This window comes from Cyprinus carpio, chromosome B25, assembly GCF_018340385.1.
Source record: "Cyprinus carpio isolate SPL01 chromosome B25, ASM1834038v1, whole genome shotgun sequence".
In the NCBI taxonomy this organism is placed as follows: Eukaryota; Metazoa; Chordata; class Actinopteri; order Cypriniformes; family Cyprinidae; genus Cyprinus; species Cyprinus carpio.
In genome coordinates, this window is record NC_056621.1 from 10,846,453 (window position 1) to 10,918,541 (window position 72,089).

At 37.6% G+C, this 72,089-nt stretch overlaps 1 protein-coding gene and 1 long non-coding RNA gene across 6 annotated transcripts; both read left to right on the top strand.

Annotated features, from left to right (window-relative positions):
• Positions 1-6,809: 6,809 nt before the first annotated feature.
• LOC109051129 (dnaJ homolog subfamily C member 24) lies at positions 6,810-28,049 on the top strand. Of its 4 annotated transcripts, none has more exons than XM_042753107.1 (6): positions 6,819-7,081; positions 18,355-18,461; positions 18,774-18,885; positions 23,795-23,933; positions 27,595-27,663; positions 27,742-28,049. In XM_042753107.1, the coding sequence occupies exons 2-6, from the start codon at positions 18,418-18,420 to the stop codon at positions 27,873-27,875; spliced, it is 498 nt and encodes a 165-aa protein (XP_042609041.1). In that variant the 5' UTR covers positions 6,819-7,081; positions 18,355-18,417; the 3' UTR covers positions 27,876-28,049. The 4 variants fall into 4 exon arrangements, with proteins under 4 accessions (XP_042609040.1, XP_042609041.1, XP_042609042.1 ...); XM_042753108.1 differs by lacking the exon at positions 6,819-7,081 and adding an exon at positions 18,113-18,261; XM_042753109.1 differs by lacking the exon at positions 6,819-7,081 and adding an exon at positions 18,231-18,249.
• Positions 28,050-29,380: 1,331 nt separating this feature from the next.
• LOC109051128 lies at positions 29,381-54,953 on the top strand. Of its 2 annotated transcripts, none has more exons than XR_006158609.1 (4): positions 29,381-34,923; positions 38,655-38,780; positions 40,746-40,814; positions 54,281-54,953. It is a non-coding gene; the product is annotated as an uncharacterized LOC109051128 (long non-coding RNA). The 2 variants fall into 2 exon arrangements; XR_006158610.1 differs by lacking the exon at positions 54,281-54,953 and adding an exon at positions 44,344-44,513.
• The last annotated feature ends 17,136 nt before the right edge of the window (positions 54,954-72,089 follow it).

Sequence of the window (72,089 nt, forward strand, 5' to 3'; positions counted from 1 at the left end):
ACTTCCAAGTGCCAATAAAACTAGAGTCCTTTGACTTGTCTTCTTGGGAACCAAGTATGCCTAGAAAGAAAGTGAAAAAATATTGAATTAGACTTAGGACCAAAGCAGGTGACAGTCAAAGGAGGTTCAGAGGTGCTGAAGTGTATGCTCGCCAGTGTGGGTTTGGTAACCACAATCACACTTGGCTACAGCGTTGTTCTCCACAGTAAAGGTTAGTGACAGACTGGTCCCCAGTGCTCAAAGCAATCACTGCAAAGGTGTCAGAGAGGAGATCTTCTGCATACCACAACTGGGGTCTGCCCTTACCAGGACGACGTGGTGAAATTAGCATTTAACACTGTTTAAAAATGAAACATATGTCTTATTAATTAAGCCTCTCTAAAAAGGGAGAATTTGTTAAAGGGATACTCCACCCCAAAATGAAAACTTGTTATTAATCACTTACCCCAAACCCGTAAAAGCTTCATTCATCTTCGGAACACAATTTAAGATATTTTGGATGAAAACCGGGAGGCTTTTCGCGTACTTTTTGTATGCGAAAAACAAAACAAAAATAAAGACTTTATTAAGCAATTTGTCTTCTCTGTATCTCTCTGTATCACCGTAGCGCAATTTTGCAGAATACTCGTTACTTCATAAAATTCAGATTGAACCACTGATGGCAGATGGACTATTCTGACGATGTCTTTTCATACTTTTCTGGACCTTGACAGTGTAATTTACTTGGTAGTCAATGGGACTGTCAAAAGCCTCACAGTTTTCATCCAAAATATCTTAAATTGTGTTCCGAAGATGAACTAAGCTTTTTATGGGTTTGGAATGACATGGGGGTAAGTGATTAATGACAAAATTTTAATTTTGGGGTGGAGTAACCCTTTAAAAGAATTTTATCGGTTACGGGTCATCTGAGCAAAATGTTTGTTTTCCCAAAGTTTTTTTCCGATTGTAAGTGCATCAATGTAAAAAGATCTTGTTCTTCTGTAGTAATAAGACCCTAATATTTTTAAACCCGAAATATTTATTTAAAGCATTGTTAGAAGCAATCATGTTTATTATCTTACCTCTTACCTAAGTCCAACAATAAAATTGTAAAGATAAACTATCTTTATACTATAAGGTTTAATTCATTGTTCCAATTCATCCAATTCCAATTCAAAATGTACATACACCTTGTATGTACATTTTGTGATACACAACCTCTAGGAAGCTGCACCATGATTCACAGATCTTAGACTAATCTCTGTGTGATTAGACGGACATCTTTGACACAAAGAGGAATGACGGGTTGTCCGTCACTTCATGTTATTACATGCCAAGTCACATTACAGTGGCTCTGCAGACCTGGCACCAGCGGGTGAAGCCCGTCATTCCCTTCAGCGGCATCCACTTACACTCCAGGTGCCAGGACCAAGAGGAAGCAGGCTGCCCACACAGCCTGCCACCCTGCAGGGAAGAAATAGCGAAGAAGGCGAGCATGTTAACATGTGGAAACTGTCTAATCTGTCTTCTCTTATGCATTGACTGTCACTACAGTTCGCCATATCACACAAACATACCTATCAAGACGAGAGCAGATCTGATTAGACCCTGCTGAGATCATCCTGATAGATACAATGTAGATGAAGGCTAACATTGTCATGGTTATTTGAAACTTTCACAACATTTGTGGCGTAGTTGTGCATTGGCATTCCATGCTGTTTGCCAGAAGGTGTCAAACTGAAGCCAGTCATAAGATCATTGAAATAATTCCCTTAGAAGCTCTAATGCTTGTTTTTACAGTGCAGTGCTAAACCAAACTTAAAAAATGTTAAAAGTACACTATAATTTTACCTGATTATAGGGTTGGACAATAATTCAATATCAATATGTATCGCAACATAATTTTTTTTTAAATAACGGTGATATGATTTTTAAACATATTTATGGAATTATAGATATTAAAACTTTTATTTAGCAAGGATGCTTTAAATTGATCAAAAGTGATGATAAAGATATTTATAATGGTACAGAAAATTTATATTTCAGATAAATGCTGTTCTTCTGAACTTTCTATTCAAAGAAACCTGAAAAATATCCTCAGCTGTTTTCAACATAATAATAAATGTTTTTTGAGCAGCAAATCAGAATATTAGAATGATTTCTGAAGGATCGTGTGACTGGAGTAATGATGCTAAACATTCAGCTTTGACATTACAGGAATAAATGACATTTTAAAATAGAAAAAATTAAAAAAAAAAATTGGACCAAATAAATGCAGGCTCAGTGAGCAGAAAAGAATTCTTAAAAAAAAAAAAAACTTACTGTTCAAAAACTTTTGACTGGTAGTGTAAGTGTATGTTAGCCTATAGTTTTAAGGTTAAAGATATTAAAGGGGTCATATGACGTTGCTTAGAACATTATTTTGTGTATTTGATGTAATGCAATTTGTTTATGCATTTTAAGGTTCAAAAAACACATTATTTTCCACATACTTTACATTATTGTTGCTCCTCCTTGCTCCGCCTTTCTGAAACGTGTAAATTTTTACAAAGCTCATCATTCTGAAATGCGAGGTGTGTGCTGATTGGCCAGCTATCCAATGTGTTGTGATTGGCCAAATACCTCAAGCATGTTACGGAAATGTTACACCCCTTACCATACTGTGATGCCATGTGTCCTGGAGCGCCGAGACAAAATCAATAAAAAACTATTACAAACGAGGCATTTGTTGCATCCAATAGGGACATATTTACTTATTATAAGGACTTATACTGTCTTTTTATGCGTTGCGTTGCATGTCACACTGCATAAACATAAAACCATGTCTGCATTTGTGATCGGAGAAACAACAAACAAGAGCTAATCTACACTGCTCTAAACTTGCGTTTGAATCGTCAGTGGCAAATTCATTAAATATGAAAACGTACTTACAAGCTGTGAGTCAGAAGTGCCAGACTGTCCTTGCAAAGTTGGAATTGCCCCACTTTATGGAAACAACTCTCTCGGGTTAAGGAAACAGTCCTCTGTAAAATGTGCAGCAAAAATCTGAATATTTGGGTTGAAATTAACCACTGATTTCTAGTTGTGTCCTCTTTTGAAAGGCCAAACAAAGTAGTTTCGCTTACACAACAAAACACATAGCGTCTCCATGACATGGTGGCGGCAACAATTCTACAGCGAGAATTAAAGTTACGCATTCTTTCTTTGTGTGAACATTTGGGTGGTGTTATGCAAATCTTCCCACACAGTGATGTAGATATGTGGGGGCATGTTTAAATGAAGCATTTTAGGAAGGCATGGACGAGTCTTTACTTTTATAAAAAATATATTTTGGGGTTTGAGACTAAGTCTTTGCAACTTATCTATTCACGAACAGCTTTTAACACTCCAAAGAGAAAAGAAAACTTGAAATTGCATCATATGACCCCTTTAACATTAATAAGGAGAGTCTGAGATGTTTATCTGACAGTGATTTCACATTTCTTGTTTGTATGAAGACTAAATACAAATAAAAGATGAACATGAATTTATTAGTGCCATTTTTTTTTTATATTGTGATATAAATTTTGTCCATATCGTCCAGCCCTACCTGATTATCAACACCCAATTTTGTTTTAAACAGCAGAATCTGCTTCACTTACACAGTGGTGATTGGGAATTAATGTGTAGAAATGAACAAACAGAGAAGGGCTGAAATGTTGAGTCTCTATTGTAATTAAGTAGCAACGGCTCTGCTATGTGTTTCAACTCTCATAGCCCAATGGAGATGCAAGTGACAGGCTATAGCATCAGCTGCTGTATCCCTGTTTGTTTTCTGACAAGCTAGTCACTCCTCGTAACAGCAAATTCTGCCTGTGCATTATAGGAAAACCCTTCAATGATCTTTTGAAATTCATATAAGGTTGGAAGAGGGAATTACATATCACAAGAGCAGCGAAATAGCTAACCATGTGCATCACATTCCATCAAACCATCACGCAAGAATAAAAACAGTCTAGTCTTGCAGAAGGAATGTAGCATGCCACATAGCCGGGTTCAACGAAACAGCGTTGGAGGGGGATTTTCTGCACAATTTTAAAGCATGCTGCTGGGGATTCTTCACAAAAGGTGTTTGGAGAAGCTCTCTGGGGGATTGCGGCAGAAAGGACCTGAAAATTGACTAGCGAATATTGGGAAAATGTGTGAAAATCAAACGCCAAGGCTTGCAAAATGAGCAAAAACCGTTCTGCACATTTTTATTACATCTTCACCAGCAATACAGTAATGAACATATGACAGTACTGAGGATTTCTTTAGGAAAAAAATGCTAGATTTACAGTATTTCCATAAATGAGGTTCAGCTCATAAGCCAATGGGTCATAGTTACATGAACAGTACAGCATATTGCTTTTACAATCAACAGGCAACCTCTCTGCAACACTTATATTTGGGTAATATAAGTAATTCTTAACAGACAAGCCTTAAGGAGATTGGCCCACTGCCTGCACTGAATGGTCATCTCACTCCTAGCATGCATATGTGTATCACAGGCAGTGGGGAGCAGGTTGCTTGGGCTGATAGAAACCATAAATCAGCGCTCCTGAAGGGAACAGATGCTGAGAGCATGTGGGAATAATTTCACAATTTAGCCATAATTAAAATTCACCTTAGCACGGCTCTGCCACTTATCAACTGATTATTTCCTTCTGATTCAATATTGGTCTTCTTACGGGGCTCCTGGCATCTGCCCTACTGACCTTTCCTGTACTAGTTTGTTCAAGACATTTCACATGAACACATCTTACCACCTTTTAACATCACATGAGCAGATGATCAGCAACGCAGTAGGGAGTTAGACTGTGTATGTGTAATGATTCCTGATGCATCTCTCTATGGACTGCCATTTAATAACACATTGTGTTTCCTCTAACCACATCTGAATGACAAGTGTACACATTTTTTAAAATATGTATTCTCTTAAAGGGAAGTTTCTTTTAAAAGTGTCAAGTAAGATGATTCTGAAGCAGCACTGGAGCAACAGTTTTGTTTTTTTGTTTTTTTAAAGCCTTAATGCTTTTCAGAAGTTCTCTTCTAGTGGCACAAAAAAAATGTATTGATATTGATATTGATAATTTGACAATTACTTTCTTTTTATGCCCAAGAACAAAAGTAATCTAAATGCAAAAAAAGAAACAATGAGAATACACAATTAAATATCAAATATTGTTGTAAATCCCTTAATTAAAAAGGATTGTTGTTATTTTTTAAACTTTGTTTTAATCAAATGAATTAGGCTACAGAAAATAGATTAATCAAATTAATCACATACTATACTTTTACAATTGCAAGACTTTACATTATTGTAGCTGTTACATTACAAAATGTGACTTTAGAATTCAGTATTTTGTTTGTTTTACTTATGCGTGTTTGAACATAAGTTTATCAGTGGCCTAAAGTCCAAAGCAAACCATTTTGCAATCAAGTTTATCAAATATGGACACTAGAGTGTTAAAATAGCATTAAACACACCTTGGAAATTAAGAGACAAGCCTCATATTTTTTTTATTTGTCTCCATCTACAGTGCATATGCTTCAACAAGAATTGAAAATGGATTATTTGTTATTGATGGCCTCAAGGCTGTATCTAATGACTTGGCATTGGTGTCATGTGACAGACATTGCCCTCAGACAGGCATTATGATCAGTCCATTAGCTGTGCCAGTCAGCCTGTCAGAGCTCAGAGACAAGGCTCCACTGAGACGAGAAACCCACACAAACACTCCTGCAAATTCCTGAACAGCTTTTGCCCAACCTGTCCCATGCAAACCAGGCCTTATACTCAGATCTTACCACTCATTTACTTACCACTTCTGCATATACACTGAAAAAAAATTATAAGTTGTAAATAAAACAGATTATTGGAGCGTTTTTACAAAAAAAATACTTTTTTAGTTTTTACACTTTAAAATTTCACATTTCATTCCATACTGCTGCTTCATTGTAATTTTTTTGTGAAATTTACTATCAATTTTTGAGTATTGAGTATTCTACACTATGACTTTCAGTGTTATCATAGACAGTGTTTTATGTCAACTACCCTTAATAATTTTCTGTCGATGTTGCAACATAAAGTCAAAAGCTTTCAGGTACTCACCAATGTAGAAATGTGGTAATCGCAATCTGCCATCATCATTAACTTTTTCTGCCAGTTAAATAATCCACTAGAGGTGAGGTGGGGTGGGGAAGATGAGGGGTTACAGAGATAACTTGTAGTATTTAGCTGGTCACGTGATGTCAACATGGCACCCCTCATGAGTGGACCCTTCCAAATATGCTAAGTAGGCTACAAGTAGGTATAAGACCCATTGGTTTACTGGTTCAATGACCTTAGTCACATCTGGATCCAAATTAAATATATGTAATGAGAAACCAAACACTTGGTACACTTTTAATAAAAACAAGAATCGAGGAATTTCCGTTAGGCCTATTTGCCTATTTAAAAATGCTGTGTTCAGTATGTCGCTTTTGTTTTTCTTACATCTTTGTTTAATTACTACTAAAATCGTCTATTTCATCAGCACCTTCTGTTTTTAAGAAAAAAAAAGGTGCGTGGATGTGTGTTTTTAATCACGCCTCACTGGAGAGCTTCGCCCTTCTCTCGCTGAACACGGATGTCGAACTGCGCGGGTGGGAACATTCCCGTTTCCCCGTGCTTCATTTAACAGCAACCCCGACTCGTCCTGAAGTACAGAAAATGACAGCGCAATTACACGCGAGCCCGTGCTTGACACGAGGAGGAGTGTTACCTGTCTCCGCCTCAGTTTCCCGCGCTCCGTCGAGACGAGTCAGCAATTAGACGGATGTAAACCCGTCCTCTTCCGCCCAGCAAACAGACTCGCGCCAGTCACACCTCACTGTGTCAATCACAGCCCGTCACAACACATCAGCTCCGTGAGCAAACAGTGGAAAACGCGGGCTGACAGCTCGGCCTTTTCTCACACCTCGCACCTGTGGCTGGCTCGCGTGCGCTTTCTTTCCACACCTTGATTCCACGGTTCATGAGAAAGTATGGAAGTGTGAGTGCGCTGAACAGAATGCAGGCTAACCAGCAAGAAATCAGGAGGTTTGTTTATTTGTTTGTTTTAACCAAAAATTATGAGGACTGAAGGACAAAGTGTTTTAGAGTAAAATGGCAGAAAAAATAAAATATATCCTTAATAAATGCATATAGTATGGAAAGTAATAAAAAGGCAGGTAAGACTAGTTAGACATGCTGTGAGAAATGTAGATGTTAAATCATTGTGGCATGTTGTGGGGTAGGTTGTCACAGTGGTATTTAAATAAATAATTAGTTAATCTAATAATGAAAATATTAAATGGTACAAGTCACATCACTTGATCCATCACCACTCTGCACTGCATGGGTGCCGTCAGAATGAGAGTCCAAACAGCTGATAAAAACATTACAATAAAGACTGCAGTCCATCAATTAACATTTTGTGAAGTGAAAAGATGCATGTTAATTCATCATTAATGCATTTTAGCTGTCATTACTGGTCATAATACGAGTCAATGATTAATCATAATGCTTCCTTCAGTTCAAAAGTTCCAATACACCAACATATTTGTTTAGAAATGGTTTGGACTGTTTTCGCTTGAAAACAGTGCTTGATCTGTACATATTTCTTTTCTGATTCAGACAAGCACTTCAAAAACAGCAATGTGAGAAAAGTTAAATACAAAAATATAAAATAGTTTTGGCCCAAAAATACTTTGTATATAATGCTATACATTTATAACATTTAAAACTCATTCAAAAACCTGATTAGCTTTTTCCTGATAACACACTTCAAACTTTCAGTCAATATCTATCTTTATTATATAATTGATCCTTTCAGTTTTATTGTGTTCACAGCTGTAATGGTAAGATTATAGTAATGCTAAAAATCTTTGTAACCAACATAATAATTGGACTTTTAACTCAAAACCTTTCTGAGAACAGCCCCATATGACATGTAGCACTGGTCTCCCTACATACAAGTTCTGAAACAACTAAAATCAAGGCCAAAATCTAAACAGATCATTCACACGAGGCCTCTGTTGGTTTTTGTGTTAGTGTAGTTCTAAGCCCTGGTTATCAACACCTACTCGTTCCCAGTTTTCCTCTCTGAACCTCTATGGAGCAGCGAGCTAAATCTGTGCTGTGGGTTCACCTCTCTGCACTGGGCCAGGCCTGGGCTCACCTAGTGTCTCCTCTCTCAGCAGACAGGCCCCATCTGCCACCTGCTCCGCCTCTCTGTCCCAGTGACAACTGTCGAGCAGGCACGCAAGATTGATTATCAGTCAAAGCCCATAGCGCTAGCAGCAGATTTCGCTAGGTAAAGCTTGCTGATCCAGCAAAGAGCCAGAGCGCAAAGTTACGCTGGGCCGTGCCAACCACGCTCTGTGTCGGGGCGCTCAGAGAACAGCCGTGCGTGTCGCCATGAAAGCCAGCCAAGGAAACACAGCTGCAGCACAGAAGTTCCGGCCTGGAAAACTTGGCATCCAGCAAAGGACTCATAAATAAACATGGCTGTAAGATGGCACCATTTTTGGGTGTCTCCTGGGCCAGGATAAATAGCACATGATCTTATGCACAACCCATTTGGAGAGGAACAACTCAATATACATTTACATTTAGTCATTTTACAGACGCCTTTGTCCAAAGTGACTTACAATTGGGGAATACATAAAGTGATTCTTCTTAAAGAGACATACAGACACAGGAAGTGCCCATAATACCAAGTTTCAGGCATTTGTTCAAATAAGTACAAGCTAGAAAGGGAAGGAATAGATAAAGAGAAAGACAAAGTTTTTTTTTTTTTTTTTTTTTTTAGGATGAATATAACATATAACATAATGTAATATAATATAACAGCACTTGCATGGAAGAGAATGTAAAAGAATTCATATATATCTCATAATCCTGACTAATATGTTAAAGCTGGACTCTAATATTTTATTTTATTAATGTATGTGGATGCTATTTTTTATGATCATGTAGACTGAAATGTGTACCAAGTTTATTTTTAAAACCACAGATTCATGTATTTTCTGTTTTTAATGTCTATGGTAATAATGAAAAAGCTCCTCCCAGACATTTAATTTGTTGTATTCTACAAAATATAAAAAAAAATCTACCAAAATTGTGTCCTCTTGAGCGATTCAAACTCAATTAAGTGAAAACGAGATGGAGAGGAAAAGGATTATGTGGTTTCCACTTGCTCTTAATTGAATAGAAAACACCCTTTCTTTGGTAGAGTTTCTAAACAGTACGAACACCCCCAAATGTCTGTACTTTCTAAAGCTCTTTGACTGCGTCCCCCATGTGGTCGGCATTCCCATTGAAAAACAAATACGAGCACTGAGTGCTTCTGGGCTGAGCTTACCTCCTCCAGGAGAGCTCAGAGCATTGGGTCGGTTGGGCGGCCCACTGGTGGGGAATTCACCTCATGGATAATGACGGTTGGCAGGGGTGCTGCCTCGCTTGTGGCTCCCTGCCAAACTACTGTCGGTCAAAGTCCCTTTCACGGGGGAAGCCATTGTGGTAGATTTGCATTAACCGGCGAGGCCTTGTGAGTACAGTGCGTGTCGTGCTGAGATATAACTCTTTAATCCGTCATCATTCACTTGAACTCCTTTCAGCGCTGCGTTCCGCCGCGGTACTTCTGTGTCATCTCAGGTGCGACACGCATCCACAACAACATTCATTATCCAGGACCACTTCCCTCCCTGAAAGTAAACCGTGTTTGATTTAACAGCCAGAATGAACCCAAGGGCCCCCCATGTAGACGGAGACAGCAACCCTAAAGCTTGGCAGCCATTCAAGGCCATGAATTCCTCTCTCCAACCAGGATGTCACGGCCAAGACATAGAGACTGTATTTTCCTTTCTTCTCCTGGATCTTCTTCCTCCTTTTTTCTTTCTCACGTCTGTTTGGTGGGGGCGCTCCGTTTAGACTGATTTAGGGGGCATCCGTGTCGACCGGGAACAATCGGTGAACCGAGGGACAAAGCTACTTGAATTACAAGTGGTTGGTACTCATGGAGAAGAAAGGGTGTTTCAATGCACCCTTCAGGGGGCAGCGTAGAGCCTCACCTATGGAAATGACGAGTACAAGCACACATACACACACAAGGAACTCAAACACTTCCCTCATCGCCACTGGAGTGCTTTGCAAACAAACACGGGGGAAATTTTCATACTAATGGCCAGGCGTGGAACCTCAGTCTTGAACTGCTGATTTGATGTGGTTTGTGTGTCACGGTTGAAGTAAATAAGTGGTTTTATGGCCTGTAAACTGTTTGCAGCAGGAAAATGGTGCCATTATAGAGGTGTTAGTAGATGTATTGTATCAAAGAGATCTGCAAGGAATTTTGAGATGAAGAAACATCCTGAAAACACTTGTTTATTTGTGAACTAACAGTGTCCCATTATATATGCCCATCTGTATACAACCATTATTACACAATAAATATTGAAATGGTTTAGGTATATAACACCCTTTAATTACAGTAGATTATTATAGTTATAAATATAATAAAAATACATCATAAAATATTATAAATATCTTATTTTAAAATTGAGTGGACCTGGTACTAGAGTAAAAATATAAAATGTTTAAATATTAATTTGAAAAAGTCTTTAAAAAGTAACAAAAGCAAATGACATTTTCAAAAGTTTCCATGTTTTAATGTGCCTGTAATATAATACTAAAGAAATATGTTTAATTAAAATCATTAAAAAAAATCCCTGTAGTTTAAAATCTTGTAAAATTGTAAACATACTGCTTGCAGTACAATATGCAACTGAGGATGTAGGCTGTAGGTAAATATGTTATGTAATTATAAATCTATGAAATATTTTATATACCAGCAATTATAAATAAAAATTAAAAATTATTTGAACCAGTGTTGTTTTAGTATCATTGATATGCCATTATGGATTTTTGTAAATAATGTGAAGTATATTTTATTTTTATGTGTTCTGTTTTTATTTTCATTTAGATTAAAGCTTTAATGTGTGTGTGTGTGTGTGTGTGTGTGTGTGTGTGTGTGTGTGTGTGTGTATGCGTGCGTGTGTATGTGTGGTTGTATTTTGTGTAATTTTAAATTAACAGTTATTTTAGTTTTAGTTATTTTAGTACTTCAACTTAAAACGAAAAACCATTAAATTGGCAACTAGCTGAAATAAAATAAGTTATTATATGAAATAATTTTCCTATGTTTTATTTCAGTTAATGTTAAATGTATTTCAAGAAATGAAAATGTGTGTGTGTGTGTGTTTTGGTTTTGGGTTTCATTAAGCCTGGTTTGAACATCAAACTGGTCAACATTTTGATAAAAATGACATTATTGGAGTTATAGAAGCTTCAGTACATTGCATTGTATCCTTACCTTTAATTAAGACTGCTTGACTTCAACAGGATCAATAGTGTTAGCTCCATTTTCAACCTGCAATTACAAACAAAAGATTGGCCTTCATCTCATTTAATTAGGGCCTTGGCATTGCGAGACTCCAGCTACCCACGCACTTTCTTGTGAAGATGGATATGTTTGCGTGTGCAGGGCGGGGGTGAGGGTCACATTGAACCACACCTGATGACTCCGTCCTGTTTAGTTCTGATCATGCATGGACAAAATGGACAGAAGGAATGCAATACAACAAGCAGAGACAAAACCTCATTTCGTCTTGCAACAAATGCAACTTTTTATATTGCACAAAAGGTTATTTATAGTGGAAAAATGTTCTTTAGGTTGTTAAAATGGTCTTTACACTAAAAAAACAATGGTTCTTTTATGAAGGTTCTTTGGGGAACCAGAAATGCTTTGTCACCTTTTCACAATAGCCATAATGTTCTTTATTTTGAACATTTAACAACTTTTTGAGGTAACCTACAGCTTCTTTGGCCCACAGTTTTAAAAATGAATCTCTGGAGTTATGGACACAGCAGGGACAGCCAGTTTCCTACAGCCAAATTTCAGGGTGAAATTCAACTCTGGGTCAATGAACAAACCGATCACTCATAATGATGGCTTCAACATCCGTTATATCAACTGGATAAAATTATTTGTCTTTCATGAAATTTAATTTTTCTTCACAAAATATGAACCATTCACAACTGAGCTTGCACCAACAGTTTCAATATGTTTGCTAGCATACATAGCTCATAGATGGACGCTGCTCTGATTTAGGTCAAAAATGCATAAATAATTCAATACATATCAAACGATCTGTAAGAAGAGACAAAGCAATAGTTACCATGAAATGAGTAAAACAGTTGTGTTGTCATACTTGTGTTATGACATTACTGTCAGATCCAATATAGCCGGCACAGCATCGTCTTTTTAGTTTCAATCTTTCTGAAAATCCTGCATCGAATTGTGCCTTGTATGTAAATGAATCTGCAGTAAAATAAAGTGAACAAAGGACCGAGTTCTTACTGACAGTCTGGATCTTCATTAAAAATAAAGTTCATCCACTCTTTCCTAACTTTGGGATCAGAAGGAAGGCAACACAAACACTGTTTTTCCACAACTTGGCACTGTACAGCGTCTTGTCTTTAGAGTCATCTTAATCGTTTGGTTTCAGCGTAGACCTACGCATTCGTCTCTCTTGTAAACACTATGGGCTCTATTTTAACGTTCTAAGCGCAAGGTCTAAAGCGCAGGCCACAGGTGCATTCAGGGCGTGTCCGAATCCACTTTTGCTAGTTTAACGATGGGCCAGTCTATTTACAGTTCCTTAATATAGCAAAGAGCCAACAATGCGCTTGATCACACCTCTTTTTCAGACCAGCATGCCCACAGGGACAAATTGTCACAAATGCATTTGCTATTTAAACAACGCTGCGCAGGACAGGAAAATGAGATCCGCGTCAGGCTAAAACTAGCAAAAACACTTGCGCCCCGTCTTGCACCGCATTGCGCCGGGTGTATGATAGGGCCCTGAGAATTGTGAGAATTAGTGGGCGGAGCAAAACAGGCAGTGATGTAGAAGCAAGCAGTGATCTTCCGCGGAGCCAGTGCTTAACCACACTATTACATCAAAGAGTAGAACATTCCAAAAGCTGTCATTTTCACAGGCTGCCTTTAATATAAGCAGTTTTTAAAGTAACAACAAAGTTTTGAGTTCTGAAACTTACAGAATGTTAAAATGACCTCTAATATGTAAAAAGATCAAGGAAATTGGCTTCTCAGTTCATGACCCCTTTAACATCCACAGAATCTTTCCATTCCACAAAAGGTTCTTTAGATTATTAAAATGTTCTTAACACTAACAAATAAATGGCTCTTCTAAGAAGGTTCATTGGGGATCGCTGTAAAACACTATATATGGTTACATGAAGAACCTTTAACCTCCACAGAACTTCTTCATTGCACAAAAGGTTCTTTACAATGAACAAAAGTTATTACAGATTATTCAATTGTTCGTCACAATAAGAACAATTATTTTAGGAACTGTTCAATGAAAGGTTCTTTGGTGCACCCAAAATGGTTCTTTCTTTTATATGCCATTGCTAGAAAAGCCCCTTTTGGAACCTTTATTTTTAAGAGTGTATCTGTTAGCATAGTTTTTCTGCAGAGTTCATAATGCACTTCCTTATTAAACCAAAGATTTATGAATGACCTTAAGACCTCAAAGACATGCGTTCGCTCGTTTGATCATTGAGTGCTTCAAGGACGTATGCATCACACACATACACAAGAACAAGGCTCGAACTAATCAGAATGCTATTTGCTAATTACTTTGTTTAATTCCTCCCAACTTTTAAATCAGTAATTAGCACAAATAATTATATGTTAGAAGTGTTGCACAATGTCATGGTAAAGTATGTTCTGTTTGTTTTGTTTACTTTTCAGTTCCAGTAATTAAAGTAATATTTGAGTGCCGTTAGATGTACGCCAGTCGAAAGCTTTTCTTGTTAACACCTACAGAGTCTGTAAATAACAACAGCAGTCAAATAGTATTAAAGACACTACAACAGACAATGGTTGACATATAAAGTGTTTTTATAATTCCATTAAAGTGTTTTCTAAGAGACATGCTGCATATTTTGAATGCTGTATATAAAAGCTGGCTTTATATTTTTAGAAAGGGAATCACATTAGCATAAGTTCATGATAAGTGTTCTGTAAGTAAGCTGTAGTATTCTCTATACAACTTTTCAGATTCTCTAACACCACAACTTTTCCTGTCCTTTTAGACTTGATTTTTTAGAGGCAAAAGTGGAATTACAAAAACGAATTACACGCATTAGTAAAACAAGAAAACAAACAGCTGGTATTGTGCTTTATACATCTGAAATGTCAAACAAAAATAAATCAGTACATTTCATCATGGAGTTATTAATTGCTGCATAATAAACCCAAATTGAGTAAACATGCATCGACAAACAATCTGGTTTGTCTGTTACATGTGGCTTCTATCACAGTGCTCATTAAAGACTTTGTTAATTAGCAGCTGGAGACAGTGGCTGAGGTGTGCACCGTGTGATTTTTCTTCTTTTTTTTTTCTTTTTCTGCCCTCTGTAGACTGTGACACCCAGGATATTTTAGATAATTCCCAGCACAATTAACAAACATCCACCAACTTTTCTCGCAACCCTTGTCACAATCACACATATATATTTGCTGCCAGATGGAAGTGTTTTGACTAATTTTGCCAATGTAAAATCTCACTATTTTGTGGCATACCTTTGTAATATGAGTGTTGCATTTTCTTGTTTTGCTCAGTTCTGTATTTGAACAATATTTGTTTTAAAAACCATGCTTTCTATCAGGATTTCTGCTGATTAATAAAAGTATCATTAGGATTTTATTTCAAGTAATTGTAATAATACTCCAAGTATTTGTTTCTCTGAATTTCAATCTTTATGCATGTCCTATCATATGATTCCCCCCCTTGCTATCACACAAATCAATCAATAAATCTATTTATTATACCTATAATCACTGATGACATCTTTATTATTTGGAGTGGCACAGAATCTCAGCTTGTAGAGTTTCATGAATTAGTAAATACAAGCAGTGATGCTTTGACATTTAAAGGATGCCCAGCTAGATCAAATACATTTCTTAGATGTCAATGTGATTCTTACGGAAGCTAGACTTGAAGTTTGTATCGTAAACCTAACGACCATAACACCTTGGGTAGTCTACAAGAGACCTCCTAATTTGCGCAACATGCTGGTTAGGGTCGGATCTGGTGGTTCTGCAACCAATACATTGTTTGAGCAATATACCTTTTGGTAATTTTAAGTTTAGTGGCTGCCAACAATGTTATTTTATGTATAAAACAAACTTTTAATACTTCTGGTAAAACTTTTAAGATCCAAAGAACGATTTCTTGTAAAACAACCAATGTCATTTATATGTTGCGTTGCCCTTTTAGACTGGGCTACGTGGGGGAAAACAAGTAGACAACTCAAAACTCGTATTGCTGAACATCGATGTGCAATTAGGCATCATGACCCTAGAAGTCCAGAAGCACAACACTTTTTCAAGTTTAAACATTCAATTTCGACTCTACAATATATTGGCATCGAAGCAGTTAAATTACCTCGAAGAGGGGGTGATATTAACAATCTCCTTTTAAAACGTGAAGCATATTGGATTTATACTTCGAACACTTTATCTCCTAATGGTCTTAATGAAGAATTTGATATTCGCCCTTTGTCTAATTATGACAATGATTTAAACAGTATGGCAGGATTGACCATATGGTATATTATATTTTACTTTTTCTGTCTTGTTGGTGTTGGTTTTTGGTTGTATTTTTGCATTCCTTTTTTTATTTTTCTGATTTTTTTTGTGCAACTTTGAATATTTTGCAGTCAGGTATTTATTGAAATGTATTTGACGCTTGTAATTTATTGTTGTTCTCACTTATGTGATTTGCTTATTGCCCTTTTGTTATATGATTTTTTGATTGCCCTGGGCTGCATTCAGCCCTGACAAAAAGGTGCAAAACATTTTTTAAATGGAAACGGTGGTGCGTTGAACACCCTGTTCTGATGACGCAAGAGTTGCAAAATATGGCAGCTGAGAAGGACATTCTTTGTGTTCTTTTTGAAGAATTTTTGGAGCCTGATGAAATTGGTATAAATACGTGTTTAATACTCCAAAATATGCTCGATGTTACAGTCACTGCCCTTGCCGTATTTTGTTGTTAATTACATTGTGTGAGGTGTCTCTTTAATACCGCGTGGTTTATACAAGCCCCATTCCAAAAAAGTTGGGACACTGTACAAATTGTGAGTAAAAAAGGAATAGAATAATTTACAAATCTCATAAACTTATATTTTATTCACAATAGAATATAGATAACATATCAAATGTTGAAAGTGAGACATTTTGAAATGTCATGCCAAATATTGGCTCATTTTGGATTTCATGAGAGCTACACATTCCAAAAAAGTTGGGACAGGAAGCAATAAGAGGCCGGAAAAGTTAAATGTACATATAAGGAACAGCTGGAGGACCATTTTGCAACTTATTAGGTAAATTGGCAACATGATTGCGTATAAAAGAGCCTCTCAGAGTGGCAGTGTCTCTCAGAGGTCAAGATGGGCAGATGATCACCAATTCCCCCAATGCTGCGGCGAAAAATAGTGGAGCAATATCAGAAAGGAGTTTCTCAGAGAAAAATTGCAAAGAGTTTGAAGTTATCATCATCTACAGTGCATAATATCATCCAAAGATTCAGAGAATCTGGAACAATCTCTGTGCGTAAGGGTCAAGGCCGGAAAACCATACTGGATGCCCGTGATCTTCGGGCCCTTAGACGGCACTGCATCACATACAGGAATGTTACTGTAATGGAAATCACATCATGGGCTCTGGAATACTTCCAGAAAACATTGTCGGTGAACACAATCCACCGTGCCATTCGCCGTTGCCGGCTAAAACTCTATAGGTCAAAAAAGAAGCCATATCTAAACATGAGTCAGAAGCGCAGGTGTTTTCTCTGGGCCAAGGCTCATTTAAAATGGACTGTGGCAAAGTGGAAAAAACTGTTCTGTGGTCAGACGAATCAAAATTTGAAGTTCTTTTTGGAAAACTGGGACGCCATGTCACCCGGACTAAAGAGGACAAGGACAACCCAAGTTGTTATCAGCACTCAGTTCATAAGCCTGTATCTCTGATGGTGTGGGGTTGCATGAGTGCGTGTGGCATGGGCAGCTTACACATCTGGAAAGGCACCATCAATGCTGAAAGGTATATCCAAGTTCTAGAACAACAAATGCTCCCACCCAGACGTCGTCTCTTTCAGGGAATACCTTGCATTTTCCAACATGACAATGCCAGACCACATTCTGCATCAATTACAACATCATGGCTGCGTAGAAGAAGGATCCGGGTACTGAAATGGCCAGCCTGCAGTCCAGATCTTACACCCAAAGAAAACATTTGGCGCATCATAAAGAGGAAGATGCAACAAAGAAGACCTAAGACAGTTGAGCAATTAGAAGCCTGTATTAGACAAGAATGGGACAACATTCCTATTCCTAAACTTGAGCAACTTGTCTCCTCAGTCTCAGTCGTTTGCAGACTGTTATAAAAAGAAGAGGGTATGCCACACAGTGGTAAACATGTCCTTGTCCCAACTTTTTTGAGATGTGTTGATGCCATGAAATTTAAAATCAATTTATTTTTTCCCTTAAAATTATACATTTTCTCAGTGTAAACATTTGATATTTCATCTGTTGTATTCTAAATAAAATATTTAAATTTTAAACTTCCACATCATTGCATTCTGTTTTTATTCACAATTTGTACAGTGTTTTTGACACACCCACCAAACAAGAGAAAACGTATCTCAAACCCAGTTTCACAGCGTTTCCAGGAAACATGTCGTTTCATACCGGGAACTGTAGCAAAACTTTGCGCACCGGTTTGAGCTTGAACCTGTCGTGGTGGTGTTTTTTTTTTTTTTTTTTTTTTTTTTTTTTTTTTTTTTTAATACCTATAATCCCAATAACATGCGATTAGGAATCATTTTGGAATCCTTTATTCTTATTATTCATTAAATTGTAAACTAAAATGAAAGAAATGCGGAAAAAGTCTGCTTTAAATATATACAGCGATTAACAAAATGCAAACAAAAAAGCCTCTTTGCTTTGAGCCCGTCTGTTTCCACAGATACAGCAGCGTGTTCTCTCTAAAGCATCCGTGTAGAAACGTTTAATTTGAGGAGTTCCGCCATCTCAAGAGCAGTAGGATATCAGAACATAGACATTTAATTGTTGAAGTACAAACATAAGTACACATGATTTGTTGGCTAATTTGTGTTTACATCTATATATATATAATTACAAAATATGGCTTTTTGTTAAATCATACGTGTTTCTGTCAGGGCGTTAAAGAGCGAGGCAAACACTCACAAGGGAAGCGGCATGGATTGGAAAGGCCAACGCTCATGACAGCTGCACAGAAACGGGGGAAAAAAACTCTTTATATTAGGTTAGTAAGCATGACAGTTTAATTGTACGATATCATTCTGCAATATATGTATGTACATTACACTTTTTATCATTTTGTATGCTGTTTCGTTAGTTATATGTGGTGTGTTGTATCTTGTCCTCTAGCTGACTAGCGGTTACTGTTACTAAAGACAGTTTAAAATGTTTTAAACCTATTGACTATTAACTAATCATTGCTTTAAAGAGTTAAGTATGGGGGTGTGTATGTTAAATAAATAGTTATCGAATCGTCCTGCACGTACTGAACACATAATTCATGCTTTCCTGTGCATTTTTTGTTTGTGTTCTTCAGGATCATGGTAGATTCCAGTGGCCCACAGAAAGACTGGTACTCAGTACTGGGTGCCTGTCCAACAGATGACATTAAAGAACTGAAACAGAAGTATCAGAAGCTCATCCTCATGGTAGGTGTTCAGAAAACTGTTTTAAACATTGATAATAAGAACCAGTATTAATAACTGAGCAGCAAATCAACATATTACAATGATTTCTAAAGGATCATGTAATGGCTGCTGAAAATTCATCTTTGGCCATCACAGGAATATATTTCATTTTAATATATATTGAAATAGTTATGTTAAATTATAATATTTCACAATATTACTGTTTTACTCAATTTTAAATTTAGTAAATGCAGCCTTATTAAGCATGAGAGACTTTTCAAAAACATAATGAAAAAAATTACCTCATGGGTTACTTTCAACTCACTCCTATCCATAATGTGGAGATTTGGTCCCATATATTACAGTCATGCAGACCAACAAACAGTTTTCCAAACTTATGAAATCACAAAATTAATTATTTTTGTATTAGGGTCAAAGACGAAAAGTGTTTAAGCATAAAAAAAAGTGTAATGCTGCTTTAAACTGTTGTAGTTTTTCCCCCCAAAAATGCAAAAAATGTTTTCTGTTTTATTTAATTGCAATTTTGTTTTTGTTTTTCTGAGCAAAAAATAAATATCATACATTTTCCCCTGATTTACAGAAGACACCCAGTAAAATGTCATTGTGTAACAATCTTGTCAGGCATATTTACAACAAAAATCAATTTATGACATATTAAAAGACTAATTACTTTCACCCCAAATACTAATGAGTTTGTAATTTTACATTTTTAACATTTGCCACTATCCTAGGTTTTGCCCATTTGTCAGTAAGAATTTTTTACTAATTTAAAACACAATAAAATTTTGTATGATCCATTATTCTTTTAGATATTTTAATATGTACACGTCAGAATAAGCGTGTTGTTTGAATTTTTGCATAAATATTGTGTTACACTGAATGACAATGTAACATTATTTCAACCAAATTTTGACATTTTATTCTCCAAAAACTTATTTGAAACCTTAAAAGTAGAGAAAAGTAGAGTTTACTAACATTTAATGTGCTTTCTATGGACATAAAATCACTTTTGTAAATACCTTTTGATGCGGACATCTTAACGTCTTTGTCCCATTAATATATTGTCTCAAAAAATGCTAGGCTTTAGAGTCAAAAAGACTGTGAACCGCTGCCATAAATGCTGTCTAATATGTGATTCAGTGCATGTCTACCAAATTCATAGTGATAAAATTCATACCGAGATAAAGATTATGCAGATTATGCTTGATTCTACCATTAAAGTTTCCTCCAAGGGCAAATTGTTCTTGCTAAATACAAGCTTTGAAAACATATGCACAATTAATCAATGGCATCAGTATTTCTCATTAATACACATTGCAGGTTGACTTATCCCAGTCAAGTTATACTTAAGCTGATTTGTTTAATCCCAAACCCATTTTAATTACAGCAATCACATAACACCAGTCGATCAATCAGGATGTGTGCTGTGCAATTTGTAGAAGCAGTTTGAAGAGTCCAGACCAGCGCATTACGCAATATATAGCAGGAAAGTGATTGGTAATGAAATTGATAATGGTTTAAAAAAATACTGATCTAAGTCAAATGAATCAGTGTTGCATGATATCTGTTTCTTCAAATAATAGCCAGACAGTTGAACAGGAGTCAGTTTACGGATCCAGAATCAACCACACCATTTGCATTACCAGTGTAACCTCAGGCTTAAACCAATCCATACTGCTGTAATCCGGATTGCAGTCGGTCAGTGTCCTGCGTTCATGTCCGATCAGCCTGACAGTAGGGGGCAGTAGTGTGATGGTAGTAGCCTTTGTGCCCCCCCCCTCCACTGAAGCAGAGAGTGGCTGCAGGCAGCATACTAGAGCCCAGCGGAGGATGTGGCAGTGCTACCTTCGCAGCCTCTGAGAGATGATGATGTATTGTTAGAGCTGGCGAGTGCTCTAAATTGCCCAGCCCTTTATATTGTGTTCCTGCTCTCCAAGCTCCATTAGCCCCTGTAAATGAATATTTTACAATGCGTGCAAAGAGACAGCAATTAAAGCGTGTAACTCCGGAGGGGCAGGAGGACGGGCCGCTCTAACCGAGCACCAGCCTCTCGTTGTGTTATGTATTTATGACAAGTACCTGAGCCACGCAGACCGGAAGTTGTAGAGTGACACCATAGGAATTCAGTCCAGCATTCCTTCATCTTTCCATCAGACACTAAATCAAACGCTCAGTTACGACAGACCTGAATCAGGGATATGCCGCATTTCCACCGAAATTACCCGGAACAATTGTACCAGGAAATTTTTTCCCCAGGATCTTTTTTCCCTCCAGACCTGTTGCTTTCTGCGTTTCCACCGCGGTCTAAAGTACCGTGAAGATTAGGCAAATAGTCTGGTGACGTAGGTCTGCGCACATTTCTCAATACAAAGTACACAAATGTCAGACTTGTGTCCTCGGTAGTTCGGACTTTACGCATTCGACTCAGGAGCGTGATCTCCCGCGGACGGGATTCTGCAAACAGCAGCGTACTTGATAACATCAGTCAGCTCGCCTAGGCTACTTCAATTTTCCTCACTATATATTTACAATAAGACGAAATAGGATATCAAATACCACTGCCTCCTTTTGTTTTCATTTAAACTTTATTAATAATAGCCGCAGAAATGTACTTAGTTCAGGGAAATGTGTATATATCCTACATTACGATGAAACGAAATATTATATCAATTGCCTCTTTTTATTTTAATTTTAACCTATAGATAAATTGAATAAAGACCAAAGATTACCTGTTAGATTTACCCAAAAGGAATTATATTTTATGTTTAACCACTAAAGAGACATCAGAGCCAGCGGCAAATGTCAGAAGGACTAGCCGAGCTGAGACTGCTGGAAAAGTACTACCTTGTGAGCAGGGACTTTCTGAGGGGCATTTTTTTACCCGGAACTTTATTTAGATCCTGGTTCCTGCGGTGGAAACACACAGAGTACCAACCAAAAGTCCCTAGTTCCTGGGTAAAGTTCCAGCGGTGGAAACGCGGCTATAGTCTATTTGACAAAAGACTACCCAGGGAGATGTTTGTGAAGCAGAGGTATGTGTTTGCCAGGGCTAAGCTGCACTTCACACCTGTGGTCCTGACTCCTCAAGCTCACCTGCAAAGAGTAGAGGGAAGCAAAACCATATCTCCAATTCCGCCACTGGGGAGAGAGTCTAATTCTCTGGCAGAATCTGGCGTCCTGCTGGAGGTAACTGAGAAATTGTGCTGCCAAGCTTGCGCGACCATTCTCAGAGTTCAGGAACAGAGCTGTTTTTCTGTTTCTGGTCTGGCTGAGAATAGAAGTGGACTTTAGGATGGGTGGTGTTTCAGATTTACCACAGAAATAAAAACAGCATAAGGGTTTGGTTTGATTTTAAATTTTTGCACATGCTGATTTAAAGTTTCACTTACAGCTCAGGTTTTCACTTTAGCTATTTAGCTTTGGTCATTCTCTGATCCTCTGATCTGAAGCGTCCTAAACACAAATCAATTTAATCCTCTTAGCTGCCATCCTGTGCAGTTCCTAATCTTAATGTCTTTTTTACTCTGGTACTTTTAATTAAACTAAGATTTGAGTGAAAAGGGATGCTTTCTTGCATTTTACCAACTTGAAATCCTCCGTTATAGCGGCATGTGAAAGCACTAAGACTGGAGTGAACTCGCTCCCAAAAGCCTTCCATCTTTTGGATGGGCCCAATGAATGATTTACGTCAATATATTTAAGGTTCTTTCAGTTAAAGCTCATCAGCCCCTCTTTTTCATATTCGAGGCGGCTGAGCGCTTGCCCTCTTTCACCCGCACTGATAATGCCAAGAAACAGTTAATGATTCTCTTAATCAGGAAGTTAATTTTTGGCTTGTTGCTGCATTTGCTTTTCTCATTGCATTCTGACTGCCCATTAACAAAGTGAAAACAACAACAAAAACACAAACAGAGAAGGAGGGGATGAACGGGGAAACGGAGAACGGGCGCCCTTAAATTTTAATTAGTTTTAAACGTAATTGCTTGAAATGATTAGTTGAATTCAGTCTTCCTGTTACTTAAAATTAAAAATATAATCGCTGTGGACAGTAATTGGCTTGCCCCGGATTGTCGGTTATTGTAGCCCAGTGTCACCCCATGCATCATTACCCGACTTTGGCGGCGGTGCAGCTTCTGAACTATAGCGACAATACAAACACACACACACATGCAATGCTCTGCTTGCCTGTGCCAGAGCATAATCAGAGTTTGGTTGAATGCCTGCTCGAAAGGATCTAAGTTGTTTTCCGTTTGCCCCTCTCAACCTTGCTCTTCTCCAGTGGGCAAATGAAGAGCCCCCCGGTTCGGCTGACCCTCAACCCCCACTAATCGATAGCCACAGCCTGTGATCTGTAGATTCCTCAAGGAGAGGAATAACTCTATACTATAAGAATCCAGGCTGGAAGGGACTGTCAAAATAACCCTTAAAGCTCACTTTTGGGGGCTGCATTAGACTTCTGGGTAAAAAAAAAAGAAAAAAAAGTGAGCTGTGATGTTACAGTACGAACTGTCATATTTTAGGATGCGAAGTGGAGATTGCATTAGTGTTTTTGGCCGGAGGAAGGAGGCACCCTTTGCCCTTCTAACCGTCCAATCTGTCTAGCCCCGTCATTGAGAAGACACATCTGTCCTAACTGATATACATTTTGCCTTTTTTGCACCATTGTCCGTATTAGTGCCCATGCTCTGCCTTCACTGGTAAATTGTCCAAAAGCAAGGCTAGTCCATCAGCAAATTGTCCATGAACTTCCGTCAACTGTCATTTTGTTTACATACTTCTAGTCTATCTTTTGTATCTCCAGTCATATTGTCGGTTTCAGTTGTGATTTAATTAAATGTAAATGACCATGTGTAATAGTTTCAGTAAAGCATGATTGTCATCAATCTCATTGCTCAATTTTGATTTGTAGTTTCACCCGGACAAGCAGAGGCAGGACGTATCAGAAGGTGAAGCGGAGCAGCACCTGCAGAGATTCATTGACATTGACCAAGCTTGGAAGATCTTGGGTAATGAGGAGAGCAGGAAGAAGTACAACCTTGAGCTACGAGGTACGTTCCCACCTGTTTGTCCTCTCATGGGCTCTCAAGTATTGAAACCTTACTAGATTGAAGAGGTTTGGAGGAATTAGTTGTTTAGATGGGCTATGTTTAATTGAACTTCATAAGGGCTCTGTAAATTCTTTTGCTAAGCGACCATGTTTACATTTTTTTTTTTTTTGACTATTGTATAATAAAATGGGCAACAATTAAAAAAAAAAAAAAAGGGCAAATGGGATTGCTAATTAATCTCATAGCAACCCCCCAGAATACTTTAGCAATTTTGATTTCATCCACTTGTACTAGACAGTTTTTAGATGTAACAGGCTTCCCTTTACAGAATTTTGTGAATGCACAGCAAAGCATTTACTCTAGATAATAATGTAAAAATGTATCATTTATTTCTATTCATCAGTGTTGATAAAACTGTATTAAGAGCATAAACAAAATTTTGTCACTAGCCCTTTGGGGCAGACAACTAAAATTGTCTGAAATATTTAAAACGCCAAAGGAAGGAATGAAAACAGAGCTGTTGTCTTTGGTCTGGACAGATGCTTCCTTACAGAAGAGGATAGCGAGAATTGTGGGTAGTAGAGGAGGAGGGAAATAAAGAGAGATAGCGAGAGAGAATGTAGGTCAGGTCTGTCACACATGACCAATTCTTACATGAAGTGATAGTCTGCTTCTCTCCTCTCTCGCCTAAGGAAAAAGCTCCCCCTAGCCCTCCATTAGGACCTTCAATAAGTGTACATCCAGGGTCCTGTGCGCCATTAACTGGGGAGCTGTGGCATCGCCTTTGGGGGGGAACACTTTGCGCAGCTACTTGCTAACATAGATCGCCACAGCCACAGAATTGACATATATAGAGCTTCCACAGAAAAGCCAGGCCTTGTTTGGGCTGCACATTGCAGGAGTGATGGAGTAGACCTCTTCAGTTAGATGCAGTGACTTTATTACCCACATCAGACATGCTTTGTTTTTACTTCATATGCAAGTGTTAAATAAAGGTTTGCCTTTTAATGCTCATTTAAAGTTAAAACAGAATAACAGATAAAAAAAATAAAAAATAAAAAAAAATTATAACTGTTCAATGTATTCATTAGTAAATGTCAAAATGGTCAGTGCCAATAGTCTAGTCCAGCTCGAGGATGTTTCCCGACCACACCCCCTCTCTCTTTCCCACTTCGCTTTCTGTCTGTTCTCCAGTCATATCATAATACAGGCAAAACACCAAAAATAAATAAAAAAATAAATAAAAAAATAATAATGTCAAAATAAATATTACAATATAATGTTGTGATGCCTAAATGCACTATTGTATTTTTTTTTTTTTTTTTGATGATTTAATTTTTATTTTATCAGGCATTATAGTATAGAATTTTAACAGTGACTATTAATTGGTCTTCACTTATGCATGACAATAATTTTTGATACATATAAATATCGGTGCATCCTGAGAAGAAAAGAGTCTGAGCAGATAATTTAAGAAACTATTGTTGATATTTTAGTCTAAAAATAATCTTGGCTCCCTACTCAAGTCTAGATGGTCTGCTTTAATTACATTTGGAATTGATTCTGGCCAGCTCAAAGGATATACTAATCCCCATCTAACTAAAGTAGCTTGCCCTGTAGTCATACACTAGATGTTGAAATGTGTGTCAGTATTGACCAGACATGGTTTGCTGTCAAACTCTGTGGCCTCTAATTAAAAGGCCACGTCTGATTGGCTTAATCATTCACAGTTACAAAATGTATAGTATTTATAAATATTCATGCACCCTTCTAATCAGAAATGTATTCAGTCATTAATATTCATGAGTCTTATTCATGAGATATGAGAAGAAGATAGCATTTTACTTGTGTTTACTGTCATAGGAGAAGTCTTTATGACTAATCAGTTTATGCATCTCTGATTGAATGACTGAGCAGAAATGCATCAAGGGATAGTCATGCATTTGTTACTAGATGTTATTCTGGTGTACTCTGAATAGTGAGGTAATTAATTGAGTTGTTGGGTTGCATAACAGAAGTCTTCCCTTCAGTTCCTATTTACCATTTTAAATTTAATTTTTGCTTCATTTTATATCCGAATGAGATATTTTTTAGGTAAATGGAGAAATATCAGACTACTCATTTCAACAACGGAGCTCATTTCTTTGTCTCATCAAGTTCTTTTTTGTACCTGTATGGAATGAATGATGGAAATTAGTTGCAAGAACTGAAGTGGCACCTACTTATGACATTCCTTTAAACTAATTAAAAGAAAGCATGAGAAAACGCTGCACTCAAACCTGTTAATTGCTAGTATCTCAGACAGGCTGCCAGAAAGGGACAAGAACTGTTACGTGGAAGTGTCGCGATCTAATTTCAATCTTGGCCTCTTGACAATTAATTGTCATATTGCACTTTTTCACACACAGTTTTAGTTTTAAATTCACTTATTAGCAGTGCCTTTTGAGATGCCCAGCATTCCCTGCTTGAATATTCAATGAATATTTCAAGACAACTCATTTGTGTGTATACATAGCAGCAGTAGGAGACATGAAGGCTTTGCGAAGACACTCTAAATGACCTCAGATGACTTTGCAGCTTCCCTTTTTCTAGATCTCTTATAAGTGGAACAGTGGTCCACCAATCCTCTGTGATTATTGCTTAAATATTTAAACGAGCAAGGATTGCTCTGGAAACTTTTTACAGATGCTTTGAATCTTCCCAACACTTTTTCTTTCCTGCAGGAGCTCAAAGGTTCCAGGTTTGGCCTTTTAAAAAAAAAAAAAATAATTAAAAAAAAAAAAAATTCAAAGTGGTAAATGAAATGTAGCTTTCAGAGTACATTGAAATATAGACCCTAGTAAGGTTAGATGCCATATTGAATTTAATATATTGTATTAAATGTCCTAGATCGTGTAATTTTCACAACATACAAATTTTAATTTGTTTCTTGGAGTTTTTGTCCACTGAAAGTTTTTGTTGTTGTTGTTGTTGTTTTTTTTCATCTGATGAATCTGTATGTTGTTAAAGGCATAGTTCCAAGAGCTCTCTGACCCTCCATAGACAGCAAGGGTACTACCATGGTCAAGGCCCAGAAAGGTAGTAAGGACATCGCTAAAGTAGTCCATGTGACATTGGTTCAACCTTAATTTTATGAAGTTACGAGAATACTTTTTGTGCCTTGAACGTGGTAGTTGCATTACTGTCTATGGAGGGTCAGGAAGCTCTCAGATTTCATCAAAAATATCTTAATTTGTGTTCTGAAGAAGAACAAAAGTCTTGTGGGTTTGGAACGACATAAGGTGGGTAATTAATGATAGAATTTTCATTTTTGGGTGAACTATCCCTTTTAAAAAATAAATGTACATACACTGAATACACAGTACAATTTTGAGAAAAAAAATTCACAGCCTCATTTTCGTTTCTGTCAAAAATTTAATATGGCACTACCTTGACTAAGTTCTATTTATTTCTTCTTATTAGTGGTGTATTAGCCATAATGTATTGTATTGCATTCCCATATGCTATGTTAAAATGTGGTGCTAAAATGACTTCTTAAGTGGTCCTTTAGGAAATATTGGTTTGTTCATGATAGAAAAATAGCATGTTCTTTCATTGTTTTCTTCTTACTGGACTCGAACATCAATTTGACTTCATCTTCATATTATATTTTTCTCTGCAGCAAATGAACTGAAACAGAGCTGGCCAGTTGATGCTCATATAACCCACGAAGACATGAACTGGGATTGTGGTTAGTGCTCTGTCTCAAGCAGTTTACTGGTTAAATTTCAGTCTGGGTTATAATTACAATGCATCTCTTCTGTTTCAGAAACTGAGTGTTATACGTACAGCTGCCGCTGTGGAGGAGAATTCATCTTAGAGAAGGATGAAATGGAAGAAATGGAAACGGTTGTATGCTGCGATTCCTGTTCTCTCAGCATTGAAGTTAAGAAGGTTACATGACACTTTTGGATATGTTCAGCAAGATTCTTATTGGACTATTATTTAGCTCTTTTAAAATGGGACATATTCTATGGACACGGTTGATTTTAACAGGAAGTCAACCCTATTCTTAATTGAATGTGGCACAAATGAGAAATATTTTTTTTTATTAAATATTTATTCATGAATTCAAAAGACAATTCTTTCTTAATGCTCTTTTAATGTCTCCACATAGATGTTCAAATCAACTACACTGTAATAAACCTTCACATTATCCATTTCTTTTTTTGTGTAAGGGCACAAAATTTTCACTCACATGTACCTTACAGCAAGTGCATCACTAAATAACCAGAACTGGTTTCCAGAATTGGGTCACACTACACTCTCAGTGTCTCAGAAAGCCCTTTGGTTGTTTCCTCTGAGCTAGACGTGCTCTTTTGCGGACCAGACGCTTACCAAAAGGAAAAGAAAAAACTTTCTGTTTGTTCCCCAGCCCCCTCCTTTCATTCCCCTGTGTTTGAGAGAACCAGGCGGCTCAGTAACCTCTTAGCTCTTGTCAACTTTGTTTGCATGTAAATAAATGCACTTTTTTCCTCCTCCGACAATGAAGTCACAAACTGCCTCCACACATCACTGGTCGAAAAAGGCCCTCCAGTTAATGATGAGCTTTTCTTTGCCTTATTGTTCTCCGGTCCACTCAATTTTGGGGGGATCCGCAAGGTTGCAGCACTGGAATAGGGTCATGGCTTTATTAAACTTCAAACAGTCATTAGGCTGTTTGCTAAAATCTGCTGTCCCACAGTAGAAACAGCTTGATCGGGGCAAAACCACGCTTTTCATCAATGTCCTGAGGCCTGAACCGAGGCTAGACCTGCCAGTGGACCGGCAATGGACCGAACTGTAATCGACTGTGACATCAATTATGGATAATCTCATCACTTTTGGAGAGTGGGCTTGTCAAAGCTCTAATTAAGTCCTTGGTTCCCCCTATATGTGCAGACAGGATCAACAACACTTTATAGTGCAATGATAGACATCATCATTCTATTTTTGAGGGGATCTAACTTTTAACCTAGCGTGCACTTGTGGGTCTGGACAGGCAGTAAGGCTGCTGTGTTCATTTGAATGATTGTCCCTTTACGTCTATGTATGTGTGTTATAATTCATAATAATTTGCATGGTAATGATGTTTTATTTACTGTTTTTGTCACTTCAGTAAACTTTTTTTTTTTTATAACATTGGTCAACTATTTCAGTTTCATAAAAATAGATCAGATTTTTCTGTGTATAGTTTTGGGTTGAGAAATTAGAAAACTGTTTTTTATTTGTAAAATAATCTTTTCAATGTATATTCCACTGGCTAATGTTTTCTACCAATTTTTTTAACAATATTGGTTGAGAAATTAGAAAACTGTTTTTTATTTGTAAAATAATCTTTTCAATTCGGTTCTGATAATTTTTTTTTTAATATTTTTTATATTATTTATTATGTTTTGTTGTTATTACCACAGTCGGGGGGGGGGGATTACTTCATGACAAACTTTTTAAGTGGAACCTCGGCTCTCTCTTTTTTGGTGACTGTTCTCACGTTATTGTCCCCATTGACGTCTGTGTGAATGGTCACCTGAAACCTTTGTCAAAGTAAGCAAGACTTCCACTGATCCTGGTTCTTGTTCACAGGTAGTTTTTCCTTTAATGCAGAGCCTTCAGTTTTTTGAATGAACTTTAATCACTTTTTGCCCTCATGGTTTCACATTTAATGCAGACATAATATCATTTGCACAGAAGAGGAAAACTCCCTCCATATTTTTCATTCCTATTTCAGTTTAAACCTAATGGCTTCCCTGTTTTGGACAAGGTTGCCTCTACATGCCTCTCAGATCAAAAGTGTCCAGCCAAATTTTCAGAGGGATCAGCAAGAGTTACCTTTTGAGAAACTGTGAACCAGATAGCAGAGAACATAAGATGAAAATATGTTCATGTTTGTCCACCCAAACAAACTAGAGCAATGTTTTGAAATTGCAACAGTGTCTAGACCCTTCAGAATTATATTTCTGTTGAAAAATTACACTCTTCACCTTAAAGGTTGTATCATTTTCCTCTTTTTTTGTGGATGAGCTCTACTAAAGATGTTTGCGGGAAGCTGATGGCTCTATGCTTGTGTTGTGGTTGTCTGGTTTGTTTATGACTGGGAGTCTTTCAGAGAACCAGAGGTTTACTGCCTATCCCATCATCCTATCCATTCAATTGGCAATAATGCTAACAGCCCTCATCCAATTCTAGACCCCTGTGGTTGTGTGTATGTGTGTGTTTGTGTGTGAGAGAGAGAGGAAGAGAAACCGACCAAGTAGGATACAGTCTGTTAAGCCAAAATGTAACCACTCAAAATACCTATGAAACATTATAGATAAGTTTTATTCCAGATTCCGTTGTTTTTATTTTTGTTGTAATGTGTAGACCTGAGCTATGTGCTTGAAATATGAATTGGTGTTTGAATCATGACTGTTTTCTTTTAAAGGCTATTACACATTTGTTGTGAAAGCAGTTGCCAAGGGGATTCACAATGCCACAGCGTCCCCGATGTGCTCATAGACTGAACAAGTGACAGCACTGGTGCACTCATGAAGCCACCGGGCCCTCAGGTGCCCCCACCCCGCTGTCACAAGCCCAGACATGTCAGGACCTGGTTTTAAAAATAACCCCTGCTTGTTAATCAAGCAAACCCACCCCCAACCACTATGCCAAAAAGACGCACCGTCCTCCCTTGCCGATAATTGTCAACCTGCTCGTCACACACCTTCATTTACCTTTTTTTTTTTTTAATGTTAGCATTTCATGCAGATTGGCAGACAGATGATTTCTGTGTTTAGCCAGATAGACTTTAAAAAGACACAGCAGTCATGTCTCAAAGGAGGCAGACTTGCTAATAAACGACTGCAAGTTAAATTTGAAACGCAACGGAACTGCTTTGCCATGCGCAGCTTGCTTAGAGATACAACTTCATTGTTTGCCAATCTCTTAATTGGTTATTGGCCTCATAGCTCCATTGAGGAAAACCCACAATTTTTTTGGTGAGAGGCAGTGGGTGGTAATTGCAGACACTGTAGCCATAGATGTGTCATTTTAAGGTGTCCACCACATCTGAGCTGCCTGTTTTGTTTCCCCACCCTTCTCTTTTAGGAAGTGAGCATTGGTCTACAATTTCCAGATCCTAAAAAACCATCATGTAGTATCGATTCCAAGTGAAATGGCAATGCCTGAATATTTTAGGCCATGGTTGGGATAATGAGCTCGGCCCTTTATTCCCATCGCCTATCGCTCCTGGTGATGGAATTAACTTGAAGCAAGCAGAGCGGAAATCACTCTCAGCTTTATGAATGACATCCCAGAGGTGGGAACGGATTAGTCTTCTCCCTCGGTCTGTGTGTCTGTCTCTCTCTCTCACTCACTGCCTCTACAGCACCAGGTGGCTTTTTTTCTGGGCACAAAGGTGTTTCGCTTAATCCCATTACGCTAGTGCTAAATCTCACAACATCAAAATCACCCCCACCACCACTACCCTTCATAGCTCTTTGCTTCTCCCACCCTCAGTTCGCTTTCCGTCCGCTCCCTTTCTGAGTGATTGAAAAGGTGGCTTCACCTGAATGGAGGGAGAGATCTGCAGGCAGCTGCTGTTTTAGCAGTCGTCGTTACCATTGCTGACTCACAGCGATTGCCTGTCCTGATCCAATTTCGCCATGCTGGGTGGCCCCTTATTCCCTTGTCCAATAATGTGTCTGCTGGAAAAAATCCCACTGCTCCAAATCAAGTCTAATCCTAGCTGGAGACCTCATGTCAATCTTGTTCTCCAAAAGGGAAAAAAACAAGACAAACCCATACATCTGGTCCCACCCTAGATCTCTCTTTCTCTCCTTTCCTTTTGGCCTCTAGGGATGGCTTTTAAGTCCCCCATCTTCTCCAAAGAATAGAGAAGGGATCACGCAACATGACCTACCAGAACCTTGATATCACAATATTGCCACCCTTGGGCATTGGGACATAGGTGCGGATTAAGACTTTGCATAATAAGATTACACGCTGACTGAATGATATCAAGGGACAATCCATATGTGGCAAGCTGTCTCTCTGTCGCCGGCTCATTGGCGGGTGGTACAGCTTGTAGAGAGAGGTGCCTGGGAGAGCCGCTGGGAATCAAATGGGATTCAGATTGTAAATAAGTTAGCCATTTGCAGTCATAGCTATCAGCGACTGGATCTCTCCTAGTTCCACATTTAAATGTGAGAGGTTAGATCAGCTGTCCTTTGTGTGATTACCACAACGACCTGCAATGATGCCCAAGTCTACTGGGACTTTCTACACTGATTTGTATCTTCTGATCGCAGATGTTTGACAAAGACCACTTGCTGGGTGAGTCTTCCCATTCCCAGTGAGCAGTCAAAGCAAGTGAGATGTTCTGATTCTATGACTTGATTATGTCTGTCAAATACACTTCTTAATGTCTTACTTTTGACTTCTTTTTCCACATACGAAGAAAAGTCCAAAGTGGTCAAGAAAGCTGGTAGAAGTTTCTTTTGTCCACAGAATACCTTGGATGCCATAGTTCAACAGTGACGGCCCCTGCTGAGAAACCCCTCTATCCCAGGAGCTGCTTTTCTCTCAAGAATCTCACCATTAATGGCCCCCATTCCTGCATCTTCAAAGCAGCATTCCGAGAAAATCCCTCACATAAAAAGATACCTCTCCTCATGAGCTGATGATCCAGGGGTGTCGAGCAGTAGTTCCTGTCCCACTGTGTGCTGTGGGAAATGGATGTGTCTGTCGGCTGGATGAGATCAATAAGCACAAGGCCACAACATCGACCCGCTGCTCTCCTAAATGACTCCATGAGTCCTCGTCCGCTGTGCTGGGCAGTCCGGCACTGTGGGGAACTTAGGGAAACTGGAAATACTTCAAGCCAGGGAGTCCCAAACAGAAAAAAAAACATACCTGCTAGTATTAAACAATACTTTCCACACAGTGTAGCAAATACAGACCACACTATGAATGAGGCCAAGTGCGTTGTCAGGTTGTCAAAATGCTGGACAAAAAGGAAACTATAGAATGAAATTAACTAGATGCCAACAGAGGTTCAAGGTAGTTTAAATAGGCTAAATCTAAAACGGCATCTAGTGTCCAGAGTCAGTTTCATATTGGTCATTGGTAGTAACACATGATATATTGGTAATATTGGCAATATCAGTTGTGATACAAGTGTTTTACATTTACAAATATTATTTTTCTTGTTTTTACAGTTACTTTTGCCATAAGTATAGTTTTTCTTTAAATACACTAATTTAATAATTTTCTAATGTAAATCTCAAAATGAATATCCATATTTTCATATTTTGCATTTTCATAATGTTTTACTTGTAGCATTTAAAGCAATGCTTTTTAGTGTTTTATTTCAACATAATATTATAGAAGTTGGCTGTTTATCCATTATCAACCTTAATATGATAATACTTATCAGCATCAGCCAGAATTTAAAATCAGTGCGTCCCTAGTCATTGGTCAACTGTGAGCACCATTGAACCAATCTTCTTGCACCGTTGAATTTAGTCATTTTGTTCCAGTCTGGTCCCAGTTTTTCTATACATTACTGCATTGCAGTCATTTTGCATTCTATATTCGTCCCTCAAAACAGATCCTCCATAGAGAGACCTGTTCCTTAGGCTGCTTAATGAAAACATATCCGTTATCAGTGTTAATAACAGCATTCCCAGTCATAATTGTAGCATATGATCAGAATATGTGACACCTGCCTGTCCAATATCAAAGCTGCCTACCGCTTATGCAAATATAACAAGATAGTTCTGTTGATCAATCTATGAGGCCCCACCAGTCAGACTTCCCAGGAGGTTTGTGTGACTGATAGCAATCACTGCCACACAAGCATACGACATTACAGACTCAAATTAGCAAAGCGCAGGAGAGAGAAAGGGGATTAGAGAGATCCGCAGTCCCACCGGCCCAACTTACAAATTAGATATGATAATCAAACAACACGATCACAGTTGGATTTGATGACAGGGGTTTAGCGAAATTTAACTTGTTACCCATGGTTGCACGCTTTAATTTGGATTTTTTTTATTTTTTTTGGATGGTGGTGATTACGGCTTCTTTGTTTGTCTTTCTTTTTGTATTACTAAATGTAAGTTGGAAGCGCTTACAGTGTCTTCTGGCTGCTTGACTTTAGAAGCAGCAATATTTTTGCATTACTGTATCCATATTTTTAACTGTAGATTCTCAGTCATTTTTTATGCATATCAGCATTTTTTTGCCAAGTATTGTTGATTTGCAGGGAAACCATATGTTTAAAAAGATGACCTTTTTCAGTAACTACTGTCAGTTTGATTAGTTCAGACTAATTTAAATTTTTATCTTTCTTGAGTTTGTGTCTTTTTGAATTATTCATTAAAAGGTCCAATTATCAATTACTTCATGAATGAGGCTACGCTAGTTTTTTTTTTTTTGTTTTGTTTTGGGGTTTTTTAAGCATTGACAATAGTGAAAGATTGGTCTTGGAATTTTATGAATTGATATGGAGAGCATTAAGATTGTGATTAATTGGGGCATATTATTTTTACTCAGCCCTAATTCTAAATACATTTGTTAATCTCTGGAACATGAAATGTAAATGGAAACAAAAGCAATCTTTTATCTTTCTAATTTAACCCAATTCCTTCCCTCAGTTTTTATTTCTCACTCCTCAGGCCTGTAAGTTGACCCCATTCAGCAACTACTATGGCTTTCCAATTGCATGAAAACAGCTGGCATTCAAATTGGATTCCCAGTCTAATTTCCTCTAAGGTAACACTCATGTCTGTCCCATCTGTCAACAGGTGAGAACCAGAGCTGAAGTTGAATGCTCTGGTGGCTGCCTGCACAAACAGCTTAATTCAATAAGGTGATGTCAGTGTCAGCCAATGCTTATCTACCAAATTCACACAAGGCGTCTGGGAGTTTGAACAGTGCTGGTCTGAGCAAGGTGGGAAGCTGACACCTGCCTTTCCAATCCCTTAAGATAACAGTAAGTACCTCACCTGCTGTAGTCGTGACCTGACAAAAATTTAATCACATTCTAAATAAATAACCTGATTTTTTTTTACAGCATCAGTTCTATGTATAGCTATAATAAAATGAATCAGTCAAACTTTCCTTGCACTATTTCTTGAGTTGTAAAACCAACAGATTGCTGCATTCATGACTCGCAGCTTCTCAGCTCCTTTTCGTCAAAGCATTTGGGAGTTTATTCGCAGTTAAGAGCACTGAGAGAGAGAGATGAGCGAAAGCCTCTCAACAAAAGAAAAGGCCCAAAACACAATTGTTTTGATGACTGATCTGTGGCCCAGACTGTCATCATTACCCCCCATGAGAGGGACTCCCACCCCCTAAAACAATCCACTCTGGGCTAATGGCTCCTACGCATTTCATTTGTAAGACACTATAGAAACTCTGCTACAATAGGTTCCATCTTGAGAGGGCCCATCTGGGTGCCTCTTGGATCCTTTGAACAGGACGGAGGGTCGCTGACCTAGAAAGCCATCAATAAAAGACAGTCCTTGGGAGGACAAATTGAAGAGCGGTGGAATCTATCGTCTTTGCCTTATTCAGCTTGGCGTTTATGTGTGAGTCTGATGATATTTGGCCACTGTAGTGTTGGTTACTCAACTTTACTGTCATTATTATTCCGTCAGGGGGGTAAGTTGTTTCTTAGGTGAATTGTACAGTGGCTCCTTGGCAGGGGATTTGCAACAGGCTGTCACCTCAAGAATGCTGAACTAAAATTTAATAATTTAAAGGGATAGCTCACCCCCCCCCCCCCCCCCCCCCCCAAAAAAAAAATCTGTTAGTAATTACTCACCTTCATGTTGTTCCAAACCCATTAAACATTCATTTATCTTCAGAACACAAATTAAGATAATTTTGATACAATCTGAGAGCATTCTGTCCCTGCATAGACAGCAACGCAACTACACATGCATACGTCATGGTACACTAGAGAAGATTGACACGGAAGAGAAGAAATTGTTGAATAAGGGAGTTATTTATTTATTTATTTATTTTTTGTGCACAAAAAGTACTTTCATAGCTTCATAAAATTACAGTTGAACCACTGAACCACTACAAGTACCATGGACTATTTTAATGATGTCCTTACTACCTTTCTGGGCCGTGTCAGTTGCATTGCTGACTGTGCAAGGTCAGAAAGCTCTTGGATTTCATTAAAAAAAATCTCAATTTGTGTTCCGAAGATAAACAAAGGTCTTGCGGGTTTGGAACAACATAAGGGATATTCCTTTAAATTGCCACATTCATGCCTGTATTGATCTACTATAAGCATTTAACACTACACATACTGAAGTTTTATGTTTTGTGACATGCTACTGTTGATATTTGTTAGCCGCTTCAATGATCTAATCAGGCTTTGATGTGCTGGACCACATTATTGACCTCAGAAAAACACCCAGCGATGTCATACCGCCAAATAACAGGTTTTAACCACCGCCTGTAAATGACCAAATGAATATGATGAAATGACACAATAAACCACACATCTGAGCCCATTGACAGTCTTTCAGTCAAACGTACAATATACATTGTAATTTAGGCTATTGGCCCGTGGGAGGGAAGCTAATTGTTCACTTTTTTTGGTCAATAATCAGAAAAGGTCAGTGGTGGAGCTGTCACTGCCTTTCACAATGCCAGCCAGGCAACAGATGTTAATTCGAACCATTACTGTCCTATCGCTCGGCGAGATGAGTTCATGACAAACAGCAGAGCGCTCTCCCATGCCGAGAGAGAGACAATCCAACAGACTATAATTACCTTCAGTGCCATGAGACTGATGGAGACAAGCCCTGCAGAAAAGGACCCATCACCTACCTTAGATATAATATTTTACTACCTAGTAATTTATCCATCATTCCTGAAAGCACTTGGGTCCTATTGTTGTCAGAGCAGGGGAATGAAGGCACCGGCAAGGACTTCAATCTCTGAAATTACACCGTTTTGGAGACAAAGGCAGGATGGAGGGAGAAACAGGGAAGCCATGCTTTTGGGTGGCACTTTTATCACTGAGTGGCAGATAGTTGAACAATCAGCAAGTCTGGGGGCAAAGTGATGTCGAGGCAGACAGTGCCTTTTGTTTTTAGGCTGAATCGAAATGGGTTTGAGGCTGCAAATGAAAAGAGACATTCATAGCATATCAAAATATAATTTTACTGTAACTGATTCTGTTATTTTGAAAGGCTTGGTCTGGAGGGGGAAAAAACACGAGTTCTTGTGGAACTGATCATATTTCATGATGAAGTACGTGTGCGATAGCTGTATTTCAAGTCTGTCAGGTTAGACATTAATATGCGACACAAAGCTTATCAACTGCAGTTTCATTAGGCAACTTTTGTGACACCAAGATGCTTTCCATTCGTTTTACATTATTTTGTTTTAGTCATAGTTTTTGTCCTTTAATGAAAATATATTTAAAATTTCTTCATGTCATATTCATTCATTTTAATCAGTGGTTCTCAACCTTTTTGACTTTTCACACAATGGTTTGGTGAAAGATGAATTTTGTTTGATTATTGACATTTTAGTTTAGAGCTCCCTAGTTGAGAACCATTGACTTAAATGGCATTTTTTTTATGTATTCAAATGTATCAACATTTACCAAAAGCATGTGAAAACTCTCAAGATAACATTCTGTGTATACAGAATTGTACAGTAATAATGTACAATGCAGTAATACAATTACAGTATTGTAATATAGGTAATATACTGTAAAATAATTTGAATTCATTTGTTATTTAGTGTGTTGTTATGGAAAGAGTATTCATATGACTTAAATATTCTAGCTTAACTTAGTTTATGTTGACTTTTGTGTTTGCATCATTTTGTGCAGATATAAGCTGTAATATGACATTTATTTTTTTTATATATTTGAGTACTCTCATAAGGATAGACCGTGTTTGGGTGAGTTAATTAACCCATAAACAAAGAGCTTCAGTTTATGGGTGTTCATTCACTGTTCAGCTTCAACTCCAGTGTCTTTCAATATCATTTTCTTGTCATATTTTCATATATCAAATTTGTTATCCCTTGCAATCCACTCCTTCACCTTTTCCTGAACCTTTCAATCCAGATCTGGCCTTTGGAGCGAAACTACCAGAGTCGGTATAATGAAAAGCCACCAGCCAAGTCAGTGAATCCCACTAAAGAGGAAGTGCATCTTCTGCTTGTCATTACAGCTCGGCGATGTTGCTGGTTTTAATGACCTTCCTGAGCATTCACCACAGCCAGGGGGTCATACAAACCCACGACTCTCCAGGAAAAGCCTTCCATTAATGGGAAGAGGAACAGAGGCACCCAGGCCGCTTCAGTTCAGTGGACAGATGGGAGGCCATTGTAAATATTTTGATTGATGGAGGGTGGGGTCAAGGCGTAAACCTTTGTTTTCCATATAAATGTGGAGGGCGGGAATCCAATGCAGGATGTTGGCTTGTTTTTGATAGGCCTCCCATTCCTTTGCATGGCAGAATGCAGAGACACTGAAGGTTAGGGAAGGTTTCCATGGATCTAAGTGCGCTTAAGAATGTTGCGAACATATTTGGTGTATCTGACTTGGTTTTATTGGAAAGTTCCTGCTGGTCTGAGAGGTATATCCTATAGCGGAGATGTCTTTGAGAAAGATATGGTCATATATGAGTTTGCAAAGTGACCATATGGGTAATAATTGTTTTTTTTTTTCTTTTTCCTTGACAGATTGATCTGACCCAAGGGATTGCCTTTTTTGTCAAATTAGACCTGACCAATGTGAGTTTTTCCTGGAGAGTGTGACTTTTTTTCTCTCCCAAGAGATGCAACAAGCGAAAGAGTCCAGTGCAACAGGTGAATTCAGCCCTTCACATACACTCTCACACCTTCCTCTCCTCCCCAAGTAGACAAATACTCCTAACCGGCAATCTGCTGCAGTGACCAGCCCAGGGATCCAAATCATCCTTTACCCACACATTACCTTAATGATGTCACAAAGGAATGCCCCATGGTCCTACCCTCTGATTGGCCCCCAGCTCATCACAGGTCTAATCAGGAAGTGTTGGTGTTAAGAAGAGTGGCTTTCCTAATTTAAGGTGTTATCTGCGAGACAATGGCCTGTTTTGTTATTGCATTAGAAAGGTGATTTGTCCCAGGGGCTCTGACACATCTTCTCACACACATGTACCCTGTTAAGGGGCAAAGAGACCAGAACAGGCAACATGTTACAAAGTAAAGATTGAATCAGATTTCATCTTTGAGAAATGCTTTTCAAAAACCCTTTAAAAGTGATAAAATCACAGTAATGGCTCTGAATGGTTTATGACTTTTTTTTTTAATTATAAATTGGGATAGTTGTCGTCCTGAGTGTTGATTGGTCAAGTACAGTGTTCTGACTGAAAATAAGAATAACAACAACATCTACTACTATTATAATTTATAGATTTTTATTTTTAAACGTGTGTACTTTTGTATGTGCATTTTTTATTGTATAAAAGTTTTTTTGTTTGTTTGTTTTCCAAAATACTGCCCTATGTAGTGAAGCAGAATTAATTAATTTATTTAGTTAGATTATTTAGTGAGTTTGTTATTTTCCAAAGTGCTTGCCCTATGTAGGGATGTAGATATAGTCAAGCCTAAAGGGTTCGCAAGCAAGCCAGCTGTCAAAATTGAACTTACTAACTGTTCTCAGTCCTCTATGCAATTCTTCCAAACATAAGTTTAACAATTTACAGTAAATTTGTTTGTTGCCATAAGCACTGAGTGCTGGCCATTGTAGATCAGTGTGGCTGATACAGGATGATATGAAATGATGTCTGATGGTGCTGGAGTTGTTAACACATTCAATTCACATTAAGATAAATTGACTGCAGAGGAAACAGCTGCTTAGAGTCAAACAGACACGCATATGCATGAACGGCCAGTCATAAACATGATTGAAAGCTCTGTACATCCATCCACGTGCTTGCCTGAATTGCACATAATGATTCCAGGACACACACGCATACACAAAACCACACAGTCAATTGAGTGTGAGAATGACGATGAAACAATCTTTTCTGCTCTGGGCCTGTAATCGGGGCCTCACTTTTGAGCAGCGTCCATGTGAATGTGTAGCATATTTGTCACATGGCTTTAATAGAGAGAATCAAGTTATTTAGTTTGGGTAATGAGGTGGTGGCTTGTTGTGGGTTGGCAGTGACCTCTGTCTAACACAGGGCCATGAACATGTGAACCGAGGCACTGATGACAACTTTGCCTAGAAAGAATGGTAATATCTCACTTGATAAACTATGGATTTGTTTCATTCGGCTGCCTAGATCTCTATGTCATGAATCAGTATGAACATGAATTTGTGGACTGACAAGGGTCTGTAATTTTTCCTCCAATTTTGGGCAATTTTACATCAATGGGTTGATCTCCCATCCTCCATAACAGAAAGAAAAAACTTGATATTTGCAATGGATTTTTGTGTATTTATTAGTTTGTGCATTTTGTGTTCATTTTTTCTTTAAATGGCTTTATATATATATATATATATATATATATATATATATATATATATATATATATATATATATATATATATATATATATATTTTTTTTATTTTTTTTTTTTTTTTTTTTCTTTTTTTTTTTCCTTCTGTTAATTTTTCCAGACCCAGATTTTCATCTTAAAGTATAAAAATCCATTGCAAACATATGAATTGAAATATTTTGAAAGCATAAACTGTTTTTTGGCATGCTTTCCACAACAATGAACAACTGTGTTTCTTATAAATTACTAATTGTTGTTTCTTTCCTTTTCTCTAAATTTAGTGCAGATGTTTGCCATGAAGACTCAAGGAGCTTGAGATGAGACATGAAAAAAACACAGATTAGATCAAGGTAAATATCACCTGTGAATGAAGTATTTATTTGTATCATTTCCAATCAATCTGTAATTTACTTAAGTTATGCAAAAAGTGTGAGAATAGCAGTGGTGTATAAAGTCATAGTCATACTCAAGCCATACTCAAGTAAGCCATACAGATATCTGACCGGAAAATGACTTTGATAGACGTTGAAGTCACCGTTTAGAATATAACTTGAGTAAAAGTCTTAAAGTATGATATTTTCATTGTACTTAAGTACGAAAAGTATTTTTTAATCTTAAGTATTGAAAGTAAAAGTACAAGTAAATGCAAAATGGAAAAGAAGCAAATAAATATGTTTATAAAAAATGTTCATACACAGCTTGAGTAGCAAAATTGTGTTCAGTTTTAACTCTTTCTTCCATTTTGTATTTTTGGGTAAGAATAAGAAGAACTTCATCCGGTACGTAGTGTCTTTAATTCCAACATAAGTAAACATTTCTGGAATCTGCATCTGAAATAGCATTCAGATGTTTTTACACAGTTTATGTATCTCAGAGGGGACATGGATGCATTTAAACTGGAGTTACAGATGCATAAATAGGCCTAATTTTTTGTTTTTAACATAAAATGTTGAATACTGATATCTGAAATAATTTAAAACATGAAAAAAAAGGTAGTCGAAATGTGAAATTAAAACTGTGACTGTGAGGCATTGAGATTCAAACCGCTGATTCATTCAGAAACAAAGAATTTGACTGTGTTAATGAGTGAATCACTGAATCATGTATTCAACCGATTCGTTCAAAAAGCTGATTCATTCAGTTAAGTAAACACCATCGCTCTGAGACAAAAACAGTGCTGTGGTCTTTGTTTGGAACTATTTTCGTAGGCAAAATTGAGTGAAACCAAGCAATATTATGTCTAAAGTGTAAGTCACTTATTGCTTTACTGAACTTTTAGAAAATGATTATTGAATGTGTTCATGCTGATGTCTGCAGAAAAACGGTGCGTGCACTCTGTGTGTGATTTGGTGATATAGCCTACTTGATAATGTCAGATCGCACATCATTACAAAAACACTTAAAACACTTCATCATCCGTGGTTGTGCACACACTTGTTTGCACAGAGCAAAGGTGTTTTTAAAGGGATACTTCACCCCAAAATGAAAATTTTGTCATTAATCACTTACCCCTATGTCGTTCCAAACCCGTAAAAGCTCCATTAGTCTTTGGAACACAATTTAATAATATTTTGGATGAAGATATTTTGGATGAAAACGGGAGGCCTGTGACTGTCCCATAGACTGCCAAGTAAATAACAGTATCAAGGTCCATAAAAGGTATGACAGTCGTCATCAGAATACTCCATCTGCCATCAGACGTGCAATCTGGGTTATATGAAGTGATGGGAACTACAGAACAGTATATGGGTTTGGAATGACATGGGGGTAAGTGATTAATGGCAAAATTTTCATTTTGGGGTGGAGTATCCCTTTAAGGAGTCTAACTTGCAGACACCCGACCACTGATTCGTCAAACCTGCTTTCCTGCAGTCCATGTTCTTCTGACTACTATTTTGTAGTAAGTAACGAATATGATTCGGGGAAATATATCGGAGTGAAAGTATACATTTTAATTAGGAAATGTAGTGGAGTAAAAGTAAAAGTTGGCTGAAATATAAAAACTCAAGTACAGATACTCCCAAAAAATACAAAGTAGCCTACTGTAACAAAGTATTATTACTTCGTTACATTACACCACTGGAGAATAGTATAGTATATAAATGTGCTTATTTAGAATACATAAAATGCTAGCTATGAAATTAACCAAAGTTAGACAGAAGAATTATTGTTAATAAAAATAATAATAATAAAATAATTTCCACTACATTATTTCCATCACTGAATTTTCTGAAAAAAAGAAAGAAAAGAAATTGATATGTGGTGGAAATGACACTGGTAATTAATTAATTTATTAATTTTAATATTTAGCTTTCGGTGCTGTTAAACCCATCATTATTGTTTTTGTTGTAGCCATAAAAATAGTTAAATGTCAGAAAATAAGTCTTGATTAACACTTGCACTCATCTTTTTTTATGTGACATGACATTGTTTCTGGTGAGTAAATCTAGTGAGTGTTCTTGGAATTTCTAGAAAGTGAACATCACAGTGCACTTGAACTACTGTATATCGACATGGTTCAATCCCTAGCTAGTATACTGACTACTGAGCTAAGGATCTAACTGAGCCACACCCCATTACACCTGCTTTGTTTATCTCCTCACTGCACTGAGGAATCTGGCACGGCTTGACACACTTCTCTTTTTGGCTGTCATTTTTGTTTGTTTGGTCAACTGTGGCGCTTAACATTCTTTAAAAAAAAAAGACGACGATGGCTATTGAGTTAATAAAACTGTTAAATCCATGTTCTAAGTGTGTGTGTGAAGAGCACTTGAGATTTGTCCCAAACCACTGCTCCCTTTGTAACGATTGTAGTGTGTGTGATCCTTAGCCAACAATGCTTGTTTGACTTGAAGAGTTTATTTTTCTGGTAACCATTCTGTTCTGTTAACTCAGTTGTCATTACAAGCCGTTAAAGGCACAAAGCCTTTTTGCGGGATAATTACAAGTCAATTGGTCGAATTTGCTTTTTTCAGTCATCTAATTCCCGTCTAAAAACATCACATCAGACTCTAAGAATAAAAAAATGGCTGAATGATTTTGTGCCTAATTTTCTCCACCAATCGTTTCTCCTAAAAAAAAGATTATTTTTTCTCCCCCCAGAAACAAAATTAGAAGGTACAGTTCCTATTCAGTGGGCCGTTTGTCTACTGGTGGCAATGTATAAACTGTCACAGCATGAAATCAGTTTTCTACCTTGGTTCATTTCAAATCAGAGGTTTTTCAGGCACATTAGTATCGCAATTAGAGGGCTTCAGTTATGCGATGCTAGCCATGGAAACACAGAGCCCGGCACTGACAGTCCCTTTTCTTTTCTTCCAGGACTGTCGGCCTTTAAGAAGGTGATTGGGCCCGTACCCTAATCGCCACAGATAATAAATTGATCAACTCTTAAACTTCTGAGAGGGTTGAATGGGGCTCACCCCGTCCATTGAGCATGGATGGATTACTCACGCTTAGTTGGCTCTAGGTAGGCTTTGGCAAGCCTCCCCACCAGGCCTGGGAATGGGGCTGCATTGAGGCCCATTCACAAGCGCCTGACACAGAGCGTGCTTTTATACCACACTGCTTTATTATGAGAAGATCCCCAGCCGCCCACCCCGGGCTTGTCCTTGCCGTACTCTTTCTTGCACGTTAAGAAAAGGTTATCCCCTACCTTAATCCATATTGCAATGTGGATTAGAGTGCGAGTGTGTGTGTGTGTGTGTGTGAGAGTGTGTTGGGGGGGCAGAGTGTTTCAACTTCACACAGGAATCCCCACGAGACACACTCTCTCTCTCTCTCTCTCTCTCTCTCTCTCTCTCTCTCTCTCTCTCTCTCTCTGTCTCTCTCTCTCTCTCTTTCTTTCACCCTGTTTCTCTCTCTCTCTCTTTTACAAAGTGCCTATAGGCTCTGGTAAAGGATTTGCATCTTGAATGGGTAACCTGCAGTTCTTCTCAATGAAGACATCAGATCAAAGTTCAACCAGTCAAAGCCCTGCTAAAACGTTAAGGAGGCCGGCACGTACACAAAGGCACGGGATGAACGGCAACTGCTGCCTCAGGAGAGGGGTAAAAAACACACTGGAATCCCTGATCCAGATTAAGAGTGGATTATGCTGTTCACAATGGAGCCGGTTTCATTTGAATTCACTAAAGAATTTTGTTCAATATTTCAGTTTTTAATGGTTATTGTAAACTTTCCATAGAATTTAAAAATAGGTGGGAAAAAACTTCATTATACTCTTCTAGAACTAGGTTTCATCCATTTTTAGTGTTCCAGAAAAAGTAAGCATCATTGATTTCCACCTGTTTCTAATAGCAACTTGTATTTTATTTTATTTATTTATTTTTTATACTGTTCATACCTAACTTTATCCTTTTTAAATATATTTGAAAATTTAATTTAAATGTAATTTATTCCTGTGATGGAAAAGCTGAATTGTCAGCAGTCCTTACTCTTCATTGTGACATGATCCTTCAGCTGTTGACAGTTGTGCTGCTTAATATTTTTGTGTAAACTGAACACTCTTTAACTTTCTGTTCAGCAGAATTCTTTTGTAACATAAACATCTTTACTCTCACACTTGATCAATTCAATGCTTCCTTTCTTAATTAAAAGTATTAATTTCTTTAAAAATGTCTATATATACAAATAAAATGTAGTATTTGGCAGTACTTGCTGTATTGTCTTTAATTTATTCTTTTTAAAAAAGTAATCGTCACCTTAAGGTTTTGCAAAATCTTATTAATTTGTCTTTCTAATTATTTTTAGTATTAATTATATTTAATAATAATTTTACTTAATTTGTATTGATTAATTCCAAAAATGTTCATTTTCCAAAAACGTCTTTAGCTCCACTAAAACCAAAATAGCAGTGCTAAAGACAATAACGCACTTAATTACTGCCATTTCCTGGCGTCAGGTCATGCTTAATTGCTCTTATCTCCTGCCTTATTTGTGACAGTCAGATCCTTAAGTTTAGGATCTGGGTTTTATAATCACGACACAATGACAGCTCACTGACTAGAAATTAATCCTTTTGCTGTTGTCTCCTAAATGAGCCAAAAGCCCCATGTTGGTTCCCTGACTATTAAATTGGGTTATTTTATGATATGGTATAATTGGTATCAATTGCTCTCCAGGTGACGTGGACCCTGTTGTTTAAATGGTGCTGCTTTTCCCACAATGAAGGCAGCACCTTGCTGGGCGCAAACCGTACCGAGACACTTCTCTAGCTATAATATTAATTAGCTAACCCATTCGTTCACGTAGATATTCTCGTTGCAGTCGTCATTATCTATATGAAATACGCCCAGCAGGATGGCCATGATACAATATATTACCCACAAAGGCAACTGTGTGAAATGTGTGCTTTCCCCTCCTTAAAATCATGGTGCGTTGGAAAGGACCTGAGCACTTTTCTCCTCATTTAATTTGGGCCTGGTGAGCGGTGTTTAGCGCAGCGGGCTCAGAGGGTGCCATTGTTTATTTGTCAAAAGTTAAAAATGCCTCTCTTCGACAGCTCTTTGAAAGCAGGTTTAAGAGGTGCCCCAATGCTAAATTGTAAAGTTGTGTCCCAAATGGAGCACGTGATAAAGAGTGCCATAATTGATGGGTTTGTTGGAGGAATAAGAAAAGTGCTTAAATTGATGTTTGGTATTATGGCCCTTTTATGTGTAATAGGCCTGGTTAAGATCATAAAAGCTAAGGAAATGTTAACATTTAGAAGTACCCAGTAAAATAGCATGATTAATAATGTTAGATCATTTGTTTCCCAACAGTAAAAAAAAAAAAAAAAAAGCCACAGGAAGTTGCAGACTATTGACTAGCTGGAAATTGAACCACATGCATGGAACCCTAAAGCCACAAATAAAAAGGTATGAATCTCATTGCATTAGAAAACAAAATATCAAATCAAATGGCATTTATTAGAGCTATAGAATAAGCACATTTTTTTCCAGTAAAATTTCATGTTTTACAAAATGTTATTTTTTTTTTAAGCAAAATTTAAACTTGAGAACCTTCTGGTTGTCAAATGCTACTGATGTATATATTAGTAGTTGTTGTTATTGCTGATGAGGAAAATTTTTTGATTGTTTTATTATGTTAAATTTCTGGATACGATTTTGATGGAGCGGGTCAAACTGACCCTAATTGCTTTCAATGCAATTCCCTTAATAACACATTAAAAACAAGAAGGAATCAGGTATGTACAGAAAAAAATTAATTTCAGTATTTGTCACACAGTGCAAACAATTAATTTCAAAAAGTATGATTTTTGAAAATATGTTTAACCACATTTTTAACCTCTTAACTGTTACCGTCCCACTGGAAGAAGTTTACTTCTATATTACTATATTCTATACTACTATATTACAGTTAAATCCTACAAACTATATATCATTGGAAAGGTCTACGACTCGTAAATAGATATTTTATCACTGTTTTTTGTTACATATTATGAAGAAACAGTAATAGATTAATTTATGACAGGAGTGCACCTCATAACAATATCATCATCATAGGAGTTCTGACCTTTGTCACAAAAATTATTTTTCGGTAAATTTTTCCCTATCACGTTTTAGTAATCATCATAAATTATATATCATATTATATATCATAAAGCTTAAAACCTCAAAATTCATCCTGTAAAAACCATTTTGAAATCGGACATTGTGTTACTTTTTAAAATCTTTTAGCGGGCTCCTCCCCCTTAGTGGAGGTGTCATTTTACAAAATGTATAACAGTCTTTTAGAATCAAAACTTTTTATAATCTTGACAAAATACATAATTTATATAAACTCCAAATTTGGAACACAACTTATTTAGACATGTTCGTGGCCCTAAATGAGAAAAAGTTACAACATTTCTGTAAGAAAAAGATAAGTTCAATAGTAATTCATATACAGTACATTGAAAATAGAAATGATAGCTCACTTTTACCATCTGAGTCTGAGAAAGTCATTTTCAGCACTGAAAATAATGAGAAAAAGCACTTATTTGTGTGCACTTTAAAAGACATCAGTGTATCCTCACTTTGCATGCATGTTCATGGCCCTAACTGAAAAAAAAAAAGTCACAAAATATCAAGAATAAAATCTCAGATTAACCGGTGTTTCCAACAGCTCGAAAATCAAAATGGGTCAAATTGACCCGGAAAATATTACAAGGGTTACGCTGGTTTTCTGCTCTTAACCTTGACAGGTTGGGAAAAACCTGCTTAAACTAGTCTATGCTGGTCTTAACTGTTTTAATTAAGATGGTCTCCCAAGTAGGTTTGTTGGTAGAACTTACAAAGGTTTTGAGCATTTTTCAGCGATTAGGTGGCTAATAGACACACCAACTTGCCTGTGTTGGGAACCTATCTTAAACCAGTTAAGACCAGCAAGCCAGCTTAGACTGGTTTATTCCAAACTACACCTCAGTGAGCTTTAAGGGAACAGACTTCCACTAAACTTGTGGCCACTACCTTTCAAATGTTTGTGGTTGGTAAGAATTTTTACATGTTTTTGAAAGAAATCTATTGTGCTTAGCAAAGCCATGTTTATTTGAACAAAACTACTGTTAAAAACAGTAATATTGCAAAAATATTATTACAATTTAAAATAACATTTTTCTATTTTAATATTTTAAAATGTAATTTATTTATGTGATAGAAAAGCTGAAGCATCATAACTCCAGTCTTCAGTGTCACATGTGCTGTTTAATGTTTTTGTAGAACCTGTGATACACTTTTTCAAAATTCTTTGTTGAATAGAAGGTTCAAATGAGCAGCATTTATTTGAAAAAGAAATCCTTTTGTAACTTAAATATCTTTACTGTTACTTTTCATTCCTATAATGCATCCTTGTGGAAAACGTATCCTCTTCTTAATAAATAAATGAAATCATACTGACGCAAAATTAGATTAGAAAACAAACATCTATTATTACTGTGAGGAAGCCAGAAACCAAATATGGCATTCTGAAGAACCGTATTGAAGAGCATTTTTTAATCTCCAAAGAACCATATAGCCCATTATTTTTACTGTTATTTTTATAATATATTGAGTCAAAGCAAGTCAATGCAACATGGTAAAGCACAATTTTTTTCCTGTCCTAGTTGTGTTTTTGTTTATTGTCTCATTTCAAAACATTTACTCCAAAACTTGTTGATGATTGTTTGGCGAATCTCTGGAATTGTCAGGCCTCACCTTCATTATTCGAAAGTGGAGATGAATGTAAGAAATGATTATACTGGCAGCCCTAGTCATTATCTTATCAAACAATGGCAGGCCTGTTCAAATTAAACATTCTTCTGTTGACAGGTGTGTACGGGTGTGCTTCTCTTGCCGTGTGCCTCGTGTGTGTTTGTGTCTGGGGTTGTGAGTGTGACAGACAGGGGTTTACTGTGACAGAGAGACCCCCACACACTCCCGAGAGACGCTCTCCCTCCCTGACAGACAGTATAGCACAGATAGCTCATCTTCCTGGTGCGTGTGTGTGTGTGTAAACAGAAAGTACACGGCGTAGGAGTAGTGTGACAGAGGCGCAGTGTGCATGTGGGTGTATCTTGATAGACAGAGGTTCAACGCAGCAGAGGCAGGTGAAGGTGCTGCCCTGATTCAGCTGTGGACTGTTTATTAGAGAAGGAGAGAGGGATAGACAGATAAGTGGAGGGATAGACTGATGGGGGGGGGTAGATCAGGTGTTTCTCACCCAGCCCCTCATTAATGGCTTGTTCATTATTTCTGATTTAGCACCGCAGTGCTGTGGTGGTGTCAACTCTTAACTTCGTTCATTAAATCATTAATTTTTTTCCAGACGGTAAGTGAGGCCAGTGTAATGAAGCCATCACAGTCTCAGCAGAATTCACCCCTTGTTAAGCATCTCTTGCAGGTTGTGAATGGCAGTCACTGTTTAACAGCTTCCCCAGTGTCTTATTGACGGCACTTATCAATGGTTTTCCATAGAACTCTTTGGGTAGACTTGCGTTGCATGCATTATGATTGTTTGGGCTATGTATTCCTTAAACTAACAGAAAGTTCTATATTTTTATTAGATTTTACATTTAAATTCATGCATTTGGCAGATGCTTTTATCTAAAGCAACTTACATAGCATTCAAGGTTCACATTTTATTTTATTTTTATTTTTATTATTTTATTTTATTTCATTTCAGGACATGTACTATGGTACTTTTTTACACTGGCATTCTTTGAAGTAGTGTGGAAATATAGTGAAGGAATATGAATATGGTGATCATTTCCATGGTATTGCAATCTGATCCCATTATGGTAGCATTGAAGTCACCTTTGGTAATTGTAGGCATACAATTTAAAGCCCCAAAAGCAAAATAAAATATAAACTAAACAAGTTAAAAAAAGACAAAACATAAACTAAATATAGACAAAACATATATGGTATAAACTACAGTATAATAAAACTCTCTCTCTCTCTCCCTCTCTCTCTATATATATACATACAGTATATAAATAATATAAAATAAACAATATAGAGTTATATATATAAAAAAGATATCTGTCTAAACTGAAACAAAACAAAAAATCTAACTGAACAAACTAAATATAGACAAAACACAAGTAAATATAGTCTAAATATAAAAAAATATTTTGAAAAACAAGGGTCTGTCCTGTTAACTGAAACAAAACAAAATCTACCAAACATAAAAAAACAAAACGACTGACAAAAGGTAAGTACATTTAGATGAAATATAAACAGTTATTTTAAGTAAATAAATAAAGATTTTTCCTGGTAACCGTAAGGTTGTTTGAATCCCAAAAGGAGCGTTCTGTGAGCTATATGCATTTTGTCCTGGAGCAAAGCACTTAAACCAAGGTTATTCATGGGGGATTGTGTCTATAATGGCGGACGTTTGTTTTGGAGGAAAAAAAAAAAAGATTATTTACTTGTTACTCTTAAAGTTTGTGGTATTATATGAATAGCAAGGCAAACTGGTATGATAATCATGAATATTGACTGAACTCATCATCATCTTCATAATCCACCCCCACTAGCTCTTTCATTTGTAACACCCAGTTGTTGTCTCCAGTCCCTGGGATGCTGGTTCAGGAGTTGAGAACAGGCCCAGGTACCTGAAGAAGCCTTGATAAAGCTCTCTGAGCCCTCTCCTCGCCTGTTACCTTGTTACTAATATTCTCGTCCCTTTACCTCAGGGATTTGGTGGCCTCCAGGGTCTGCCATCATCAGCAGCCAGCAAGATGTTTCCAGGCAGCTCGGAGGCAAACAAGTATTGTTGAGTGTCATATATGACAACGTGCAAGTCTTTTTTTTTTCCCCACCATGATCTGGCAAGACGCCACATGTTAAAGGGCATCATGCCTTTCCCACCGTAAGTTTATTTCCTTTCAGATGTGTTTTTCCTTTTCAGCCACAATATAATGGAGATAATACTGGATAAATATTTATGCAGAAGATTTAAAGTGAGCATTAAAGTTTAAATTGCTTTTATGCACAATATTATCTTTTAATAAGATATTTATTAATTTATTAATACAGATTTATTATTTGTTTTTTTTATTAATTTATTGAACTACCTTTTCTATTTTTTTTTTTTTTTTTAATTAAACAGGTCTTTTAATATACATATTTACAGTGCAATATATGTTTTTGGTCCTCTTTTTTTTTTTTTTTTTTTTGGTTATCTAAAAGCCTGCTTTTATAGACTGGACTTAGTTGTCAATATGAAGTCTAAGACTAAACAACTACCAGAACAACTAAAATCATTCTTGATTTAAAATGTTTTCTAAAATGATTTTTCTTGTTGTTTAACAAAAAAATTGGGTCTCCTGGAGCACACTCTTCAGCATAGTTAAACCGCTTTCATATTCACTTCAAAATATGTGGAGAGAAATTATAAATCACAATGGAGCGCAGCACTTTGAATGCTGTAAAGTGCACAAATGAAGCCCAGTTGATGATTCTGGCAAAAGGCAGTCTTGTGATCTTGCGGCGTGACGTTTTTTTGGCTTCTCTCCTCCTCAGTGTGCATGAAGTCTCCTCCACGACCCGAAGCTTGACGTGCCAAAAAAGTTGTGACTTGCTTTTGAAAGCTATCCAGCCTTTTATAAAGGAAGTCTAGACAGTTGATTGGTTGTTCTGCATTAGTTTAGTGCTTCTTCTAGTAGACTATTTTTAAACAGCAGATGATAGTTATTGCCAAGTGTCTTAGTGAGCTCTTGAATATGTTTATTTACATAGTTTGCCGTAATACAATGGGAAACAGTTTTTTTTTTTTTTTTTTTTTTTTTTTTTTTTATAAATATACAACATGAATCAATAGAAATACACTTAGTGTCTAAATTAACTACAGCAGGTTTTGTAATTCAGTTATAAAACAACATTCAAGGCTTGGAATCTGGTGGAAAATCATATTATCTTATTTTTATTTTATATAAAGCTCTTTTCTGGCTATATATATTTTTTATTTTATTTATTACTTTTTTAGCCAGAACAAAGCTTTCATAACTAAGCCTTGAGTTTTAAAAAAAAATACTTGTTGGTAGGTTTTCTGTCTCTCCTGTGTGTGTGTGTGTGTGTGTGTGTGTGTGTGTGTGTGTGTGTGTGTGTGTGTGTGTGTGTGTGTGTGTGTGTGTGTGTGTGTGTGTGTGTGTGTGTGTGTGTGTGTGTGTTCTGAACTGAACCCCCTCCCATTTCACTCTCACACACAATAAAAAGGCACTTTGAATGAAACTTACTTAGCTTCTCTCTTGTGGGCTAATGAGGTTCTGTTCAATATGCTATTTTCCATATTCCATTTGATGTGTTTAAATATTAATCTTGTGAAATATTAATGCAACGGGAGCCTTCTGCGGTGGCTGTTAGGGGAGGATAACTCCTGATAAGTGTTAATGTATCAGAAGCAGTGTAAATTTAGTGTGAGAGCTGCTCAGAGATCATTAAGCTTTTGTCTTTTGTGGTTGCTAATGCTCTGACTTTTAATGGACACTGTGATATTAGGGTTGCATGATTACATGCTGTGTTTGCATTTGATTTTATGCATGTAATCTAAATTCTATGTGTATTTGAGTGCATGCATGTCAGTATTGGGAAATATCTAACTGTAAGACCCTGTTTACACCTTGTATTAACATCAGTTTTTGATCCATTTGAAATGAGATGGTGCTAAATCAGGGATGTTATAATTAACTAAAACTGAAATAAATAAAAAACTATAAAAAACATATTTGATACTTGAAATAAAACAAATAATAAATGAAATAAAATCTAAAAAACAATCAACATTTCCCATTTTATTTAGTTTAACTTGGTGTACTAAAATAAATACAACTAAAACTGAAATAAAAAATAAAATGACAAAAACACACAACAAAATTAGTAAAACTTTAACTAAAATGTAAAAATAAAATAGAAATTAAACTGATTAAAATTTTTAATAAAGTTTTTAAAATATTAAGTTTTAATCACATCACAATGTTGTTTAATACAAGTGTCAACAGAGTCTAAAGCATTTTGAGATTCGGGCATATTTTCGAAAAGCATGATTGATTGATTGGTTTATTTTATTTGTATTTATTGTTTTATTATCACAGTGACCCAAGACGTATTTTAATACCAAATGTAAAGAGGCCCTAAGCAAACAAACAAATAAACTAAAATCTTTGGAAAAAAAAAAAAATTAATAAACAAACAAAACTTCATGAATCTGTCATTTGTTTGAATTTGTACAGGAACAGATTCGGAAAGTAATTCACAGATTCAAGTCTGTCCATTGCATTTTTTTTGTAGCGAAATATTTAAAATAAATATATATTCGAAAGGAAATAAATAATATTAATAAATGTAATAATTTTAATTATTTCTACTGATCATTACACTAGTAGTTTCAGTTTTGTTTACTTAAATCTACTATTTCTAAATAGTAACTTGGCTATAGTTTCCCTACTTGAAATTGTTTACTTGGCAACCTCCAACTGTACTGTCATTTTCTCAACACTGGTGCATGAGTGTCTATGTATGTATCCTAATGCTCTGGCCCTGTGTACATTCTGGTGTTGGTCTGCCTTACTGTACATTGGGGTCACAGCGTGCTGAGGACGGTGTCAGCTGGGTGGGCATATGGAAGTCTTGGCTGCTGGTGCAAGCAGACTGTGGGCAACCCTGGGTCCAAACTTGGGCACATTTGTTCTATAGGCAGAAGGCAGGGGCAACCCCTATACCGGCCACACTCTGAGGACCTGGGACAGCGGCCCCCACCAGATGCCTGTTTTTGTCCACACTGTGCACTGCGCCATTTTGAGATTAATCTTGCTGTAATTTGATTTCAAATGGTTCATTTTACGAAATGTGGTTTTGAAAGCATTTTAAGCAGATGCTTATTTTGTTATTGCATTTTCTCAAACTTTGAATAATGTATAATTAAAAGCCTGTTACATCCTGCATGAAATGGTTATATAAACTTAAAAAGTGTTTTCGGAGGGCTATTCTCTGGTGTTAATTTTGCAAACTCACAATCTAGTAGTTCTGGAGCTCTGTTTATGTCATTTCATATGGCAGGCTGATTAACTGTAAGAGGTACTACTAAATTAGAAGATCTTGACCTGACCTAACTAAGATGACATATAATGAAAATGGACAAAAAAGAAAAGAAAAAAAAACATGGCTCTCGGAGCATGAATGTTTCATCAGCTCTATGCTGCTGAAAGCCTCGAGTTGAATCTCTACCACACAATTTACCTAAAAGTTTAATAATAACTCGCTCATGAGGTGCTGCATGTGTGTCAGGCTGTGTTTCTGAGTCTACATCTACATCTTTACTGGTATTTTCAACTGTATTTCTATGTGTGTGTTTACAGAAAATGTGACACCCCCCCACCCCATTCTGGATGAAAAGGGTCCTGCGAGAGAGGAGAGTACAGCCAACCACATGGCAGGGCAGGCGCGGTGTCCTGGGCTGGGGCCGTATGGAAGGTCAGGGGGGTTGGCAAATAGCGGCAGCCAGGATTCTGAAGGAAACAGTGGGAGAATGGGGCGGCTTGAGCCCGCTGGTCACCAGCCAACACACCCAACCTCGAGAGTTTGCTTTCCTCGACTCAGTCTCAAAGCTCTCCATGCCAAACGGTATGCAGAATGGCTCAATGTAGTTATCTGGTTAGCGTAGTAATGTAGATGTTGCTGACATCGCCCATTCTGAGCTTAGTTATGAGAAGTATAACTGGCATCAACAGGGCTTATTGTGACTGCATAATACAGTCTTAATCTTAAAAATGAAGTGTTCACTGAACACTTCTTAAAAGAACCATCATATTCATCATATTTTAATGAACTAAAGAACCTTTTTCCACTATAAAGAACTTTTTTTTTTTAAATGGAAATGTTCTATGGATTTAAAGACTCTTTAAAGAACCATCAATGCCAATAAATAACCTGTATTTTTAAGAGTGCTTTTCATTTATTATATGACTGTGTTCCAAATAATCAATGTACACAAACATATTTGTTTTAGTTTAAGTATTGTATACGAGAAGAATGATACCACATATTGATATGATGTGAAACTAGCAAAGCTATGTTGGAAATCGTTTGCCCTCTATATATATATGTGTGCGTGTGTGCGTGTGTGTGTGTATAGATAGATAGATAGATAGATAGATAGATAGATTGTGTAACTCTAACATCGATAGATCGATACATTTTTACTGCTGGTCAAAATTTTGGAATATTTAAGATTAAATGTTTTTGAAAGAAAAAGTTTATGTTTGTTTGCACAAATTGTTAGCATTTTTTTCAGCAATGATAGAAATAATAACCTTTATTAAAAACTGAGCACTAAGTACGCATATTATAATGATTTCTGAAGGATCGTGTGACATTTTATTACTATAATAATAGTTATTTTAAATTGTAATAAAACAATGTATAATTGCATTTATTATTTTTTTTCAATTTCGTAGATGTCATATTAAATGCCATATTTTTTCATACTTTGTGATCATGAGATAAAATTGAAATGGTAATTACTAAAACCTTTTGCAATGTATTTTACAGAGTGATTTAGAAATTATATGTAAGAAACAATAAGTTTTATCTATTAACTTATTTTTTGCGCCTGCCTTTCTAATTTCATGATAAGTTCTCCATGTCTTTATCACAAACTCTTTTCAGTCTGTATACAAAACAGTCTCCACACCAGTGATACCAAACCTTCTCTCTTGTGATTTAAAGTAGGACAAAACCATCTTTTTTTCCATGAAAATTGCATAAGGCCAGGGCAACAAACATGGAAAAGGGGGCCATGTGAAATATTGAAAAGGTTGAATAATTCAGGCCATCCGGTCATGTGTTAAAAACAGGATTTGGGGGAGAGGGGGTGGAGGAGAAGGTGAGGCGTAAGGGGAGTGATCCCCCAGCCGCTCTCCACACCCACCTGCAGGGTGACAGTCTTCTCTCCTGGTCTGAACCCCATCTGGAGCGGGACAGGATTAGACCAGGCCTGACAATGGTGCAGGAATAACTATGGAAAAAGTTTAATACAAACTGCTTCTGTTCTAGCTTTTTCCAATTATGGGCATTCCTATTTAAGTCTTACAGCCTTATCATTTCACAGTATAAAATTGTTTACATTTTAATCAAATGCAAGTATAATTTTTTCTCATTTGTACTTTACTCAAAATAACATCTTAAGTAAACAATTGCATATAAATTAATTTTAAATAACTGAAAATAACATGCATTAAATTAATAAAATTCAATTTAGTAGTTATGTTGTGTCTATCTATTTACACAGCTAAAGTAGTTATAGGTACCGTGATTTTATGAATATTTTAGTATTTATGTATAATACAGACATGCAACTGTTATGTTTATTTATCATTTTGACATGTGCTTATATTTTATATGATATAAAATTAGCCTTACCATCTATGAACCAACTACTGGTTTTCTTTCTTTTACAAATCACCCTTCACATAAAAATGTGTTGCCATTTTAATTTAAATAAATAAATAAATAAATACAAGCATTATTTTCCCCATTTGTACTTCAAAATATTGTGTGAATAAAAATAAATAAATAAAATGAATTTAAATAATTGAAAATAATATAAATCAAAATAAAATAAAATAAAACTGCTCATGCTGTGTCCATCTCTTTACGCAGTATTTTTTAAGGCTACAAAAGTAAGTAAAGATGTTAAAAGATTTAAAGTTCCAATGATCCTGTGCATATTTAATCCAATCACATGTATAAGACATAAATACATGAATTGTTATGTTCATTTTTAACATTATGACATATGCTTTTATATTTTACAGGATATGAAAAGTAGCATTACTGCAGAGGACATCTATAGACCAACTATTGATTTTCTTTCCTTTACAAATCAGCCCTGAGGTATTCTGCAACACACACACACACACACACATGCAATCGCACACACACCACGTCATCCTCTCTGAAGTGAATGGAGGGGTGGATGGGCTTCTCTCGTTCTCTCACACACAAAAAAGTGCATTAGGGGCTGGGAGGGGTACATGGCAACTGCTCGCTTGTTGTCAGGATAGATTAGTGTGACACGACTCAATCAGACGTTCAGCTCGGCAGACAGGCTCGGGGGAATTTTGCAGAATGCCGTACGAGATCCCCATTGCTCTTGGATACACACACACACCCATTGGCCATCTCCACTTCTAGTTCTTAGAATCAGACAATCAATATTTATATTTATAATCCTATTACATTTTTACATATTGTACATTTATAAGTATTGTTGTATTAGCATGTGTATGCATAAAGCATGGCTAGTTGCACTGGATTTCATAAATGTCATCTAAATGGAATGGATATTTTTAGTTGTTTGGTTTTGGTACAAGTTTTTTTGGGTTATTTGGTACAAGCTGTTTTTGTGTGTGTGTTCGAGCAAGAGAGAGTATGTTTGTTCTCTGTAAATATCAGCAGGCCAACTCGGGTCTCCTCCCACTGTTTTGTTTACCAAAATGAATGACCCCATTACATCACTGGCAGGGGAAACTCAACATGGATTTTTATGCAGTTTAATTGAAGTTATATATTAGGGAAATTATTAATATACTAGGCATCACAACTGTTTTCAATGTTTTCAAAAGCAAATCAGCATATTAGAATGATTTCTGAAGGATCATGTGACACTGAAGACTGGTGTAATGATACTGAAAATTCAGTAACATTTTCAAATATATTAAAACAGAAAAGTTATTTTTTTAAAGGTATAATAATATTTCACAAAATTACTGTTTTACTGTGTTTTTGATCAAATAAACCTTCTTGGTGAACATAGAATAATTATTTCTAAACATAAAAACCATATACCGACCCTACTGGTTTTGTTTTTTGTTTTGTTTTTTGTTTTTTGTTTTGTTTTGTTTTGTTTTGTTTTGTTTTGTTTTGTTTTGTTTTGTTTTGTTTTGGTTTGTTTATGTTTTTGTTTTTAAACGAACAATTCATCTGTGAAGATTATTCCGAATCATGAAACGTCTTTGTATTCTTTCCGACTTTCCTTTTCATATGACATCACCAACCCCTCTTATTTTTCAGCCCCGCCCCTTCAATCTCCTGTCTTATAAAGATCACTCTTCACAATTCAGTATTCTCCTGATGGATAAAACCAAATCCCACTCACTTTCTTCTTGCTGAATATTTTCTTTCTTGTTAATATGAAAGTAAAATCTGTTTCATATTGAATTTAAATATCAGAGAGAGCGAAAAAGGTGATCTTTGGAACTAATTTTACCATGTTTGGTCCTCCAGGGGAGCAAAATGTCACAAACCAAGCTGTTGGGTTTTCACATGAGGTAGAATATGTAGCGCAGCTCTCTGTCTGTCTAAGCTTGCTGTACAGTAGCTGCAGCAATGCGTGGCTGAATCCTGCATGCGAGCCGCCCTGTCACATACAATTAGACCGAGAGCCCTTCCTCTCTTCCTCTGTTTTTACGCACATGTCTCTCATTTAAAAAAAAAAATTTACTTCATTTTTTTTTCTTGTGACAGCATATATGCAGTTATGGATTTACAGTGGAAGCCATAGATTTTTATTGTACAATGTAAGTGCACAAATAGAGTTGTTATTGTTATTTATGGGGCAGGATTTGTACAAATCCTTAAAGTGATAGTTCACCCAAAACTGAAAATTCATTAATTACTCACCCTACTCGCAAGACCTTTGTTCATCTTTGGAACACAAATTAACAATATTTCACAATATTTTTGATGAAATCCGAGAGCTTTTCTGTCTATGCAAGGGAGTGTCTATGCACCGACACGTTCAAGGCCCTTAAAGGTAGTAAGGACATCATTAAAATAGTCCATGTGATATCAGTGGTTCAACCTTAATTTTATGAATCTACGAGAATACATTTCTCAAACTAGTGTGAATTTTGCATGATCAAGCATCACATTTTCTACAGAAATTGACCATATTTGCTTGTATTCAACCATGAATATTGCTTTTTTTTTCTCACACACACACACACACACACTTGTCCCTGTTTAAGTAGCTGCCCACTGGTGCATTTAATAAAATAAAAAGGACGCAAGCGTGCTGTAGGCATGGTGCAAGGTGATAGCCTGATCTGCTTACTGTAAATACTGCATAAAAACCCCTCACCTCCGTCTCACGCAGAGGTGACTGTGACAATGAACCCTAGATGTCTTAAAGAACCACAGAACCTTAGAATGGTTAGTTGTTTGCTCTCCAATAAGAATGGCTGTTTATCTTGTTCTGCTTCATTACATGAGAATAATCACAACATTTTGCTTCATTGCCTCAAGTGTTGAAACTGCACCACAGACAAAAGGAGTGTGTGTGTTTGTTTGTGCGAGTGTGTGAGGAGGTGTTGCTAGTCCAAGGGGGTGCTTTCGGAGTGGGAACGTTTTGCTGAGTCCCTCATCAGCAAGTCAAGTTTATCCATCTGGGTTGGCAGGTTTACTCTCTTGTCCCTAATTTTCTTTTGTACTCTGGCAGGGTCTGTGTGGCTCATATACACACATTCACACACACACATTCACACACACATTCACACACACACACACACACACACACACACACACACACACACACACACACACACACACACACACACACACACACACCTCTGCCTGGTGACCTGGAGTGTGTGTGAGCCTCTCACTGGTGCTTTTAAGCTAAGCTGTGAGCTGCCGGCTGACGAGGCCGAATCTCTGTGCAATCAAGCATGGACTTAAAAACAAACACATGTTGAATTTATTCATTTCTCACTCAAGTAGATCATATTGTTGTACCCTGCACAGATTACAGGATTTTTTTTTTTTAATATCCATAACAAATTTTTTTTCAGGGACCTGGGAATGCAATAAACCCTACAACAAGTTTAAAATTATTATATATAATAAAATAATGGGGTTTTTTTTGTTGTTGTTGTTGTTGTTTTTTTTACTTGTGGAAAAAGTTTATTATGCTCACCAAGGCTGCATTTATTTGTTTTAAAAATACAGTAAAACCAGTAATATTTCAATATTGTAAAAAAGTAATATCACCAGGGACCTGGTAATATTTTACTAGAATAATAATTATAACAACAACAATAGTAATAATTATTATTATTATTATTATCATCTTTCTTGTTGTTGTTGCTATTATTATTATTACTAGAAGTAGTAGTAATAGTAGTACTGTTATTATTATATTTCATGTTTTCACATACATTGTATATGTGAGAATACACACACTTTTGTGCATCTAACATGAAACAATCTATTTATTTATCTACATGAACAATATTATTCATGTAAACCAAATTATTTGTACCACTTATTACCATCCATTACATGTTCAGTGATCACATTTTGTGGCTTATTAACTAATCTGGCAACATTTTCCATGTCTGTAGTCAAGAGGAACTTAACAGTTTACCTACTGAAGCTCCTTAATCAAATTACTGATTGAATGATGCTGTTTAAAACCTGATTACATGCGTGGTCTGAGCTGAATTAAGACACTCGAACAGTTCCAAGGTCCATCAAACATTTGCGACAGCAATGTTTGCAATATTAGGTTAAATTGGTCGTAAATGTCTAGTTAGCGTTTCAAGAGAAAACTCTCTCAGCTTTTTGCTCGGTCTTCTCGTGCCCGTAATGAGCAACGGGTTTAGATAACTTGGCTCAATTGTATTCAGTCTCAATCAGTAATCTCTCTTTTATTAAAGTATTAAGGGCCTATAATGGCTTCTAAGCTCTTGTGGGTGGCCGGTGGTAGCATCTAAAGAGCTTCGGTGCTGCTTCTTTAGGTCTGGCAGATCTTCTCGCAAAGCCACCACCACTGAATGTGTCTGAATGCCATACCTCTCTCTGATTAAGTCCCCTGGCCTCGACCAGCCGAGCGTGAAAGATCAAATGTGTGAAAACAGAGGAGGGTCCATAGTGACGTGATAGTTATCTGTCCCAGTCAATGCAGGGGAGCGAGATAATGGGTGCACATGAAACAAGTGGGCAGCACTGACAACCCTGGACCTATTTGATCCTCCCCAGACCGTAAAGGGGGCTTAAGCCAGGCCCTGTTTCACATAAAAATACTTGGTGGATAATTAGCATACTCCTCCTCCCCTCCTTTCACAGGCCGGCTGCTCTATTGGGTTGGCACCGCTTTGGTGTTTGGGACTTCACCCTCAAATAACCGGTCTGCCCCTGTGTTGACCTGATGGCCTCTTTAGCTGACCACTTGATTAAGAGACTTGAACGTCCTGTCACATTGCCACAGTTCACCTTCTGCTTTGCTCTGCTGAGGGGTCTCTACTAAGGCTGTCAGACAATAATACATTTGAATCGAATTAATCGCAATCATTTTTTGTATTTTCTAAAAAATATCTATCTATCTATCTATCTATCGTTCTATCGTTCTATCTATCCATCGTTTTATCTACAGTATCTATTGTTCTATCTATCATTCTGTCTACAGTATCTATCGTTCTATCTGTCGTTCTATCTATGGTTCGATCAATGATTCTATCTATCTATCTATCTATCTATCTATCTATCTATCTATCTATCTATCTATCTATCTATCTATCTATCTATCTATCTATCTGTCGTTCTATCTATCGTTCTATCTACAGTATCTATCGTTATATCTACCGTTATATCTATCATTCTATCGTTCCATCTATCATTCTATATATGTATTGTTATGTCTATCATTCTATCTGTCAATCTATATCATTCTATCATTCTAACGTTCTGTCCATTGTTCTATCATTCGGCCTATCTGTCATTCTATCTGTCTGTCGTTCCTTCTAAATATCATTCTATCAATCAATCATTGTGTGTTCGTTACATTTTTTTTTGTTTTTGTTGTTGTTGTTTTTGTTGTTTTTTTTTTTTTTTTTTTTTTTTTGCATTTTGCACCTGTAATGGAAGAGGTCTGACACAACAGGTTAGTATATACAAGGAGAATGCTGTTCATCGACTTCAGCTCAGCATTCAACAGAATAATCCCACAACAGCTCATTAATAAACTAAACCTGCTGGGCCTTAACAATTCCCTCTGTAATTGGATCCTGGACTTTCTAACTGGAAGACCTCAGTCAGTCCGTGTCGGCCACAACACCTCGAGCACTACCACACTGAGCACAGGTGCCCCACAAGGCTGTGTGCTTAGCCCACTGCTATTCACGCTGCTGACCCATGACTGCACTGCCAAGTTCAGCTCCAACCACATCATCAAGTTTGTGGATGACACAACTGTGGTAGGTCTCATCAGCAGCAGCAATGAAATGCACTACAGAGAGGAAGTAGCACAGCTGGCTGAATGGTGTGGCACTAACAACCTGTCCCTCAATGTGGAGAAGACAAAGGAGGTTGTGATGGACTTCAGGAGAAACTCTGTTGACCACCCTCCACTGACCATCGACAGCTCGACTGTGGAGAGAGTCAGCAGCACTAAATTCCTGGGGGTGCACATCACAGAGGATCTCACCTGGAGCACCAACACCATGTCACTCTCAAAGAAGGCACAACAGCGCCTACACTTTCTCCGCCGGCTGAAAAGAGCAAGTCTCCCTCCACCCATCCTCACCACATCCTACAGAGGAACTATTGAGAGCATGCTGACCAGCTGCATCACTGTCTGGTATGGGAACTGTAGTGCAGCAGACCACAAGACCGTCCAAAGGACAGTGAACACAGCTGCAAAGATCATCGGTGCCCCTCTCCCCTCCATCCTGGACATTTTCCTTACTTGATGCTCCAGCAAAACCAACAGTATCATGAAGGACCCCACCCATCCCTCCCACAGTCTCTTCCAGCACCAGGAAGACGGTACCAGAGCACCAGAGCCTGCTCTGCCAGACTGCTCAACAGCTTTTTCCCCCAGGCTGTGAGAGCCCTGAACTCAAATCACCCCACCCTCCTCTGAAACCCCCACACAAACCCTCTACCTCCTGAAACATGGACCATCTCCCCTCCTCCACCCCACTGTATAGGTACAGTGTTTATGTGTAGCATTTGTATAGTTTGTATTTTGTTTGTATTTTTGTTTTTTTTAGCTTATGTATTGGTAGACATTTATATATAGTATTTAAAGTCAAAATCTGTCAGTAGGTTAGTTGTTTATAGGTATAGTATTATGTGAAGCATTTGTATAGTCTCTATTTTTTAGCTTATGTATAGGTAAACTTTTATATATAGTATATTTATAGTCAAAATCTGTTAGTAGGTTAGTTGTGTATAGGTTTATACTGTTTTACCTGTTTTACCTAACTTATTGTTGTATGTCTGTATTTATGTAGCACCGTAGTCCTGTGAGGTATGACATTTCGTTCCACTGTATGTCTACACATGTAGTGGAGTGACAATAAAGCTCAACTTGAACTTGAACTTGGAGGTTTATTTGGGTCACAGAGAGTATGGGTTTGGGATCCTATGATGATGTGGTGAGTATATAATTCGTAGATCAGTTCAAAGGATATGATGAGAGGAATGATCAGAGTCTTAGCCTTATCAGGAGTTAGGAAGCACATTGGAGGAGCACACACCTCAGCTGTCCGAAACTAGGAGGAACTGGAGACACTGGGAAACAAGGAGACACTAGGAGGAACACAGCAAGTAAGTAATGCAGGCAAGTATACTAATGGAAGTAGTAGCAAAGTCAGAGAGTCCTCTACGTGTGTACAAGATCGGACAGTGAGGGTGACTGAGGTGTGTGCTTATATACAGGCCAGTTGATGAGGTGCTGATGGGTGACAGGTGCAAGTGCTCAGTACTCAGGTGATAAGGATTTCTGTGATTGGGTGGTGGTGGAGCCTGGCCGATCTGTTACAGTACCCCCTCCTCCACGGCCCGCTCTTGAACACCCCACATCATGGTGGTCTACCTCTGCCCTGAGGTGCCGGAAAATCAGGATGGGCAGCATGGAACTCCAACATTAAGGCGGGGTCTAATATATCAGTCCTAGGTACCCATGAGCGTTCTTTGGGTCCATATCCTTCCCAGTCTACGAGGTATTCCAGCTGACCACCACGGCACCAGGACTGCAGAATCTGAGACGATGTCTTCGGGAATGCCATAATATCTGAAGACTCTGTTGAAGAGAAGTTTAGCAGTTTCCAGTACAGCGGTGAGACCTCTGAGGGGCAGAAGGCGACATGATTTTGAGATTCGATCAACAATTACCAGGATGCATGTGTTACCTTCAGAGGGTGGCAGGTCGGTGACAAAGTCCACTCCTAGGTGTGACCAGGAGCGATTTGGTACTTGTAGAGGAAGGAGTTTGCCTGATGGCAAGTGGCGTGGACTCTTGGACATGGCACAGTCTGGACATCCTTGCACGAACCTTCTCATGTCCCTTGCCATATTAGGCCACCAGAAACGATCTCGTAGCAGCGAGAGGGTGTTGTTGGCCCCTGGGAGGCCAGTGCCCCAAACAGAGTGAATCAGTGGGGTGCGTTGTGTTTGTGGTAAGTACTGGCATCCTGGAGGACAGCCCGGCGGATTGTTGGGAGCTAGGTGAGAGGCTACTGGAGGGGAATTCCATTCAATGGGACTGATGATCATCTTTGGTGGGATGGAAAGCTTCTAAGGCTGCAGGTGTCCAGGACAGGGACTTTGGTTTCCCTCGTAGCATGTTTGTGAGTGGACTGGTAATATGGTAAAAAAGTTGGCATATCCGAGAAATCGTTGGAGCACCTTGACTGTAGTAGGTTCTGGCCAGGAGGTTATAGCTTCCACCTTCCCCTCGTCCATCTGGATTCCAGTACGATCTATGTTATACCCCAGGAATTGCACAGTGGGTTGGTGGAAAGTGCACTTCTTGGCCTTGAGGTATAGGTGGTGCTCTCTCAGGCATTGTAGGACCTCCGCAACATGCTGACAATGTTCGGCCTGACTCCGGGAGTAAATGAGGATGTCATCTATGTAGACAATGATGAATCGATGAAGAAACTCCCTGAGCACCTCATGCATAATATTCTAGAATACGGAGGGGGCGTTGGCAAGACCATAGGGCATGACCAGATACTCGTAGGGGCCAGAAGGGGTCACAAAGGCAGTCTTCCATTCATCCCCCTCACAAATCCGGATGAGGTTGTAGGCGCTGCAGAGGGTCCAACTTAGACAAGATGGTAGTGCCACGGAGCATTTGGAACGAGGGGAAGACGATACCGGAACTTGATGGTGATGTTGTTAAGGGCTCGGTAATCTATACAGGGCCTCAAGCCTCCGTCCTTCTTAGCCACGAAAAAGAAGCTTGATGCAGCAGGGGAATTGGATGGACGGATGTGACCTTGACCCAGTGCCTGCTTGATGTATTCCTCCATGGCCTTCTGTTCAGGAAGCGACAGTGGATAGATTTTTCTACGGGGCACTGACTCACCTGGATTGAGATCAATGGCGCAGTCCCATGGCCGATGTGGTGGTAAGCGGGAGGCTTGTTTTGGGTAAAAAACATCACAGAAGGGGGCATAGCAGGCTGGAATGTCTATGGATTGCTTCTCGACAGGACTTTCGATGGAGGTTGAATTCACTGGAAGGACCTCCGTGAGTTTCTTGGATGGGGAAGCAGTCTTGGAAGCAATCCTTGCCCCACTTCAGGACTTCTCCCGTCCTCCAGGACAGAATGGGATTATGCTTTACCAACCACGGGTGCCCTAGGATGATGTCAGCAGTAGATCCCTCCAGAACCAGAAGATGGATGTCTTCAGAATGAAGTTGGCCAAGATGAAGAGTGATGGGTCCCACATGGTATCGTACATGTCGGTGACAGTGGTTTTCCAGTTATCGACTAGACCTGGTAGACTGTTTCTGTGGAGGTGGTTTGAAACTTGAGCTGGTGGCAGAGGTTCCTGGAGATGAAGTTTCCTGCTGAACCGAAGTCGATAAGGGCAGAGAGTGAAATAGAAACATCAGAGGCAGTAAACATTACACAGGTAGTGAGTGGTTCCATCTTAACAATATCAGGCTGAATCACACTCACCACAGGACGTGGAGGGTGAAGGGTGCATGCCAAGATCATATGCCCCTGAGCTCCGCAATATAAACAGAGACCCCGGGTCAGCCTTCTCTGCTGCTCAGCTGATGATACTCTACAATCATGGGTTCTGGTGCTGGTTCCGGAGGGTAATTGGGCTCTGGTTGGCAGAGGTAGGAGGTTGCGGCGGAGACTGGTGTAGCTGCTAAACAGGACTGCATGCGGTTTGAACAACGGATGGATAGCTGAATGAATTTCTCCAATCCAAATGAATCATCATACGCAGCGAGCTGTAACCGAAGCTGGGGCTCCAGTCCCTGTCTGTAGGTCATCAGCAATGATCTCTCATTCCATCCACTTGCTGCTGCAAGAGTTCTGAACTTCAGCGAGTATTCGGCGATTGACATGGTACCCTGTTGCAAATGGTAGAGTTGCTCTCCCACTGAGGTGTCTCCGTCCGTCCTTTCAAACACTTCTCGAAAATGCACTAGGAAGTTCTGCAGATTCTAGATGACGGGGCTGGCCTGGGCCCAGATCGTTTCCACCCACTGCAACGCAGGTCCTGTTAGCAGAGAGATAATAAAGGCAATCTTGGATGAGTCAGTGGGATATGATTGCCGTTGCATTTCCAATGTGAGTTTACACTACAAGAGGAATCTGTTGCACTCCTCCGCCTTTGATGTGGTGAGTATATAGTTCGTAGATAAGTTCAAAGGATATGATGAGAGGAATGATCAGAGTCTTAGCCTTATCAGGAGTTGGGAAGCACATAGCAGGAGCACACACCTCAGCTGTCCGAAATTGGAGGAACTGGAGACAATGGGAGATGAGGAGACAATAGGAGGAACCCAGGAGGTAAGTAATGCAGGCAAGTTGCCAATGGAAGTAGTAGCAGAGCCAGAGAGTCCTCTACGTATGTACGAGATCGGACAATGAGGGTGACTGAGGTGTGCGCTTATATACAGGCTGGTTGATGAGGTGCTGATGGGTGACAGGTGCAAGTGCTCAGTACTCAGGTGATAGGAATCGCTGTGATTGGGTGGTGGTGGAGCCTGGCCGATCTGTTACAGCACCATATGTTGCTTTTTTTCTAAACTCAAAACCTCTGTAACATCTATTAACAAGTAGTTTAAATGTATTTTTATACCCATTTTCTCACAAGATAAATGATTACTGTGTCATTTGGAATTGTTTTGATTCCCTACTGTAACTTTGCTTGCATATTTAAGGCCGGTCTGTCCCGTTAGTTCCCCAGAGGTGCATAAAAAACCTCCACACCCAATAGCTGGCCCTCTCTACTACCACCTGCCCCCCTCTAGAACACAGCCATGACAGGCTACTGCCATTTTAACAAGTTACTTAGCATCTGCTCTAGGGAGTTACCCAAAATGTGTCTCCTCAAAACACTCCCTAAATGTCCCTATTTAAATATCTGAAATGAAGTTACTTTCTGAAGTTGTTTTTAATGCATATGCTCTTTTGCTTTTGTCAGGGTAATTTTTATTTTGTTATGTTTGTTGGTTAACTTTTTTTATATTTACAGACAGTTGTTACATCTGCCTATCAAAAAACATGTCCAATCCCTAATAAGTCATCTTAATAAGTCAGAGATAAAAATAAAAAAAGTCTCCATTTGACTAAATGATTGTCCTGAATCTCCAGCAAAGGGGTATAATCCTCAATTGGGCCAATTAGCACAATCCTGGGTTCACTATCCGCAGACAAGCCAACTGATTAGAGCTGACACCAGTCTAGTTCTCACTGCTGCAATGCCAGGTATGATGAGTCTACTTCAAAGAGCCTCCAGGCATCAACAGGGCAAAGGATTGGAGGCCAACTTTGGCCGGCCTGCTAATCTCCCTGCCGCTAAAGCCACGGTGCTCCCCAGTACTCGCACAAAACCAGCTTACAGTTGCACAATCAGGAGGTATTAAGGCCTGAGTCTGAGTCATGCCAATTGCCTTTGATTTTCTGATCGTCTGACCGAGAGGATGATCACACGTCCTGTGTTCTTAAAGCACAGGACGTGTTATATGGCTAAGTAATGCAGTAAAAATGTCTTTCTGGGAATCTAATCTTTACATTTAGATCTACACAATATATTGGTATCCCCTGGCTTATATTACACACCGTAAAATAATAATAATAATAATAATAATAATAATAATAATAATAATAAAGAGTCAGTAAAGTCTTTATTAAGTCAATAAAGAAGTGAATAAATTTGTAAATAAAACTAAAGTTATTTGATCATAGGTTTTACAAAAAAACACTTTCACAATTTTTCTACTTCAAAATTTCACATAAGATTCAATTACCTGCGGTTTCTTTGTAATAATTTGTGAAACTTACCAGAAATTTAAACATTTATAATTTAATAATAATTTAATAACACTTAAATGTAACCGTTAACTAATCTCTCTCTCACACACACTCTCTTTCTTTATATATTTACAATTTTAATTTACATAAATTTACACTTTCTTAAATATATTTAGTCAAAACAGTATAGCATTTCAATAGCAGCCTAACAAGAAATTTTTGACTTTTCAGCAGCCATAATTAAAGTATCAGGACAACCCTAATTTTTATTCATACGAGCACTATCACAATACATACATGTACTATATACATGTAATCATTCTTTTTTTTTTTTTTTTTTTGTTAGTTAGTTCTGTCTTTAATGGTGACTCCACAAACATGTAAAGGTAGCTGTTAGTGTGCATTAGTGAGTCTGCAGCTTGACACATGATTGGCAGGTCTGTCTTTGGAGAGGGTTCAAGTAAAGGCTGATTGCTGCTAAAGGGAGTTATGCAACTTCTAATTGATTAATTCTTGATAGATCCTGACCAGCAGAATGAAGAGGAAACTTATGTCACAAAGCTTCATATCCAGAGCACATTTAAGGGCACTGTCAAACAAGTTAGTAAATGACTCCATTTTCCTTCTTAGTATACATTCCTGGACTTATTGTCAATCAAATGGTGTACATCATGATTTTGCCTATTAAAGAAGCTTAATGTGATCAGTTTTTGTAGGAAATAAAATCTAGCAATAGAGCTAATTGTTCCCACAATATGACTGCGATCTAAAAGTCAAATTTCAAAAAGGCTAAACTAGACCGGGACCAGTTGAAGAAACACAATTGGCTTTGATTACAGGTAGGTTAGCTGGTTTTGGGCAAAAATTCCTAACCCTTCTTAATCAATTTATTGATTGTATTGACTAAATGTAGACTGATCTTTTATCCAGTAAAAAGATGTATATGTGTTGCATTACTAATTTAAAACACTAATTTGGTCTTCTAGCTAGTAAATGCTAACAAACTGCAAGAACTAATAAATTAGTTTTCCAACTGGGAAATTTGAAAGTGATTTTCTATGCTTAAAATAATATTAAAATTTGGTTGATAGCACTACTTGTATAATGGTAAGCTAAGTCTAGGTAGACTTACAGTAACATACAGGTACATTAGCCTAAGGCTACCATTAACTTCAGGACAGGTGAGCTGTGTTGGATTAGTTTCTTCACACTGCAAGATGGGTTAAGGCTTGGCTAAGAATGTGAAACAGGCATGTAATTAAACTTCTTAAGCGGTCGGAGATTGAAGCTAATGAGAACTTCATCAGTGACAGGGTGAGAATTTGGACTACATGATTGGTTTCAAGTTAGCTCAGCTTGATTTGCTTTGGAATGTAGTGCATGCAGCCATAGCGTTTCTCAGAGGTGTTGTGATACTTCTGTTAAGTCACTTTGATAATCTTAATAATAATTTTTGTTTTTCGTTGGTGTTTTTTTTTTTTTTTTGCTACTTTGTCTTAATTGCAACTTTATATCTTGCAGTCGTGACTTTATTTTTCATAATCGCGACAATAACTCACAATTGTGAATGTCCAACCCAATGGCAATTTGTACATATTTTACAAGGTGGCTAAATTGTACAATTCATACAATGAATGAGTTAAGACTCTTTTGTATGAATTTGTACGATTTTTGCTAAATCGTACGTATTTTACAAATTCCCTAATTCTTATGAATTTGTATGAATTACCTACCCTTAAACCTGGCCATCACTGGGGTCCAGACAAATCATACAAAATCATACCAGTGAGGTCATACGAATTTGTACGATTAGCCACTTCGTAAAATATGTATGGATTGGTCATTCACGAGTTGGGCATTGGACTATCACAACTACAAATACGTATATCTACAAGTGCAAATTAATATCTCATACATGTGACTTTATTTTTCTCACTTGGAAATTTATACATGCTTCCATGGATAAGCCAATAAAACACACACACACACACAAACCCAAAACAACTAGTGAGTATATATACGTATAGTGTATATGTGTGTGTGTGTGTGTGTGTGTGTGTGTGTGTGTGTACACAGTACTTATATACGCTTTATTCTTGGTTCCAGGTTGTAACCAGAGGGGGGAAAAATGCTCACTTGGTCAATCAGGTAACAATTTAATATGTTTTATTAACAAGCAATTGGGGAAAAGAAATAAAAAACCAATAATAACTGCATATTTTATTTTGCTTTTTCTTTATTTAGTTTAATAATACTTTGAAATCTACAATTTTGCAATGTGAGTCAAAAAGTTATTCATTCAAAAGGAGAAAAGACTTTTTCACTGGACAAAAGTGAGATTGTTGACATTTTTGTGTGATGTTTGCATGAGTCAGAGCCTAATGATAAATTAATAATAGACTTGTTCAATATTATATGTACTGTACCAAATATGGTATCTATATTATGAAAGGTTTTACTTTCATGGAGCTTCTGAGACACATCTTTGTGATGTGCATTACAGAATCGGTCCTGGTTATGTGAGTATTTAAATCACCCATATAAAAAAATACATATATGTATGGTTGATAATGCTTTTAGACCCTTTTTAGACCATCAAGCTCAAAACATATGTCAGCGGTGGGATTAAATGGATGCATATATTCATGAGGTATTTTGTGTAGTGACACAAACAAATTGTAAGTGGTTTCTGTTGTTGGAAGCTCCAGCTACAAGCCGAGCTGCTGGAGTCTAGGTCACCAGTTCAGGTCCTTGTCACCTGGAGTAGCGCTCTTATCTGAGCTGTTTTGTCAGATCCTGTCATGACATCTGTGCTCCTATTGGCTGCAATCTAACCTGAAACAAGTTGGCATCAGCCTGCCAGAGGTACAGCGATGGGGAGAGAGATAGATGAAGGAAGGAAGAAGATTGGATGAGAAAGGGAAACGGTAAAGACGAGACAGCAAATAAGGACAAAAGTGGGGTCACCTTAGGGACTTGAAATTGTGAATTCAGAGCTTGTATTTTATTCTTGTGCTGCAAATACATGATGGTGGGATTTATTATTGCCCAAGTTATGTAAGATGCAAGGTGATGTTTTGAGTGCTGAGGGCAAGATATCTGCTGAAGTGATTACCAATCAGTTCTAATTAAAGGAAATGCTTGAATGAGTGAAAAAGACTGGTTCTATTATGTTCTTTGCCTACTTTGTCTTTATCAATTAAGGTCTCAGTAAGCAAGCAGTTCTAGCATTGTTAGGACAAAATGCTTTGCAATTATAAAATATTATGGGAGGGATCTTAAAAATCCTTCTTAAACTAATATTCCAGGTTCGCTACAAGTTGAGCGCAACTGACAGCATTTGTGCCATATTGTTGATAACCACAAAAAAAAACCTGCCTAAAATTTTGACTCTTACAATGCAAGTGAGTGGGGGCCAATTTTTGGAGCATTTTTGGGAACACAAATTAGGCATTCTCTACGTATATTAGATGCTTCTTCCCCCGTCTATTTGAATTTTTGGTCTTTAACCACCTATAAAAATGGCATAACATCACTTTTGAAATGATTATACTTGCATTTTTAAGAGAAGTTTAATTCCTGCTGTAATGGCATGGCTCATGCAAACTCTACACTAGGCATACATTGAATAATCATTCAAAATGCATAAGCTCATGTGACTTTGCACTAAAATGTTGAAAAGGTTAATGTATTTGGAAAAAAAAAAAATCTGTTTGCCTTTCATGAAAAGTAGATAACTTTAAATGAATCTGAATGCAAATGTTCACAGTATTCTATAAAAATAAAATACAAATAAGCTAGTCTTTAAAAACTGGTAGACAGGCATTATCATTTTCTGCACAGTTTTTGTTAGCGCCTGACAAATTAGCATTGCG

Coding starts and splice junctions, on each gene's coding strand:
- LOC109051129 (XM_042753106.1), top strand. CDS start 7,017: ATGAGAAAGTATGGAAGTGTGAGTGCGCTGAACAGAATGCAGGCTAAC. Junction 18,886..23,794: donor ATCAGAAGCTCATCCTCATG/GTAGGTGTTCAG, acceptor TTTGATTTGTAG/TTTCACCCGGACAAGCAGAG. Junction 23,934..27,594: donor GTACAACCTTGAGCTACGAG/GTACGTTCCCAC, acceptor TTTTCTCTGCAG/CAAATGAACTGAAACAGAGC.